The 72089-nt window shown below is 36.2% G+C and overlaps 2 protein-coding genes across 2 annotated transcripts; one reads left to right on the top strand and one right to left on the bottom strand.

The window, feature by feature from the left end:
• Positions 1-27776: 27776 nt before the first annotated feature.
• LOC131957767 (putative cytochrome P450 12a5, mitochondrial) lies at positions 27777-34268 on the top strand. The gene is made up of 9 exons (XM_059322537.1): positions 27777-27972; positions 28253-28475; positions 29606-29787; positions 30410-30608; positions 31509-31683; positions 32056-32222; positions 32750-32831; positions 33621-33827; positions 34248-34268. Exons 1-9 carry the CDS (start codon positions 27777-27779, stop codon positions 34266-34268), a joined length of 1452 nt encoding a protein of 483 aa, XP_059178520.1.
• A 7930-nt stretch (positions 34269-42198) lies between these two features.
• Positions 42199-53156, bottom strand: LOC131957774 (uncharacterized). Its single transcript, XM_059322546.1, has 8 exons — positions 53075-53156; positions 52705-52774; positions 52442-52615; positions 49381-49500; positions 49202-49307; positions 48608-48681; positions 48218-48412; positions 42199-42524 (listed from the first exon to the last, which is right to left on the bottom strand). The coding sequence occupies exons 1-6, from the start codon at positions 53138-53140 to the stop codon at positions 48669-48671; spliced, it is 549 nt and encodes a 182-aa protein (XP_059178529.1). The 5' UTR covers positions 53141-53156; the 3' UTR covers positions 42199-42524; positions 48218-48412; positions 48608-48668.
• Between the last annotated feature and the right edge of the window lie 18933 nt (positions 53157-72089).

The raw sequence follows: 72089 nt of genomic DNA, 5'->3' as shown, positions 1-72089 counted from the left end.
ATTCTTTTATTAAAGAAAGCATCCGTTACTTTTTAAGATATACTAGCGTACCCGTCCCCCGAAATATATTAGAAGGATTTCACCAAAGCGTTACCAATCATCTGTTCAAGACGCGTGACCTTCTTTTCTAAAGCTGTGTTATTTAAATGTAAACAATGCCTGCCCTTGGATCATAATTATCGGGACACGGGTTACTTACACTACCAAAAGAAATCCTTGAATTTTCGTTAATCACTCACCGAAACAATGAGGTAGAACACACTTCGTGAGCACCCATGTATCAGAAACGTAGAGAGGCACTCTCGGGAGCCCCCCCCCCCCCAATAACACTACCGCAGAGGCGCAGCGTAGGGCTGTTTGCTCTTTAAAAATAACAAAGTGCCAACAGGATAACCCAGGGCGCCACACAGAAACAATGATGCAGAATGCATCATTCGCTAAAGTTACACAAATCAAAAGGATTTTTTAACATGTACATTTTTTGTTGTTGAAGTGTTATAAACATCAGTGTGACTGATGCAATTTGTTAGCGTTACTAATGGAATATTATTAGCAGCTCGATCTCAATTTCTGATTGGATCGTCTAAAAATAGATGCTAATTGCAGCGTATTTCCTCGCGTTACAAAGTTAATTTTAGAAGTGTGACTTTTATTTTTTATTTGAGTTTCCCTTCTAAACTTAATTTTTTACGGAAATAGTTTCATTATTTTGAGAACTGTTGGCTTTGGAATTGTTTGGACTTTTTTACAGACAAAAGTAAACAACCCAGTGTTAATAATGTAACCTTTGTTAATTTTCCTGATTATTAAAAAAAAACCTATTACAGGACCGTCAGCAGCCCGCATGAGCCTTTGGGGTCCGAAACTAAATTTTTTGTTTACATCCAGATCGTACCCTACCAGGGCGCCGGCTGACACGTCTGATTCAATTTAGTGAGCGACTGTAACGGCCCATCTTATCCATTGTATACCGCACTGTTTAGAACAAACGTAGGTGCTATTGCGCTCACAGGAAAGCCCAGGGTGCCAAATTGATCCCTGCAGGGGCGCCAGGGGAAGTGCCTGGTTCAATATAGTCAATGATTATTCTTGTCCATCGTGTCTTTAGTGTATATCCTTTTTTAATTAACGTAGGCGCCATAATGTTCGCAGGGGAGCCCGGGGCGCTTCGGGTCGTGCAATTTATGGGGAGCCGACGGTTGCGCCTGTTGAAGTTTTAACGCTGACTTCAATAGTATCCCTTACCCGCTATGCAGGGCGCACGATTAACAGGTGCCACGTGCTAACATAGCCGCTCTGGAACTCTTGGCGCCTAATTGTGTATTGACAAAAATTGCACCATCGCAGGCGCCACCCATATCATATTTTCATTGTTTTGTTCACAGAAACCTTCTCGGGAGTATTCTCATCAACTCCCCAAAGTTTTATGATACTCGGATGATAGCTGTCGAACCAAATCTGACTTTTATTTTTTATAAACCGTACATATAGAAAAATCGCATACTCCCGCGGCTGAACGTCGTGAAACCGCAATCGACGTTTATTTTTATATACCGTATATAGAGAAAATCGCACCCTCCTGTGGCGCTGCCCTTGCGAAAATAAAAATGACTTTTTTACAGGACCCGTCCCCAGAGTCCCCTAATCAACTTTCCAAAGTTTGATGGCGATCGGATGAACGCTGTGTAAAACCGCTATCGACTTTTATTTTTATTTACCGTATATATAGAGAAAACAAATCGCGCCCTGCCGGAGCGCCACCCCTGCGAATTCGAAAATGTATTTTAAGCAGAAACCTCCCCAGGAACAGATTCCAAAAGTTTCATTGCGATCGTGAGAACTGCAATTCACTTTTATTATTTTTATATACCGTATAAAGAGAAAAATCGCACCCTCCCGTGGCATTGTCCTTGCAAAATTAAAAATGATTTTTGCGCAGAAACCTCCCCAGGAATATTCTTAACAACTTCCCAAAGTTCGATGGCGATGTGATAAGAGGTGTGGTAATGCATAAAAGACACACATACAGACAGACAGACAGACACACACACACATACATTGCTTTTTATATATATAGATTGATTTTCTTCTTTTTAGTCATTCGTTCTTAATTGAACTCGACGCTACATACGACTAAAAATGTTTGACTTGTGATATCTAAAAAGCAATAATCTGCCCCTTCTTATATATGTATCTTTAATTAGTGTTATATATTATGAGGGGAGTGTTTTATGGAAATAGTATTTAAGTTTTTTGAGGAAGGGGTGTGAAGAACCCCGCACACAGTTGTTTATAATATTTGCACGATTCCGAATTCCGTTTATTTTTTCTAACCCTTAATCTATGTTATATTTCCGCGTGATACTTGATTAAAATAATCATATTTAAATTAAATTAAATGTTTAATAATAAAAATAAGCAACTGCGATAAATCCCCAATGTGTATTTTGGCTACAAGTTAAAACATGCAGATGTACCCACCTAAACTGCAGTTCCCAGAAGACTTTTGATAATCAAAACTCCGACATGAATCAGTAGCTAAACATTTGGCAGCACAAGATGTCAGCCTGTCTGTGTTAAACACTAGACCTAGAGGGAGCATCCCTAGTCCTGGGTCTGTCTGACGTTCAAACTTTTCCATTTTTACAGTGGAATGGACGCAATGTGCTAAAGTAGTAGGATTAAGGTACATTTAGTTCATTAAAAGAAACTTTTTGTGATCTTTAACTTTAATTTTTTTTTTATAAACGTGTTTGGCATTTTTGTAACGTCCCCTATCTATCAGCCAAATAGACGGTGAACGTCCCCGGATTCTTTTTTCGGGGTCATATGCAAATGCCTTACGGCCTAAGTGGATGAACACTAACACAACGGCACACTAGGGCTCGAATTAGATGTCTAGGGAAAACTAGTGGTACTATTGTAATTAACACTCATCCAATCTACATACAACTTTAATCAGCGAACACAGTTGTGGCAAAACACAAGGTTGAACTAGTTAAAATATTTAATGTATAAAATATCAAAACACAACTTACAAAATGTAGGAAAAACACTATCACAGATTTCTACACTGTCTAAATAACTACAGGCCACACAACACTGCTATAGCTTCTAGAATAACTCAGCGACGAGTAATATTATACTAGAAGCCTAAATCAACTTAAGAAAGCAAGGCACACACAGGACTTAATTTCTCTCACGTTCAAATGGTCAGAGTCTATAGCCGGACAATATGGACGGCCTGGTCTGATCAAGGTAAAATCGCCCTGTAGACTGCCTCGTTTTGCGAGTGTGCGGGGCAATTAAAGACTTCTGCAACAGGGGAGATTATCCTCAACTCATGTAGCCATTGGTTGGGATAGTCATCTGACCAGAATCATTCAATCAGATCTTAATGGAAAATTTCTATGTCTTAGACCCCTTAATAAGTCAGTGGAAATTTTCCGGTTGTTGCACAATCACTCCATATAAGGTATTATACAATGTCAAAATAAAAATAGAACCTGACTCGACCTAAGTAGGTCACATCCCCTCCCTTTTTGGAAGTGACAGATAGGTTCCACAAAAAATTACATAAGGAACCAATCTGGCAATGAAATAAAAAAAATGTTTTACAAATGTAGGCAATCAAAATCATAATACCAGATGAAAATATCCCTGAACATAAAAGGGAAGTAACTCCAACTTTTACAATTGGTAAAAGGGAAGTAACCCTTCAAAAGGTAATTATACATCAAAATCCCTCAAAAAAGGGTATTACAATTTTTCCATGAGGATATTAAAAGTGGTAAACCCGCCAGGGTAAGACCTTTATTTCAATGACTAGCTACAATATCAATTGAGTCATATGAGACATATTATTATAAAAGATTACATAGAATCAAAAACCACCTTTAATTAAGGTTCACCTGAAAATAAACAAAATATTCAATAGAATTGGAATTTTGAAAAAATCAAAATTATACCACCCATTCTCATGTGAAAACACAACACTTGTGTATGGTCTTAATGAACCACAAAACATGTCACATGATCAATGTGTGCAATAAGATTTTACATCCTTGACAAACAATCAGCCACAACATTATCACTACCCTTAATGTGTGAAATTTCCAGATTAAAATTTTGGAAATATAAGCACCATCTCAATATTCTTTGATTTGTCTGTCCTAACTTAGAGGTAAATTTCAGGGGATCATGGTCAGAAAACACTCTGACTGGATTGGTTGAAGAAGAGACATAGACTTCAAAATGTTGTAATGACAAAACCAAAGCTAAAGCTTCTTTTTCAATAGTAGAATAATTCTTTTGGTTTTCATTTAACTTCCTGGAAAAAAAAGCAATGGGATGGTCAATTCCCATGTTGTCTTCTTGAAATAGGACTGAGTCAATGGCTAAGTTGCTAGCATCAATGGCAAGTTTAAAGGGTTTGCTGAAATTTGGTGCAGCCATAACAGGAGCATTAGATAGAAATGACTTAATGGTTAAAAAAGCTTCTTGACATTTATCTGACCATTCAAACTCAACACCCTTTTTCAATAATGCAGTAAGAGGTTCAGCAATAGCTGAAAAGTTTTGACAGAACCGTCTATAGTAACCAGCCATTCCAAGGAACTTTTTGATTTCTTTACAATTTTTGGGAGGTGGTAACCTTACAATAGCATCTACTTTAGCTTCAATGGGCCGAACTTGGTTCGTTCCCACTTGGTAACCCAAATAGGTAATTGAAGCTTTACAGAAATCACTTTTATGTAAGTTTACAGTAAAATTCACTTCAGACAATTTTCTAAAAAGGTTAGTCAACTGAACAATATGTTCTTCAAAAGTATTAGAAAATACAACTATATCATCTATGTAGGCCTCACATTGGTCTATGTCAGCAATGACAGAGTTAATGACTCTCTGGAAAGTTTGACCAGCATTTCGCATACCAAAGGGCATACGTTTGTATCTATAAAAACCATTAGGGGTTACAAAAGCAGATATTTCTTTTGCACGGTCAGATAAGGGGATTTGCCAGTATCCTGAAAGTAAATCAATTTTGGAAATTATCTTAGCCTGACCAACTTTATCGATAACGTCTTCTATTCGAGGTAAAGGATAGGAATCAGCTTTGGTGAGCGCATTTACCTTCCTAAAGTCGGTCACAAACCTGAAAGATTCACCGTCTTTCGGTACTAGGAGACATGGGGAACTCCAGTTGCTGAAACTGGGCTCAATGATATCATTCTTGAGCATATAGTCAATTTCATCCTTTATCAAAGCAGCTTTTTCCGGGTTAACTCTATAGGGGTGTAGTTTAATGGGTTTTGCGTCACCTACGTCTACATCATGAGGTGGAACCTTCGCTTCTTTGGGGACATCCCCAAAAATAGAGGGAAATGTCTCAAATAACTGAGACAATCTCTGGTTTTTCTCTGTGGACAAGTGCATAAGGTGGACATTCAAATTATCTAAAAAGGAAGAATTTACCAATTTTGGGGGTTTCAATTTATCATATATCACATCATCAGAAACATTTGAACATACAGGTAAAGTAATATTAGCTGTGGAATTAAAATTGTTACAATTATCATAATACTTTTTCAGTGAGTTAACATGATACACTGTCTGTTTCTTTCTTCTGTCGGGCGTATTGACAACATAGTTCAAATCACTTAATTTTGAATGCACAGTAAAGGGTCCACAATATCTCAAGGATAACGCATTGTTCAGATTAGGCACTAGCACAAGAACTTTGTCGCCTGGATTGAATGTTCGTTTACAAGAACTCTTATCATACAGTCCTTTCATTCTCACTTGGGCCCTTCTTAAGTTCTTGTGAGCCATTTCGCACACGGCCTTCAGTCGAACGTGAAAATCATCAAAGTTTTCCACAGGATGATCACTGGTACCTGTCCAACGTTCGTGGATCAGCTTCAGGGGACCACGGACAGAATGTCCAAACACAAGTTGAAAAGGCGAGTAGCCTAAAGAGTCCTGGACACAGTCCCTCGCGGCGAAAATAATCCAAGGAACAGTCTCATCCCATTGGGTGTTACTGTTAGCGAACGTTCTTAGCATGGTTTTGAGGGTTTGGTGGAACCTCTCAAGTACGCCTTGAGACTGAGGGTGGTAGGCTGAGCTGGTGATGTGGGTAACGCCTAGCTTGGCTAGTGCTTCCTGAAAATGGTGACTGGTGAAGTTGCTGCCTTGATCTGTTTGGACGATTCTAGGTAATCCAAAGGTAGTGAAGAACCGGGTCATGGCTCTGACTACAGTCTTTGCCTTAATGTTCCGTAAGGGAATCGCCTCGGGAAAACGGGTACTTGAACACATAAAGGTAAGTAGGTACTCGTTGCCCGCCTTGGTTTTAGGCAAGGGACCTACACAGTCCATGACGATTTTAGAAAAAGGTTCTTCTACTACAGGAATCGGACTCAAAGGGGCCTTAGGAATTGTCTGGTTTGGCTTTCCGGCCAACTGACAGTTCGTGCAACTTCTGCAGTAACGCGACACATCATTTCTCATTTTGGGCCAAAAGAACAGTTCTTTGATCTTCGCCGTCGTTTTAGAGACTCCTGGGTGCGCTGACATTGGATGGTCATGTGCCAGCTTAAGTATTTCATGCCGATAAGGTGGAGGAACCCACAGCTGGTTTTTACCCAACCATGGTTCGGCTGGTGAGGCATTCACTGGTATAGCGCGACGAAAGAAGAGGCCGTTCTCGGAGAAATATTCTCCATCGTCAGATGATAGAGATTTTTCGACCGTTGCCCTGAGTTCCGCGTCGACTTGTTGAGCTTTAATGATGTCTTCCTGAGATATTCTCAGGGGTAAGCCCAGGCTTGTGTTTTCTGGAAGCATAGACTCCAGTTTGGGAGTCGAATTTCTTGACGATGATGGTAGGTGTGGTTCAGACGTTGTGTCAACCAATTGTTTGGTTTGGCTTCTTGTCACCGCGCATGCAGGATACAGTTCATTATCATTATCTGGAACTGTTGACAAAGGGTCTGAAACCGTACAGGGGTATACTTTGCTTCCCGCAAGGTCATTCCCTAGAAGTAGGTGTACTCCTGGGACAGGAATACTATCTATCACACCTAAAATGACCTCACCTTCGACGAGATGATGTTTCAGGGCAAACTTGTGTAGAGGGACTACAGTAGATTTTGTCCCCACTCCCTGGATAATGGAAATCCTTCCGGTGTTCGTCTCAGGTGTAATGTCCATTGAACTTTTCAAAAGGAGTGATTGTGACGCTCCTGTGTCTCTTAGGACGGTGATATTCCGCTGAGACAACGGATCACCTGGTTTGCTAATGATGGCATTGGCAATAAAAGATGAAAAGTCAACTTTTCTCGATCCCTCGAGATCGGTAGACTCGGAAGAAACTGGATGGTGGTGTAAACAGTCAAAATGTGACTGCACATAATGTGTGGAGATTTGACTACCTTCTTGCGGACACTTAGGGTTAGAGTCCTTTAGAATTCTAGAGTTCATAGTTGAACTGGCTGCTTGAGGGGATAGAGCATAGTGCGCGGAAGTACGCACCACCTCTCTGTTATATTGACGACGTTTGTAACAGTCCTTGACAAGATGACCAGGTCTTTTGCAGAACTGGCATACCGCTCGACGATTGAGAGTTGATCTTGGGTTCTCTCTGGACTGTGATGCCTTCACGTGTTGGCCAACAGAAGGATTGCTGCCAAAAAGGGGAAGCACGGGGTTGAGGCGGTTTCCTGACACTGGTGGTTTCTTATGCACCAACATATATGTGTCAGCCGACTCAGCAGCCTTCCGGATGTCAATTATCTTGTTATCCAGTATGTGTAGTCGTATCTCTTCAGGCAGGGACGATAGGAATTCTTCCCTTAGGATAAGTGACCTGAGTTTCTCAAACTCAGAAACTTCCTCCGAGTGTAGCCACCTTGAAAATATTTTCTCCTTTTCAAAGAGAAATTCCACATATGATTGAGTGGGTGACTTGCGGAGTGTTCGGAATTTTGTCCGATAGGCCTCGGGCGTCAGTGCGTAGGCCTTCAAAATGGCAGTCTTGACCAAACTATAGTTATTTTGAACGTCGTGAGAGAGTGCCTGGTATGTTTTTGCAGCTTTCCCAGTAAGGACAGAGCTCAATAAAGCAGTAATGGAAGTTTCGGGCCATTCACATGTCTTCGCTAAACTCTCAAATGAGTTAAAGAAAACGACCAAATCTGTTTCATCAAACTTAGGAACTATTTTCCCAAATTTGGCAATCACTTGCCCTACCGACAACTTTTTTGGATCTACCGGAGAAGTGACATCACTAACTTGACCAAACTCTAATTCCAACCTCCTCTTATCTAAAGCAATTTTAGCCTCTAACTCCTGTTTCTCTAGAGCACTTTTAGTTTCAAACTCCTTTTCTTTTAAAGCCTTCTCTAAAGCAACTTTCTCCTTCTCTAAAGTAATTCTAGCTTCTAATTCTATCTTCTCTAGAGGTTTCTCCTCGCGGAGTAACACACCAGCCAACAAGCTTTCATCAAATACACCTTCATTAATAAAATGAACAACAACTTTATCTCTCAACACTTCTGACTTCTGCGTAACAGAATAATCCAATTTCAATTCCTTAACAACACTAATCAAAACTTTTCTACTCAACTTCTCGACCTCTTCAAAAGTAGGATTAGCCAAAAAAGACTCCATAACACTAACTTTCAAATCACAACAAGCCTAGGTTCACTAACTTAACACGGTGCGTTGGGCCGTGTACTTGACCTCTTCAATCTAGGACGACACGTCTGGCTATTGACCTAGATACCTCTATGCTTGCGCGCGTTGTAAGAACACTGCGCTACTGGATATAAAAACAACTAAATCCAACTAACCTTAGTATTTAACTGATATGACCAACAACTGGAACGACAGACTAAATCTCGGCGAGCCCCCACTTTGTAACGTCCCCTATCTATCAGCCAAATAGACGGTGAACGTCCCCGGATTCTTTTTTCGGGGTCATATGCAAATGCCTTACGGCCTAAGTGGATGAACACTAACACAACGGCACACTAGGGCTCGAATTAGATGTCTAGGGAAAACTAGTGGTACTATTGTAATTAACACTCATCCAATCTACATACAACTTTAATCAGCGAACACAGTTGTGGCAAAACACAAGGTTGAACTAGTTAAAATATTTAATGTATAAAATATCAAAACACAACTTACAAAATGTAGGAAAAACACTATCACAGATTTCTACACTGTCTAAATAACTACAGGCCACACAACACTGCTATAGCTTCTAGAATAACTCAGCGACGAGTAATATTATACTAGAAGCCTAAATCAACTTAAGAAAGCAAGGCACACACAGGACTTAATTTCTCTCACGTTCAAATGGTCAGAGTCTATAGCCGGACAATATGGACGGCCTGGTCTGATCAAGGTAAAATCGCCCTGTAGACTGCCTCGTTTTGCGAGTGTGCGGGGCAATTAAAGACTTCTGCAACAGGGGAGATTATCCTCAACTCATGTAGCCATTGGTTGGGATAGTCATCTGACCAGAATCATTCAATCAGATCTTAATGGAAAATTTCTATGTCTTAGACCCCTTAATAAGTCAGTGGAAATTTTCCGGTTGTTGCACAATCACTCCATATAAGGTATTATACAATGTCAAAATAAAAATAGAACCTGACTCGACCTAAGTAGGTCACATTTTGAATACATTTATATTTCGACCGCTTGTTTTTCATTTTTCACTTTCTAAAATCACAGTCATTTAATGTTAGTTTGAAACTCACCTTGATGTAGAAAAATAAATACAAAGAACATATGCATTTTTCTTGCCTTGAAACTTCAAGTAAAAACACATCTACTACAAACTAAACTTTTTTATAAATAAAGTTGCAAACTAATCGAAGGTAAAATTAAGCAACGAATGAATTTTCTCTTTATGTCTTAGTCTTTGCCTATAACTCTCTAAACATGCCTATGCTTTTCTTTATTTGAATTGTTTAGGTTTTCAACCAACCAACCATGCGTATAAATGTGCAGTGGCTCAGTCTACTTGCTGCTAAACATGAGACATTGTCTTCTGTTATTGCTGTTGTCGTCCCTGTCGTATTGTAGCAACCACGGCCGCCGCATTGTTTTCAGTCCACGTTTTGATGCTACGTTTCCGTTGGCCTTTTGTCTGCTTGTCTAGTTGTCGGTGACTCTATGACCTTAGCCTGATTTTCCACCATGACAATACGAGTTCTTCTACCTATAGATTTATAATCCATACTCTTAAATTGCTCAAAGCACGTTTAGGAAAAAAAAACTTACTCGTATTATTTTTAGATCTTGGCCATTAAATTAGAGCATAGGTTGATATCATGATTAATTTAATAAGACTTTCTAGTTACCAAAGGGTACACCGTAAAATAATTCACATGTTCATTGGGGGGGGGGTAATCAGAGGCGTAGCGACCCTTCCCGGCGCCCGGGGACACACTTTACGATTTGCACCCCCTCCGCCCCCCCCCCCCCCCTCCACCTCAAGATTTTGATTTTAGATAAGCAAAAGTGGGAAATGTAAAGGGTCTACGGATAGTAAAGTTCTAGTCACTGCATCTAGTGACTGCACTTGATAATTTTAAGTAGTATCGATATTCTCTTGAGTCTACGAACGAATTTCGCGTTCTTGGCATACAGAATAAAAGCATCAAAGTAGCTAAAGAAACTTATTCATCATTTCATTAATTTTTCCTTTGTAGCCCGTACAGAAACTTATTCATCAGGCTTTAATTGATTTGTTCATCGATAAACCTTTTCATCTATGAGGTTTTTTTATCAGATTAATTTTGTGTATCATGAAATCAGACATATGTAAATGGTAAACACATGACACATAGCTTAGTGCAAACACACACACACTACACTTAGCTTATTGCAAAGACACACACTGCACATAGCTTAGTGCAAACACACACACTACACATAGCTTAGTGCAAACACACTACACATAGCTTAGTGCAAACACACACGCTAGACATAGCTTAGTGCAAACACACTACACATAGCTTAGTGCAAACACACACACACACACTAGACATAGCTTTAATATCTTAACATTCCGTAACAGCTAAACAATATCTTAACATTCTCGTACTGTTAATCAATAAATATCTTAACATCGAAGCGATTAAGATAAGTTTACATGAACAGAACAATATCAAAACTACGTGTCAGCCACTGCTGACACACAATGTGTTCAAGTGACGTCCTACTGATTCCAATGTGTACAAGTGACGTCCTACTGATTCCAATGTGTACAAGTGACGTCCTACTGATTCCAATGTGTACAGATAACGTCCTACTGATTCCAATGTGTACAAGTGACGTCCTACTGATTCCAATGTGTACAGCTGACGTCCTACTGATTCCAATGTGTACAGATAACGTCCTACTGATTCCAATGTGTACAAGTGACGTCCTACTGATTCCAATGTGTACAGATAACGTCCTACTGATTCCAATGTGTACAAGTGACGTCTTACTGATTCCAATGTGTACAAGTGACGTCCTACTGATTCCAATGTGTACAGCTGACGTCCTACTGATTCCAATGTGTACAGATAACGTCCTACTGATTCCAATGTGTACAAGTGACGTCTTACTGATTCCAATGTGTACAAGTGACGTCCTACTGATTCCAATGTGTACAAGTGACGTCCTACTGATTCCAATGTGTACAGCTGACGTCCTACTGATTCCAATGTGAACAAGTGACGTCCTACTGATTCCAATGTGCACAAGTGACGTCCTACTGATTCCAATGTGTACAAGTGACGTCCTACTGATTCCGATGTGTACAGCTGACGTCCTACTGATTCCAATGTGTACAGATAACGTCCTACTGATTCCAATGTGTACAAGTGACGTCCTACTGATTCCAATGTGTACAAGTGACGTCCTACTGATTCCAATGTGTACAGATAACGTCCTACTGATTCCAATGTGTACAAGTGACGTCCTACTGATTCCAATGTGTACAAGTGACGTCCTACTGATTCCAATGTGTACAGATAACGTCCTACTGATTCCAATGTGTACAAGTGACGTCCTACTGATTCCAATGTGTACACGTGACGTCCTACTGATTCCAATGTGTACAGATAACGTCCTACTGATTCCAATGTGTACAAGTGATTCCAATTGCTTTAAATTAGGTACTTTAATAACTTAATGACTAATTAATTCATTTTTAGAAGGCATTTGTTGGTTTTTATTTTAGAAATTTAGGAATTTCTTTCAATTTTATATATTTATTCATTTACAGTGTGGGTTTATTTTATTTTGCTTGATTCTTGAATTTTAATTTAATTGACCTCTTGGTTATTCGTCTTTTTTCTGTAGAATGGTTTTGATTGGCCTTGGCATTTATTAAGTTAAGTTTATGTGTTGATTGAATGTTTATACATTTTTCATTTTAATTAGGGTTTTACTTGTGTATGAATGTATGTTTTTAGCTATATGTTGTGTAACTAGTAAAATTATGCTTTATTAGGCGTTAGTTAATTTAGTTTTAGTGTGTTTCATTTTACGTCCGCCATGGTTCGAAGCTGAAGAGTAAAATTTTGATGTGTTAAAAATTTAAAAGTATAACAAAAATATTAAAAACGTTTTAATATCACGCTTTTAAATGATTATAAACTAAAAAGAAGAAAATAAACGGAGAAGAGCTCTAGGTATTAGGTATATAAGGTAGTGAATACTTAGTGGCAAACTAAAACTTAAGAGGTTTATCTTTATAATATTTCGAGGAACCACATACCAGAGAACAGCAATGGTATTTCAAAAACATTGTGATTTTCTTGAATAAATTCGATGAATCAGGTTATATTAGAGAAATTAGCGTATTGTAATAACAAATATTACGCCTTCTAATGCTATAAAAATAGAATGTGTAATACAGTTGATACTAATAAATATTTATTCATACATTAATAAACCGGGAGTGATCTCCCCTAAACTTTCTCGAATATTCTAATATAACACTACGGGGGATGGCAACTCGGGATATAGACTTCTAGACATGATTTTTAATCCATTTTAAATACTCAAACTTTTAAAAATAGAATATAATCTCGTAGAAAAAAGAAATGCACACCAAGTGAACGCTAAATAAAGATGTGCATAATAGTGCGCAATATTATTAGTACTTTATAAATTTACATGCGTTTTTTTTGAGAAATCAGAAATAGCGTAAATAAGTACTTCCGGTAAACGGAAATTACTCAAAATTTGACAGAAGGTGGGGAATTAGATCTTTTACTTACATATCAAATTTTATTTATCTATCTGAAATAGTACTCATGTTATAGGCTTTTGAAAAATTCAAAGTAGAAAAAGTACCACTTCCGGTTATCGGAAATCGCTCAAAAGTTGATACGGATCTACGATTTTGATAAAATACTTATATATGAAATTTCATCAACCTAGCTGTAACGGTACTCAAGTTATCGTGTTTACACACGGACACACACACACACACACACACAGACATACGGACAAGATTGCAAAATTATGTTTTTCCGTATCAGTGAGATGTAAAACGTCGAGATTTGCAAAAATCTCGATTTTTTTTTTGCACGATTACAAGACTTTCTCTATACTTCGTATATACGAGAAAGTAAAAATAGCAGAAAATGCAAACTTAATAATTTAAAAATCTTTTACTAAAGCACATATTATTATAATGTGTGTGAAATCGCCCCACTTGCCATGTTTTTGCAATAAAAGTGAAATATTTTAAAATTGTATTTTATTTTGTGAATTATCTCTATATTTGTTTGCCATCATATAAGTAATGCATGTCTAGTTATACCCTCAATATTATATTGTGGTAGTGTTAATTTTAGATTTTTTACAATTTTTTTAGAAAAGTAGTGTATGATATTACCCCGGGTTACCCTATTCTTGTCTTTCATTACTTTCTCGTATATACGAAGTATAGAGAAAGTCTTGTAATCGTGCAAAAAAAAAAATCGAGATTTTTGCAAATCTCGACGTTTTGCATCTCACTGATACGGAAAAACATAATTTTGCAATCTTGTCCGTATGTCTGTGTGTCTGTGTGTGTGTGTGTCTGTGTGTGTGTGTGTCCGTGTGTAAGCACGATAACTTGAGTACCGTTACAGCTAGGTTGATGAAATTTCATATATAAGTATTTAATCAAAATCGTAGATCCGTATCAACTTTTGAGCGATTTCCGATAACCGGAAGTGGTACTTTTCCTACTTTGAATTTTTCAAAAGCCTATAACTTGAGTACTATTTCAGATAGATAAATGAAATTTCATACGTAAGTAAAAGATCTAATTCTCTACCTTCTATTAAATTTTGAGTCATTTCCGTTGACTGGAAGTAGTACTTTACGCTACTTCCGATTTCTCAAAAAACTAATGTAAATTTTAAAAGTAATAATAATATTGCGCACTATTATGCGCTTTTTTATTTCACGTTCACTTGGTGTGCAATTAATTTGTCTACGAGATTTTATTCTATTTTTAAAACTTTAAGTATTTAAAATGGATTAAAAATCATGTCTATAGCCCGAGTTCCCATCCCCTGTTATTTTATATAAGAATATTCGAGAAAGTTTAGGGGAGATCACTCCCGGTTTATTTTTAACAATGTGTTTTATAAAATTCCACTACTAAATAAAAAGAAATTATGCATTGCTTAGAACAGTACAAGACAACATAAAAATGAATATAAATGCTTATGTAATATGTCATACAAATTATTCCACATAATAAATACTTGGATTTTACACTTTGCAGGTAACATAAACATTGAATATACTAATTTTTAATGTACGCGGGTTTATATATTTTTCATAATAGGAAATGTTACCACATAATACACAAGATTTAAAAGTTCAACTCCCCACAATCATTTAAGCATGGAAATTATATGAACAATTATTTGTTTTAATCTCTACAACTTTGAAAGTTTTTGTTTTGAATGATAATTGTAAAGTAATAGTATTGTGTTTATAATAAAAAAATATATATGTGAGAGCGTTACAAAACTAAAGCTTTGCAAATATACCCATTGATGATTTTATCATTATCACCGCGAAGTCAAAACATCAATTTAGATTTCTTTTTTGTGAAAAAAATTCAATCTTCGTTGGCATCACCAGTCTTTTCTGTAGCCTTCTAGTTAGATATCCATAGGGAGGCGCTGAGTGAATTTTATGCTAATACTAGGACGGTGAGCTGAACAAGTTTGGAAACACTGTCCGACATAGTTATAGAAACTTGGCCAAAGTATGAGTGTAAACAGATAAACAAATACATAGTCTATGAGCACCCACTAACCAAACTCTGCAACATGGAGGTAAAAACCAGTATACAGTATTACATAGTAACAGTGTCCCAAATACGACCCTGGTTATAATTTCTTTAAAAAACTTTTTTTACCAGAATAATTATATCCAGTGGCGTTGCGAGGTCGGGTGTCACCCGGTGCGGCACTTAATGGTGTCACCCCCAGAGGCGTAGCGACCCTTGTCGGGGACAAACTTTCAATATTCGATTTGCACCCCCTCACTTAATTAAGTAGAATTTTCATTTTTCTCTGTATATTTTACTATTGGTGTCACCCGGTGCGGTACGCACCCCCCTCGCTACGCCCCTAGTTATATCCAATAATGTAAAAACATGTAAGGATTTTAAAACGAAACAACACATACACAACCTACACATTAAAGGGGACATAAATACAAAATATTTGTTCGTGACACAAGACAGCCACTTTGTCAAGCAAAAAGTTCCTGATCATACTTTGCTTTAATTATCTTCGTTTTAAAAGTGAACACATTTATTGTTTTAGTTTTAAGAGGTCTTCGTTAAATTACGTCACATATTGTGGTAGAGGGGTGAAGGAGTTGTGTGTCTAACACTCTGACTTTTCGTGGAAAATGTAAAATAATTGAAAATTTACCTACAACATTTTCATAATCGTGTAACCTACTTGGATTGAAGAATGGGGACAAGGGTCTCACGTAACTTACGAATCCCTTTAAGTAAGGAGTGGGTATCGTTTTGTGTTACAACCTGTAATATAAAAAAAATATATTATAAAAATTATAAGTTGGCTTTCGGCAGATGAAGTAGAGTTCACATTTTTGTCTCTGACCTCAGCATGTTATACGATAATCTGCCCAGTACTACACAACTACGCTCAGCCGACTGCACTTTCCTTAACGTGAGTCAGTTATAACTAAGAGGTAGGTGGGCTCAAACGTCGAGCCCAGGATTCGAACTCAAGACGTGATCATCTAATTTACTACTTAGCCGTCCCGTGTAATTTTAAACGACAGCGTAAATTTGATTATAATAGTGTGACTTCAATTAAAAAATATGTTCAAACGATATCAAACTGTAGGATCTTGACTGACGACAGACCAACAATATAGTGAAGGCGATATCTTCTCAGATGGTAAAATCTGTGACACGGCAAACGGCTTTCAGGTCATATCCAAGGGAAACGTCATTGTATGTGTTTACATCTACAGTGATTTTAAAAACTACATTGAAGCTAGAGACGTCTGTAGAGGTACGATTTTTAAACACTATACTCACGATAAATGTGTAAGATAACTCGTCGCTTGTTTAGGAAACGAAGACTGTAGACTCCCATTCCACACGCGTCCACAGAAATCCATTGTTTCCGAATCCTTTTCCATGTGTAGACGTTATAAAAGGATGACCCCCATAGTTTTATATATATATATATATATATATATATATATATATATATATATATATATATATATATATATATATGTTGTCCTTGGAATAGGTCGCTAAGCCCCTTTCTACTGTACCTGGTCTATTAATTAGTGAACAAACTCACATTTTCACACTTTGTGTCTCTTGTAACAAAAACAAATATCAATAGAACTAGAGTTAGTTGAGGCTTGTCTCAAATATCTGTTTTGTGTGTAGTTTGGGGATGTCAATCAATGTCCAATTAGTCGATAACATCGTGGGACGTAATACAATATTGCAGAGATGGGAGAACAGGGTGTGGTGAGATATTTTATGGTGTATCGAAACTTTGAAAAACATGCCTGCTGCAGTCATAGGCACAGTTCCTATTATAGGCAGGTAGGTCGGGTAAATTGGATAACATTTCTGGAAAAGGACGGATGGGGGACCGGGGGTTCAATTTAGAATATTTTCTTATTTCATGATCATCATCTCTGTGGTCCCTTGAGGAGCAAAGGGACCCAACCACACCTATTCATTGTACTCGATTTTGGACGGTTCGTCCAAGTTGGGTCCACAATTTTGTGGATGCTTCAGCTTCATTGACAACTTTCAAAGTTTGTTTTGGCCTACTTACTTTTCTCTTTCATTAGTTCCTTATATATATATATATATATATATATATTTATATATATATATATATATATATATATATATATATATATATATATATAATTGTAATATTTTCCCAGGAGATTGAGTTGACTCCACCCTTGCCTATAAACAATGTAAAAACTGTGTTTAATATAGTTCTTACAACATTATATATCCGATTGATTATTCCTTAAATAAATATGGTTGCTGAAGGTCGATGACTAAAATGTTTTCTACACCCAGATAGAATTACTTCTCGCTTATTGGAACGCCATAATGTTTATTATTGTAAATAGAAAAAGATAAGGCCAATATTGACTAGAGAACAGATCGCGAAATGGATAAATATTACGGAAAAAGAAATGGGATAAGGAATAGATTGGGAAATGGATACAGATAAGGGCAAATGAAATGGGATAAGGAAATTGTTAGGTAAACGGATGTCTTAAATAGGGATAAGGATAGCGATAGCTATAACAATACACATAATGAAAAGGGTAGGGATAAGGAATGAAGGAAAGCCACAAGAAAATGATAAGAATAATTATAGTGATAGGTATATGCGTATATATAGTCATAATTATTGAGAAAATTATAGAAATAGTTATAGTGATTTGGAATGGGATATGTTTTTGTTCGTAATTATGTTTGTGCTTATGTTTATGGTTGAGGTTGTGGTTGTGTTTAAGGTTAGTGTTATGTATATTTTCAATAGCGTCCATAATAGCACATACGTATTTATTTGAAAACTATATATTTCCCTAAACCCATGCAGTACCGGGTATAAGCTGCTAGTACTTTACAAAAAATAAACCTTGATTAATTTTCAAACATTACAATACTTCCTCTATAATCCTTAATACGATCAAGTAAAAAAACAATAAAAATTATTGGAATATCCGAAAACCTTGAAATATTCGATCATTTAGTGACCCGCAACAAAAATTACGTTGTTTGAAGAAACTTCGATCAGAAATATCTAGCTCATGTTACACTCAACAGTGAGTTGTTATCATCTCCCGCATAAAGTAGACTATGTAAACAACGAGCAGTTCTACAGCAAACATTTTAAAAGGTGCATCGTGCCAGTGGCGGAACCAGAAAGTAATGCTCGCTCACTGCAATCAAAAGTTTTCGGGCCCCAAATATATATATATATATATATATATATATATATATATATATATATATATATATATATATATATATATATATATATATATATATATATACTAGCGTGCCCGTACCCGCTGCATTTCCTATCCTATATTCTTATACGTGTGACCTTGTTTTTTAAAACTGAATTATTTATATGTAAACAATGCGTGCGCAATATTTCTTTGGTCATATTTGTTTGGGCACGGTATTGCCGACACTGTGTGGGTCATATATTATCTATTTAATACCTTTATTAATATTTAGGAAGAGACCCCCGCTTTTCTTGTCGTGTATTATTATATATTTAAAGAAAATCATTTCTTTTCTCCTTTCCATTGTATTATTACATAAAAGATTTTTACTAAAACAATTTTTTATGAATTTATTTTCTGTAATTTAAATTAACATGAAATTGCGCGTATAAAAGTGCGGTAAATAGAAGAACCCTTTACTTTACTTAGTATATTTAGTTAATTCATAAAAATACATTAGGCATCCAATTAAGTCAAATTTTATGTCAGATTCCATTATCATCTGGTTTTGAATCACGTGCCAAGTTTGAAACGAATCGGTGAGTTAGAAGTGCTTGAAATTTCGCTCGGCAGTTTCGATCCAAGACGGGAGACAGACAGCTAAAAAAAATGTAATAAAAATGAAACTTCATAGCTCGCATGCCAAACGGTACAAATAATAAAGGAGCTTGCTATGCATTAGGTTAACTATTAAAAGCAGAGTTATGATAGCTCCGCCCCTGCATGGAACTAGTATATAATCCGTTAACTGTTGATCTGCAAGAACGATAGTTTTATAAGACGTATGTTGTACAACCATATTGAATTGACTAGTAATAAATTATAAGTGCCAAACTTCAAGATTTTACGTGTGTGATATATTCATTGAATATTGTAAAAGATTTGTTAGAGTGTTTATAAAACATGTGTATTTGGTCAAAAGTGCTTTTTAAGTATTGCTAAAAAATGTGTTAGCGTCTGATATTTTTTTTTTTAAATGTGTATTTGTATGTAACATTTATTTTTCACAATACATTCTTGTTATTCACCAACTTAAGAGATCTCTGGACACTGTTTCCTTGAGAAGCCAAGAACATCGTCTAAGGTTTCCAACTCTATTGACGATGCTTAGAGTAATTGTTTTAATGTTACTGGTTTTATCCGGTATGTTTTCATTGGATTAAAATTATAACACCGCATTCATTGCGCTTATTATTTTTTATCGACTCTTATGAAATTTAGAATTAAAATATTTAAAATCATTGTTATTTTAACTACAAATATTTTATCAATTAATTTTTTAAAAATATTTTAGACGGCAAGTGTATTTTTTTCTGCAGAAAGCATGCAAGTGGACGTAAGGACTAAATCGTTTGTCCGTCTAACAGGCCAGCCACTAGCGATTGGACTTGAGTTCACCAAGGTCAGCCTGACCTACTGCGCTGCTCTTTGCTTGGCCGAAAGTTCGTGTTCGTCTTTTTATTATCAAGAAACGACGGGTAACTGCAGTTTAGGTGAGTGTGTAAAAACATGATGTATTTAGATAATCGTAGATTTGTCTTGAAGACACTTCAGTAAAGAACGTATCTTTTATGTAACACATTGTATTACAAAATTGTAAGTTACTCTTTCGACAGATGAAGTACAGTTCACAATTTTTTTTCTGTGATGTTAGTATAATGTGGCCAGTACTATGCTCAGCCGACTTTACTTATCCTAACGTGAATTGGGTAGGCTTAAAGCACTCCTGTATTCGTGCGATCTACTTACCACCCAAGCAGTGGCGTAGCGAGGTCGGGTGTCACCCGGTGCGGCACTTAATATGTGTCATCCCCCCAGAGGCGTTGCGACCCTTCCCGGGGACAAACTTTCAAGTTTTCGATTTGCACCCCCCCCCCTCAAACTTTCGATTTGCACCCCTCCCATCAAGTTTTTGATTTGCACCCCCCTCATACTTTCGATTTGCACCCCCCTCAAGTTTTTCTCCATATATTTTGCTATTTTTTGCCTTGGTGTCACCCCCTAAATGGTGTCCGCACCCCCCGCCCCCCCCCCTCGCTACGCCCCTGCACCCAAGCCATTCTTGTAATATTGAATTGAAGGAAGGGTTTAATTTAATTATATTCGTGTGACTTCACTTAAAAAAAAATATTTTTAAAACGATATCAAACTGTAGGATCGTGGCTATTGACGTCAGAACAGATTGGGGACGGCGATATCTACTCAGATGGTAAAATCTGTGACACGGCAAACGGCTTTAAGATCATACCCAAGGGAAACGTCACCGTATGTGTTTACATCTCCAGTGATTTGAAAAACTACATTGAAGCTAGAGAGGCATGTCGAGGTACGACTTTTATACATAACGAGCCGACCCGTGTCGTAGCATACGCCTCTATTTAGTTGTTTGATTTTCTACTTTTCAGTCATTCATTTTTTTGTGAATTCGACACTACCAATGCTGCGACTGAAACTATTTTGCTTTAAAACACTATCAGTAGCTCTTGAAGAACGATTATCCTCATCCTCAATTTCCACCCCTCCCCCTCCCAACCCCAACCCCCGCCCCCAACCCCCACCCCCAACCCCCACCCCCAACCCCCCTTGTTGTTTAAAGATGTACCAAACATAACCTTGATATTAGAAAAAGTGTCCTTAACTTTAACATTTATTAACATTATTTCCATCAAAGAATGCTAAGTAAAATCCTTTCTCAGGACAAAAGTAAAATATTCAAGATTATGTTTATTGTTCATTCTAATACTAAAACTATTAATATGTTGTAAGCACGTTTATTGTAAAGCACAAAAGTTACAATTTTAGTACAAAGCAGGTGCAAATTAGGAAAATAAATGATTGATTTTCTGAAACATACTGATTATGAGTAAAGTATCATCACCTACAATACATCTACATCAGAGTTAGGTTATCGAAAGGAAAAGTTTTCGCTTGATGACAGGACTTTTGACTAGTTTTTGAAGATTTCATGTAATAGATGATGATAATTTTCAGTACATGTCAGGTTGATAAAAATATTTTATTTTAAAAGTATCAAATCTATAAAGTGATTAATAAGTTACACACCGATGTAGGTAAAAATTCACATCTGTATACACCAAAGAACCAGGATAAATTGGATATATACCTGGACATTGCGGAGACATACAGCAACAAAATATGGTTTGGACTGAATGATCTGGTCACAGAGGGCACTTTTGTATGGGAGGATGACGGGACGGTCATTGACGAGTATTGGAAGGCGGCTATTTTTTTACCGGGTATGTTTCATATATATATATATATATATATATATATATATATATATATATATATATATATATATATATATATATATATATATATATATATATATATATATATGTATATCGATTTTTATGGTCAAACCAGCTATTACTGTTTAAGCTATTGATGTTAAACCTAACGATTCATCAATTAACAATTTGTTTTAATTAACCTTATAGGCCAACCTGACGATTCTTTAGGAAACGAGGACTGTGGAGCCAACTTGCCTGGACAGTCTCTGCTCAACGACGACTTTTGTTATAAGACACTGATGTATATCTGTGAGGTTGTCTAGTTTGACACAAGCACTTTTGACTGTGTATGTGATCTAGTCAGAAGCTAAACATGGTGTATGTGTGATAGGTTGTGTGACCTGGTGGAATCTTGCTGGAAAATTAATTAATTTAATATCGAGATCAAATTATAATTATTTACAATGACCTACAACGATTGCAATGTGGTGGACTCAGAGGCGTAGCGAGGGGGGGGGGACACATGTCCCCGGGCGCCGACCTTAGGGGGGCGCCAAATTGAACGTTTGAGGGGGGGTGCAAATGAAAAGTTCGAGAGGGGTGTTGCAAATCGAAAGTTTGAGGGGGGGGGGGGGTGCAAATGAAAAGTTCGAGAGGGGGGGGGGGGGTGCAAATCGAAAATTTGCCAAATTGAAAGTATGTCCCCGGGCGCCGGGAAGGGTCGCTACGCCTCTGCGATGAGTTGTAGAGTCTTGTAATGTTGAGGTATCGTAGGTGGCTGTTTTGTATTTGGTGGTAGATTTGGTCATTGGGAATAGAGCTTGCATGAGGTAAGTAAGGCTGTATCGTAGTTATTCCCGATTTATTTATTTTTTGCCTCAATCCTGCAATTTTTACAGCTTCGATTTATCTCGCCGTGTTTTCTTTGGTATAATTTTTTTAGCGCAATTTCCATACTGACAATTGCGATTATTAATTCGTTATTTCTGGATGGATGGATGGATGGATGTGTGTCCGCAGCTTTAAGTCGTATCTCCTCCTCAACGAAGCAATATCGAGGACTAGTTTCAAAAGCAAATATGTTAAGCACGTTCCGAGGATGATTGTGGGCCAAAAAAATTCCCGAAATTCTTTCCTGGATTTCCCGGAAAAGCCAAAAAAACTCGAAAAAATGCAGTTTTTGGCCTATATCTCGGCAACCAGACCACTTAACGACTTGAAACATTTACCAATCGATTTCTGCCATAATTTAGAACAATATTGTTGAAGAAAGTTTTCAAAAATATGCTTTCGTTTGGTCACAAAAAATTAATTAAGGAAATTGCGCTTAAATTGTCACTAGACTTTTTATTAACTTGTTTTATCATCGGCTTGTGAGGACTGATACATAATATTTACAATAGTAATACTTCCATCTCTCATACAATTTTTTCATTGAAAATGGTTTACATATATTATACCAAACGACTAATTTCGAATAATTTTATACATGAAAATTAAAATATTTTTTTAATAAAGTTTTGTAATTTGAAGTACTGGTACTACAATAATGGAACATCGGCCATTACATTATTGACATTTTTAACTGTTAGCAGTTGAAGCAATTTCGTCAATTAGTAAGTGTCAACACAAACTGGGTACACAATTAAGCCCCAAGCAAAAGCCTGCCCCTCACCTAAGAATTCAAGTATTTTTTTTCTACCTCGGGCTAAGTAGGTTAAAAAAAAACATTCTCAAGCCCCTCCCCCCTCCCCCCCCCCCCCTCCCGCTGGGAATGTTGACATTAACATTCCACTCAAAAAATAATTTTATATTATTCTTGAAAAAAAAAATTAAAATATTTCTTATATTTAATATTTATTTTGAAAATATATTTTTCTTAGTAATAAAACAATGAAGTGGATTTACTCTTTATCGCGAGAAAATATGTGCAATGGGACTAAGTATTATTTAACGGAGTTTTATGTAAATACAGATTGCTTTTTGTTAATAAGATGACAATTTTCTTATAAAATTTAATACTACAAATACTAAAGGAAATATGTGCGAAAGTACTTCTAAAGAGGTTGGGTTATGATTTCGAAAAAACATGATCATATTTAATACGGCTATTTTCCTTTTTATGTTTGGAAAAATGCGATCTTAACAAAGTTTTGAAAGATTTAAAAAACATTATTTTTGCCTCAGAATGTTCGCTTTAGTATTACAGTTTTCATCAACTTTTTATGAGGACTGATACAGATTACCACAATAGTAATACTTCTTTCTGACATCTACTTTCATTCATTTAAGATGTATTACTTATACATAGATCTAATACAAAACGTTTAATTACAACTTTATTTTTGAACCTGAAAATGCAAATGTGTAATTAAATGGTAATTCAATGGTATTTTTTTCGGTGGTGTGGGCTTATAAGTAGAGATGAAATAAATTTGGGACCGAAGAAAAAATATTTTATAAATATAATAAGCAGCCTGAATAAAATGTGGAGAACATTGGGATAAATCAAATCAAACATGCTTCTCTTTCAAACATCTATATCTAAAGCAGTTCTTTTTGCTTTAATAAATTTATTTTAAACTTTTAAAATAATAATTATTTATTTTGTAGTTTTATACAGTTTTAAAGACTTCAAGATTTCGATTTGCACCCCCCCCCCCTCAAACTTTCAATCTGCACCCCCTCAACCTTTCAATTTATTTTTCCTACCCATTTTGGCGCCCCCTAAGGTCGACGCCCGGGGACATATGCCCCCCCCCTCGCTACGCTACTGATCATTCCTAATTTTTCCATGACCCAATATTGACCCCTGGCCAAGTGCGTACTCTGGTTTTGATCTGTCTGCCAGTCCACGGGTGGGGAGGGGTGGAGTGAAATGTTTCTTCCAGACTTTTTTTCTCCGGAGGGGGGGGGACACTTGAACTTTTCGGTGATGCGGACTTAAATTTCCGGTGGGGCTGACACTGTTAAAAGTATATATTTTCTATATAAATTCCATTTCGCATTTCGTTCGGGGGTGGGGGGCGGTAGACTTTCTTCGGGGGGGGGGGGGGGAGCACCCCCAAGGGGATGCCTGGAAGAAACTCTGGTGGAGTGGTGTGTGTTCTCTTTCTACCATTCTGTGTCTACAAGTCTGCGTCTTTGCATTTTTTGTTGTAAAGTGTTTATTTTTTTTTTATTTCGAAGAACCGTGTTTATTCAAGTAATGTAACAAAAGTGACTCTAGATACTTGAATTATATTATATTTTTTATTTATTTGTTTATTTATTTATTTGGTGTCATTTATTAATTTTTAATGGAGGGGGGGGGGTCATTTATTTATTTTTTTCATTGGGAGGTCATTTATTTATTTTTTAATGTGTAGGTCATTTATTAAAGACATCCACACGGTGTAGAGTTCCTACATCAGAGGGTTTACCAAAAGGGGTGATCATTAACTACGGTAACAGGACAAATGATCTCAGATAAGATATCCCACACAAGTGATCTCAGGAAAAATAATCTAAGGACAAACGAAAGAGTGATTATTCAAAATTAGATTCCAACTCCAGATATAGTGAGCATCAGTTACAGATTAGCAGCTTGTTATAAATAAAAATCAAAGTGAATAGTCCACAGTGTGTGATGTTTAGCTCTTTCAAAATGTTAGATTGATGTATTTTAAAACGTTACAACCGTTTATCAACCAAAACCAAATATTAAATTATTGTATTAAAATCAATTATTAGAAATATTTTCTTTTGTTCTACATTGTAATTTAACATTTTTGCTTTAATAGTATAAAAAATGTGAGTTGTTTCCCTTTAAGCAGTTTACATATGTTCTGGGGAGACAACCACTATTGTTAGTCTTAAACAAAATCAAATCACATAATAGTTCAAACCAATTACAAAAAAAGATATCTATACAACCAACCGCTACCCGTATGACCTAATATGTGGCTCATGATGACCTAACAATAGATCCTTGATGACCTCGCTAGCGAGCGATTATCAGCTAAGACAATGACCTAAGGATGACCTAACATGAGCCCTGTAAAACCTACCATTCCTGCCTTTATGACATATCCTTCTCTTTTAATTCCTACATCTTAAAGGCGTGCATTATGCTTAAAATGAACTCATCCATTTTAATTGTGTTTGGTTTGTATTTGTATCTGAGCATAGGATGGCATGCTAACGATCATTCTTTTCTCATAATAACGCGGATGTGCATATGACTGCACTGAACGGTAGAGTAAGCTACATCAATGTTGGACAAGAGCGAGAAAGGTCACAAAGGTATTCGAGAGGCCCATTAATTATTTTAAAAAACATGCGCGGCGTAGTTAAAATTATTATGGTTATTAAATCCTGTCTGTCTGGTTTTTTCGGACGTTACTAAAGATTTTATGTAATTGATGTTTTTAATATTTTCGGTAACTAATTAAACATTATAGCGTGCAGTGGTGACATAAACAATAGCATCCTGCTATTCGATAGCAAAATTGCAATTTCTATAAAGTTAATTAATTTTAGGTTAAAATAAAAGATATGTATATATATATATATATATATATATATATATATATATATATATATATATATATATATATATATATATGTATATATATATATATATATATATATATATATATATATATATATATATATATATATATACTCCGAAAATAAATATTGTGACACACCTACTGCCTCATCTACTCATATAACTATATTTACATTGAAATAATCAACTAGGAGATATGGAGAAGCAAATTATCTCCTTGAAAACCTCTATAATCAATAAGTGCTTTAATCCTATATATTGTGTCACCAGCTGCTCTTCTCAAATTACTCACACAGCAATGTAGCAACGACGGAGTGTAGGACAACTGCTCAAGTTTTTTTTTTTAATCATACAGCAGCCAGTAGGTGGGGTATGTTTTAGTTTATCTTTTTTCTTATTGCAAACAGGTCAGTGAAATATTTTTTCAATAAATCTAAATATTTAAGCATATTGCATATAGGTCAGGGAAATAATTTTATTCAATAAATCTAAATGTTTAACCATATTGGATACAGGTTAATGAAATATTTTAATTTAATTACTCTAAATATTTAAGCTTATTGTAACACACAGGTAACTTACTTTTATTCAATAAATCTAAATATTTATCTTACAGCAACAGCTTAGTAAAATACTTTAATTCAATAAATATTAATATTTAAGCTTATTACAATAAATAGGGGAAATACTTTTATTCAATGCACCTTAATCTAAAAGCTTTTCTATGCAAAAACTTCGTGAAATACTTTTATTCAAAGCTTATTGTAAATGATTAGTAAAATAAATATATTTAAAAAATCTAAATATTTAAGCTTATTGCAATAAATAGGTGGAATTCTTTTATTCAGTAAATTAAAATATTTAAGCTTATTTTAACAGATTAGTGAAATACCTTTATTCAATAAATCTTAATATTTAAAGATAATTTAACAGATTAGTGAAATACTTATATTCAATACATCTTAATATCCATCACTCCACACACAAACTTTTAAATACTTAAATTATAAGTTCACTAATAAACTGTTACGTTCCACACATCTACAAAACACACAACTATGTTTATACACTTAACTCAACATACATGTCAAATGACTCCGTGTAGACATTTTCTCCGTGGGAGAGGGCTTTTAAAATTGGCGGATATAGTAAAAGCAAAACACATATTTTCTGTATACATTATATATAATTTGTTTCGTCCCGGTTGGGGGGGGGGGGGAGGGTGTGCATGCTTCGGTATTGGGGATGGTAGTAGGGTGCAATGCCGACCTCCCAACCTGAGAGATCCAGCTTTCTTGTTACTTTCAACTTTTGATTATGTAAGAAATTATATCAACTGCTAGCCTAGTTCTAACACACATCTCCCAGAATTATAGCCGAGCGTAGCGATGAGTGCCTGTACACGTGTGTGCCTAAAGGCGCGGCCTAAAATCCTGGCATCGTATCCGTCAAGACCTGCTGCAACAACTGCTAGCCAACCACGTGACTATGAAGCAGGTGCCAAACCATTCAAAGACATACCTGGGCCAGGCGGAATTTACAGGTGGCCAGTGATTGGAACTTTGCTGCACTTCAAGCCATTTAGTGAGACTTCTTTATATATATATATATATATATATATATATATATATATATATATATATATATATATATATATATATATATATATATATATATATATATATATTTATTTATTTATTTATTTATTTATTTTTATTTATATTTAGATATATAATTTATGGTACGGCATTTGGCTTTTTAAACAGAAACTACCCACAACTCGTTCCATTCTACATAATCTTAACATAATCCTAAATAGCTGCATTAATCTTTCTCAACCCGTACAAGATTATTGTTTCTGTAGCTGAGTTCACACCTGAGACGTTGAATCGATTGTTTGAGTCTTTACACAACACGTACGGTCCAATCATCAAAGTACGATTACCCGGGCCTACAGTCATGACAAGCAACCCCAGGGACTTTGAGACGGTCTACAGAAACGAGGGGCGGTGTCCCAATAGACCCGTGTTTGATATTGAAGTCGTGTATGCTGAACGAAATAATGAAAAAGGGAGTATTAATATTGCGTAAGTATTTCTTGCATATTGGCACGCTAGTGTTAGCTGTTGTTACTTATACATAGAGAATAGTAAAGGACGAAACACAAGGCTTAAAAAAGTTAAGTTACCCTTAAGAACCAGGCGGCGCGGGCCAAAGAAAAATAGTTTGCCTGTTTCTGTAAGGGACGTCCAATGGATTCAAAACATACGGGCTTGATACTTTCTTGTAAGCGATGGTATGCTCTGCCATACGACCCTGTCGTATCCAATACTGGTTCGGTCACACTGATGTATGTGTTAAGGATTCTGAAGCTAGTTTCGAATATGATGAGGTTAGGACTGTTTAGTTATGTTCTTACAGTGATGTTTTGTGTGGGTCGCACACTAGGGCAGTGATATTAACACGGCTTGATTCGGTAGGACTCTGAGTCCACCCAGCACTAATGTGTACATGACCCACTATAGGGAAACAAAACGCGTCTGGTCATAGTTCTTACTATACTATCCCTTCATATACCGAGGTTACAAACACAGGTGAACTCTACTCCTTCTGCCACATAGACCATTTTCGAAGAGTGACTAACTGTATTTTCTGTTTATTCACATGTGAAAAAAAAAGCTGGAATGGGTTGAATAAACTAGCTGACTTAACCACTTGACATATTGTATATGTCATATACAAGTTTATAGACGTCTTCATTTAGAGGTTGCAAGAACGACATTTTCTAAAAAAAAATCATACGTTTTTTTTTCAGAAATTGTTTTAACGCCATTAACTTGAATTAGTTCCAAATTTTATCAAGGTTGTATTACAACTATTCCACGACGAATTACAATATATTTATAGAATGATATGTGGTTTTACACCATCCATTGGTGTTCCTGAAATCTTTTTAAACGTATGTCAAGTACGCCTATGTCTGTAGACCGTCCCTGAGTCCACCCAGCTCTAATTGGTACCTAAATCACATTATGGAGTGTAAAGGCGGCAAGGTATAATGCTGACCACTATATCTCTTCATATGCCGAGATCACAGAAACATATAAACTCTATTTCACTTTCCCCATAGACCGTCATGGAACTTTACGCCTATATTGGGTCATCACAACATAACGCCATCATTAATAAACGTTTAAAACTTTAACGCTTATTTCAGCCAAGGTGAAGAATGGCTGAAACTTCGAACACCAATCAACAAAAGACTATTGAAAGCTGACTCCGCCCATTTCTACTTAGAAGCTCAAAATAGCGTCGCGGATGATTTCGTCCGAATTTTGGCAAGAAACGACCTTGATGCTGAAAAAATGGCGGATTATTTTTTTCGCTACGCAGCTGAAAGTGAGCTTAGTTTCATTTCTCTTTTACATAAGTTTATTTGTCTAATTGATCATATCATTCTGTTGTGTTATATGGTGTAGGGTGTGTTAGATGGATGGCAAATTGTACACCAAAGCGCTTGCTGTTTCTTTATCAATGCTTTTAGAAAATATCACAAATGTTTTTATTATAGCCTACCGAACTGTGTGGGGGTGTGGTGATGGAAATGGTATTTTTGTTGTAAGTTGGAGCTTTACGGAAATATTTAACTTTATATTGGACAAGCTTGTGTAAAACAATAATTCGAAAATATTAATTTTGTAGTCGTAATGTTAAATTTAAAATTAATAAAAGCATTAGGTACATGATGGTGTGGTCAAATGTTAAAGGTTTTAATTGCTACCTCGAAGATCTGGAGTTCGGATATTATGACTGTAGGATGTCCACTCAGCTCTGAAGGGTACCTGACCTACGATTGGGAGAGTATATGCGGCTGGTCATAGCGCTGACAATAATACCGAATTGAAGAAACATATTAACTCTTCTTCAACCGCTCAATTGATCACTAGTCTTACCTTTTTTAAAACAATAAATTACATTATTTCAAATCAAGAAAATAAATTTAAAAATCTGAATGGTGCAGGCATTGGTATTGCGACTTTCAACACAAGACTTCAACTTTTGAACCACCGTGACGGGGGAGAAGCTGAAGAGTTCCTACATGCCAGCAAAGATCATCTGAGAATTCTTCAGGAAACTCTCACCGTGAACATGGGAGGGTACAAGTGGTTCAGGAACAGAATCTACAGAGATTTCGAGAAGGCTATGAACATTCTCAAAAAGTTAGTCAAATAACTGGTTAGTTAATTAATTCGTTGATTACTGTGGTTCAACTAAAATGGTGACATTGATTTCAACTCTTGTCTGAAACAATCACAATACTGCTGTATGATGGGGGAATATATATTGTATGTATCTTGGTAATTGGACTTGAGTGTGTAGGACATCATTGAGTCCACCCTGCTCTAACGGGTACCTGACTCACGTTAGGGAAACAAAGGTGGCTGGTATTAATGCTGATCACACTATATCACGCTTAGTTCATCGAAACAGATGCACTCTACTTCATCTGTCCCGTGTGACTCGGGTAAGAAAGGGAGTAGATAATGATGCCGTGCAAATCTTCGAAAACCAAGTCAGCTTGTAAGGTTTGGTTTTGTCCTTAACTCCTTATGCTCCACAAGGGTTAACATGACCGATGGTAATAAATGGCAAACTAACGAGCGGAACTGATTGTATTCAATATATTTTACGACTCCAGCAACGATACCGCATTAACAATAATCACAAAAACAATAAATATCAATCGTCTATGGCGAAGCAATGTTCATAGTTTGAGTATTGTAACCAACCAGCTCAAACCAACACCTATTACTTTACGTGGATTACCATTTATTTCAGAAAGTCCCAGCTCATACCAACACTTATTACTTAAAGTAGATTACCATTTATTTCAGACAGTTAAAGCTCATACCAACACCAATTACTTAAAGTAGATTACCATTTATTTCAGACAGCGAAAGCTCATACCAACACTTATTACTTAAAGTAGATTACCATTTATTTCAAACAGTTAAAGCTCATACCAACACCAATTACTTAAAGTAGATTGTAATTTTATTTCAGACAGTCAAAGCTCAAACCAACACCTATTACATCACGTGTATTTCCATTTCTTTCAGACATGCTAACAAACATACAGGTAGAGCCAAAGAATCCATCCAGACCCAACTAGCAGACGGAAGTTTAGACCCAGACCACCCAAACCTACTCTACTCCTTGTTGAGTGATCCGTCTCTAACAGATGAAGATATAACGTTGATAACCACTGTTCTATACAGTGCAGGTACTGAATCGGTAAGAACCGCCTTAGAATCAGAGTTTCTTCCAGGCATCTCTCCTGGGGGGGGGATGGAATTTATATATAAAATATATACTCTTACCAGTGTCGTCGTCCCCGAAAAATGTATGCCGCCCCTACCCCCCCCCCCCCTGTCCGGAAATATCAAGTGCACCCACCTGAAGAAAAAAGTCGGGAAGATACACTGCTTAGAATAAGTCTTGTGTATATTTTCGTTTCCATCTATATACTTTTATACTCGTTATAGGTGTTTAAATTTAAACTTACGTGTTTTAAATCATGAAAATAATATTCATAGAAGCTACATTTATTGTGATTATACACTACTTGCCTGACTGACTATTCTCGTTGTCTGGGTTTAATCAAAGACTGCGAGAAACCTGCAGGTCCTCTTCCACACCCTGGCCATGAACCCAGACATCCAGGAACGTCTCAGGGCGGAAGTGCTGCAGACATTGGGTAAAGACAGGCCATTGACAGTTAAAGATTTATCTACAATGTCATATTTAAAGGCTTGTGTCAAGGAATCTTTCAGGCAAGTTATCGTAACTTTTTTTCAAATTATAATATACTACGGTACCCAGTTTCCCTTTTGAAAACGGTATATCTCCTGAAATATATATCACGTTTCCATTCAGTCATAACACTTTCACAAATACCCCTTACCGTAGGCCGTAGGGGACTAAAACGCCTATTATTCCCACAACTAAAAACACACCCTACTCACAGCCAATATTCTTCGATGACCCTTTGCAAACATCTACCGCAGGTCAGCAAACAATATGAATACAATAGGGCACTTGAAGTGACATTAAATTACATAAGTGCGATGATAAAGGAAAACAATTCGAGTATTTTATTATTCAAGGGGGTTATTAGATTTAAAACTATTATTTTATAATAGGCGTAAAGAACTAAGAAAATTATGAAAATGAACTTAAAATTAATTTTTTTAAAAGAGTGTGAAAATGAATGGAATGTAATATTTTAAATTTAACAATATGACTGGATCAATATGCGGTACAAATTAAGCTAGTATTCTCATATTTATTCTAAATTTAGACTGAACTACCCAATACCAAGCGGCGTCATCAGATATCTACCTTCAGATGTTGTTCTAAGTGGCTACAAAGTTCCTTCAGGGGTAAGTTTGATTGAACTATCTTTATGTGACAACAGCTAGAGCAATTACTATGTGACGACAAAATAGAAAATCATTATCAGACAAAAGTTAGAACTGTGTTTATAAAATCAACTAGAACCATCTTTATGTGACAAAATCTAATATTTTATTATCTAATATGTTAATATGTGACAGACAGAGAATCGTTATGTCTTTATGTGACAACGGTCAAAACTATGTGTATAAATAGCAGCTGCAACCTTGTTTATGTAACATCAGCTGAAAGCGCATCGACAGTAAAACATAAGCTTTTAAATTACCAATACTCTAACTAATTATTATGAGCCCACTTATCAAATGCAAATACCAATCGCATGTGACATTATTCTGTCAAGATCCCCATCACAACCATGTTTGTGTAACATCAGGTAACAGCGAATCGACAGTAAAATATCAGTAATATATATATATATATATATATTTATATATATATATATATATATATATATATATATATATATATATATATATATGTAATTACCAATACTCTAAGTACCAGAGGTGTAGCCAGGATCGTCTCAAAGGGGGGGGGGGGTGGTTCCAATTTTTACCCGGGGACAAACTTTCGATTTGCACCCCCCCCCCCTAAAACTTTCGATTTGTACACCCCCCCCCCCCCTCAAACTTTCGATTTGCACCCCCCTCATGACCCCCCCTACCCCCCCCCCTACCTACGCCACTGCTAACTACCTATTATCAGCACATTTATAACCTACACTTACCAATCCCAGCTGGCATTACTCTATCAAGGTCCCCATCATCTTACAAAACCCCAGAGCCTGCATGGAGTACTTCGACAATCCGCGTCAGTTCCTGCCTGAAAGATGGCTGAGGACGGCAGACAGACGTAAACAGGAGAACATCGTCAACATGGCACTGCTGCCCTTTAGCCACGGTCCAAGGAACTGTCCAGGTCAACGGTTTGCTCTGCAGGAGATTTACCTGGCGGCTGTCAAGGTATTGCACATGTCTATCTGCCTGTCTGTCTGCCTGTCTGTGCGTGTGTGTGTGTGTGTGCGTGTGTGTGCCTGTGCCAGCCATCAGCTGTGATGTGTTCATTTTTTACTTTGTGTCTCTGTGTTTTACCGTGTCAGGAACGCTCTATTTATTTGTTAATCGAAGACACCCCCCGTACATGCCTGTGTCAATCGCAGCAGGTCAAGTCGCTATTTCGTCTTTCTTGGACTCTCCATAGGTGTCAATCGTAGTTACTTCGATCATTAACTGTTAATTAAGTTTGCTAACTGTCAATATTGGACGTTCAGGTTGCAAACTGTCAATATTGGACATTCACGTTGCTTTCTGTCAATATTGTACATTCTTGTTGCTATCAATTTCATACTTTCAGTTTGCAAATTATAAATATTGTCCATTCAGGTTGCTAACTGTCAATATTGAACATTCAGGTTACTATCAATATCAGACTTTCAGTTTGTAAACTGTCAATATTGGACATTCATTTTGCCAACTGTCAACTGTCAATCCTAGACACCCAAGTGCTGTCAAACACTGTGTATTTATGGTCTGTTGTAGGTCAGGTGGGTACAGTGGCGTAGCGAGGTCGGGTGTCACCCGGTGCGGCACTTAATGGTGTCACCCCCCCCCCCCCCCTGAGGCATAGAGACCCTTCCCAGGGACAAATTTTCAAATTTTCGATTTGCATCCCCCCCTCAAACTTTCGATTTGCACCCCCCTCCCCCCCTCAAGTTTTCGATTTGCACCCCCCCCTCAAACTTTCGATTTGCACCCCCCCTCGAGTTTTTCTCTATACATTTTGCTATTTTTTGCCTTGGTGTCACCCCCCTAAATGGTGTCACCCGGTGCGGTCCGCCCCCCCCCCCGCCCCCCCCCCCCCCTCGCTACGCCCCTGGGTGGGTAGAATATTGCTGCAAACATATTATGTCAGTTCTGTTGTTTTATGCAGACAGTTGTGCAGAAAAGTGCGCCAAGCTAACTTTGTTCCGTGGATGTGTCACCAGGTTTTACAAAAGTTGAAGATAGATCTGCAGCCCGAGTCACGTGACGTTGTTTTTGGACACAGAATTTTCATCCATCCCATGAAGCCAATCAAGTATAAGTTTACTGAGTTGTAATTTTGCCAAGCCATTTGTTGTTAAATGACTGCTTTAAAATCATTGGAGGAACTAGAAAATAAAGCCCCCCCCCCCCCCAAAAAAAATACAAAAAAAAACAACGATAGTAAAAATATTAAATACAAATTGTAGCTGCAGTGAGGTTAATTCAATGAGTCAATTAGTAATAAAACATATAGTGTTAGTTACCTCACAAGTTAAAGACAGTTACAAATAGGGCCTACTATGTACAAATATGTTGCTTTTGGTCGGATTCTGGACCCTCTAAACGCCCCCCCCCCCCAATACATTTCGGGGTCAGGCCGTATAGTAGTTCCACCCCTGTTTAGAGTAAGCGTGCAAGTGTGTAGACATTCTACAAAATTCTCCAATATATACTATTGTAAACGTTTACTGTGTTATAATCTAGCCTAAACACCTGTTGTTAGAAGTGCTGCAATTGTTTAAATGCTATGTAAGCTTTCAATTCTACCCCAGTCTACAACACAAAGACAGCTAAACCCGAGACTGTTCTAAGCCTTTGGTAAAACCGGTTTAATTAAATTTAAAAGATAGTAATATTTAGTAAAACCTGGTTAATTAAATAAAATAAATTAGAATTAAGCAAAAGCTGGCTAATTAGATGCAATAAATTAATATATAGTAAAACCTGGGTGATTAAATAAAACAAATTAATATTTAGTAAAACGGTGCTTGTTTTATATGTAAACACGTGCAGATACCCTCCGGTATTTGATTATCAACAACACACAATTTAAAGGAAGAGCAGTAAATGAGTCGGCCATTTAGTTAAAACAGATGTCATATTTAAACCATATACGAATAACTCTAAACATATGTTGCCCTTCTTGTGTAATGATATTGTAGAAGACAGATCTTCAATGGTTGAACCTAATACACTGGCAGGCTAATCGATAAAAATCCAATGCAATATAATATGTTGGTGCGATATGATACACTTGATTGAGTAGTTAAACTTGATATAATACCGATTATACATCTTTCATGTTATTAAGGGTACTAAAAATGTGGACTTAAAAGCATAAATCATTTAATTTTTTTTTAAATAAAGAAACTGGCTAGTAGGCCTACAAGTAGTAATGTGCACGCAGGTTATGGGAAATAATCCTAATACCATTACTGCATAAAATACGAAGAGAAAAAGAGCAAATGTGACTAATGTTGTATAAATTGAAGTTTAACAAGTGTCAAATATAAAGCAGTTATCTAGACAACAGTTTACTTTAACAAACTACACATGTATTAAATCCAATTGTTTTATATAATGTTTGTATTAAAAAGTATGTGCAACTCTTTTATTAAAGGTGAAATGTTTAGTATCAAAATAAAATAACAGTGTTGTTTTTATTACACATTCTTTCTGTTCTTAAAAATCATTTAAAAACAAACTATTTTTATTAAAGCAAAGCGTATATATTTAGGACAGCGCGGCCCAAGCTTTTTAGAAAGCAATCAGGAAATTAAAATAGTAACTTCAACTATTTATTTACAATTTAATTTTACAAAATAGCGTTCGCAACATGAGTGTTTTTAATATATTAATATGGTAATAACTAACCAAATTCGCAGAAATGGAGCAACATTAACATACATACGCCAAAGCACCCCATATTAAGACCTTCTAAGTATCGAGCCTCACATGAGTCTCATTCTAACATTGTAAAACTACAGCTTACACATACATCCGGTTGCCATCTTTTCTACAATAACACTGAGAACAATTAAAAACAACAATTAAAAACAACATACGCCATTAAAAATAACATCAGTTACTTATAAAACTTTCAAATTTAAATTTGTTACTTTAGAAGTAACACATGACAACAATTCTGTAAGTTAAACGATTTCTTCTACTTTTTAAAATAAAAAGCTAACACTGATTCTGTATAAAATAGCATTATCCATGTTTTACATTCCAACTCCTTTTCCTGTCCTCTACTTGACCTGCTTACACATAATGCCATGTCTACTGCCTGCAGTTAAGCACTTACTTTCCACTGGTGATACTTGCATACGTCAAATATTTTTCCATTCATGATCAAGTATCACAAGATGAATGGATTTTTTAATGATAGACCTTTCAATGTAAGGCAACTAACCAAGCGTAGAATTCCTACGCTTGGTTTCACAGGCCGAAAAACGTTTCTTTTTGTTCACCCTAGAGCTGTTTTTAACTCTACTTTAATTTCTAACGACAAGCGTGTGTTGTTGAAAATGAACAACAGTTCAATCTCTTTCTCTCTCTCTCTCTCTCTCTCTCTCTCTCTCTCTCTCTCTCTCTCTCTCTCTCTCTCTCTCTCTCTCTCTCTATCTCTCTCTCTTTATATATATATATATATATATATATATATATATATATATATATATATATATATATATATATATATATATATATATATATATATATATATATATATATATATTAAATGTGGGTGGGTGGGTGGGTGTGTATGTGTGTTTGTGTGTTTCAAACACTTGCAGTGCACTGATGATCATACTACAAACGACGCGAACAAATCTCTATTAAAGAACAAGTTTCAAGAGATGAATTATTGCCAGTGTTAGAAGCCCATAACAGCCTGTCAATAAATTAAAATATCTCGTACCCAACGAACCATCACCTAGAGACGGCAGCTAAAGTAAAAGGCAGGAAGTAAATTCATATAGCACGCAGTCACCAACAGCATCAGTTGATAATACTGCCGCTGTCAAATGTAGTCCGAGTTAAACGCGTCAATTGGCTAAAACGTCTAGAGGTAGCACGTTACGTAAAAAAAACGTTTTTATATTAGGTAAAATAATTATGCAGACTTCACTAATGTAAAGGAAGAATTGGTGCATAAGTGTAGGCCTACCCTAACCCATGTAGTTGTTTTAATACGTTTTACTTAGTCTCGGACGTTTTCAAATACCGTTAGCTAAGTCATATATAAACGTGTTTTGTATCCACGTTTTGGATTAAAATTATTCCCCGCCGAATGTTAATCTGTTTACTGTTCTCATGAAATGAAACATGATTTCCGTGATCTGTGCATTTGTTGTTATTGTATTTTCTACTCACTGTTTGGTAAGTAGGAATATTTTAAATGCTACAATGTCTCATATGAATAGTTTTAACAAATATGTTTACTTTCCTTTCTAAAATAAACCGGGTGTAGTCTCCCCTAAACTTTCTTGAATATTCTTATAAAACACTACAGGGGATGGCAACTCGGTAGACATGATTGTAATCCATTTCTAATTACTTAAACTTCTTAAAATAGAATAGAATCTCGTAGAAAAAAAAAGTTGCGCACCAATTCAATGGTAAAAAATATGTGTATAATAGTGCGGACTATTATTAGTACTTTAATAAATTCATATGCGTTTTTTGAGAAATCGGATTTAGCGTACTTACTACTTCCGATCAAAGTAATTTACTCAAAATTTGACAAAAGGCAAAGATTTAGATAGGCTTTTGAAACACCAAAAGTAGAAAAAGTTACACTTCCGGGATATTGCTAAAAAGTTGATACAGAACTACAATTTTGCATATAATACTTATGTATGAAAATTCATTATCCTAGTTGTAACGGTACTCAAGCAGTGTTTCTTCCAGACTTTTTTCTCCGGGGGGGGGGGGGGCACTTGAAATTTTCGGGGGGGGGGGGGGCGGTAGACTTTCTTCGGGGGGGCGGACACTGTTAAAAGTATATATTTTCTATATAAATTATATAAATTTCATTTCGTTCGGGGGGGGGGGGGGGGCGGTAAAAAATTTTCGGGGGGCCAAGCCCCCCCCCCCCCCCCCCCCCCCGAAGAGATGCCTGGAAGAAACTCTGTACTCAAGTTATCGGGTTTACTAACACACAGGGACAGAATTGCGAAGTCTAGTTTTTTCCGACTCGATTACGCGTAAAACGCCGAAATTTTTATAAATCTGGATTTAGAATTTTTGCCCGAGTCCCCTATACTCCGTATATGATAAAGTACTGAGAAGAAAAACGGTGAAAACTGTCAACATTTCATGTGGTTTTTGTGCACGATTACAATACTTCCTCTATACTCTGTATACGAGAAAGTAAAAAAGAAATATAGGCTACTAGCTAGATGTAGATCTAGATCTAAACTTAATCGCACTTCTATTGAACGCGTTGATTGTAAATTTCAAACCTAAAAGAGCTCTTGTTTTGTTGCTGTTGTAATGTTGTTGTTTTTTTCGATCATATTTTACAGACAGATCAGTTTTTAATAATTATTCTCGTATCTTCCAGCAGATTATTTGAAATTTGATTAACTGTTGTATCCATAGGAACTTGGATTTGGTAAACATTATTACGAGTTTTCTATTCCGTCCGCACTTTTTCTATGAATAAATCTTAGATCTAGTCTAAACATGTTTCAGCTTTTCAGCTGTTCGGCAACGATTTCTTGCCTGATTTGCCCTGTTGTAACTCACTTACGCTTGTCATTTTCGTGACTTTTTCTTGCGGGGCACGCGTCTACTAAACCATACACCTGGTAGAATGTTCGGCATGGAACTACGTGGTACTTATACTTAGACGCCGGCGTATAACCCTTGCCTTTCAGGGTACTCACAGACATTTCGCTCTGTAGAAATGATTATTATGAGATACTCTGAGTCCACTGGCAGACGGACCGTGGCTTAGCTAGGCAAATTATTCTAATTTTCTTGGCGTCTGGTATTAAGAATCTAGTGAACATTTATTTAGCCACTAAGGACTTGATACTTTTCTCTATATGGAAATTGGAACTTTGTTTTTCTAAGAGCTCGATTTGTTGGGGTTGTACTATGCTATAGGTTATGTGTATATCCGTACCTATTTTAGCATACCCATTTTCGACTAGTATAATTACTGTGCTGTTCTCCTCTGGTGAGTCGGAAACTTCCTTGTTCAACTTGTGGAAAGTTTTCCGAGAGCTCGGAACATTTTACTGTGGCGTGGTAATCGAATTCTCACAATTTGTGGAACATCGTGTTTACATCTGAAGAAAATGTGTCCCTTTTAATTTAAAAAAGGAATTTTCCCAGGTCCTTTTCAGGGCCTTCAATTACTTCACCTCGAAACGGTTTGGTTCACTTTGTTGTTGTTTTATTTTACATCTTATCCTAAAATCCTAAAATAGGGTACTAAAATAGATAAATTTAAAAAAAAATAAAATGTTTGTGTGCACGAGCACCATACTTCCTCTGTACTCTGTATACGAGAAAGTAATAAACCCCTAAATTATTTCGAATATTCTTTTATAAAACTAAGGAGTATGGCAACTCGGGAAATATAAATGATTTTTAAATCAATTTTTAATTACATAAACTTTTAAAAATAGAATAGAATCTCGTAGAAAAAAAAATAATTGCGCACGAAGAGAATGGCAAACAACATGTATATAATAGTGCGGACTCTTATCAGTACTTTATAAATTCACATGCGTTTTTCTTTGAGAAATCGGAAATAGCGTAAATTACTTCTTCCTACCAACAGAAATTTATCAAAGTTTGACAGAAGGCGGAGAATAGATCTTTTCCTTATATGTGAAACTTCATTTATCTATCTTAAACAGTACTTTTGAAAAACTAAATGAAGAATAAGTTTCAGTTAAGGTTATCGGAAATCGCTGAAAAGTTGATACAGAACTACAAATTTGATATAATTATTAGCTCAATTTAGTTTAATATGTTTAAGCAAATCATTAAAAGAGAATTCAATTAGTTTTGTTTTACAGTTCCCGGATTACCAGATTTTGAATTTGAATCAGAATCTTCAGTTGCCTTAGATATCAACATTACAATCATATGTCCCCGGGAACAAAAACGTAACAGAATATAAATTTTAAAACAGCTAACTCAACATTAACTCATATATATATATAAATATATATATATATATATATATAAATATATATATATATAAATATATATATATATATATATATATATATATATATATATATATATATATAAATATATATATATTATATATATATATATTTTTATATATATATATATATATATATATATATATATATATATATATATATATATATATTTATATATATATATATATATATATATATATATATATATATATATATATATATATATAAAGAGAGAGAGAAGGAGAGCCTAGAATTGTTTACGAATACAGTTTAACTGATAATCAGTTATCTAGTAATTTTTTATACCTACTGTATTGTCATCAATTTGTAGACGCACCATGTAGGCCCTTACTGCTTCTTTCTCTTTAAAAGTAATAAACTACAACGTTTGATTACAAAAAATGTTAAAGAATGCATTTATTTATATATTTTGATTTTATAACACTGGATTTGAACAGTTAATGAAATTTTAACATTTTTTTGTTTCGTCTTTTGTATTCTAAAAAGTGCGTGTTTTTTTGTTGAATATCTAAATTATCTATCCTTCCGTTTTCAACCTTGCTAACTTGTTTCTTTGTTCCATTTTATATCAACCTTTTATATGTACACCATCAACCAGTAACAGTAATTATACTGTTACAAAAATCACAATTCAGTTCAGGTTTTAATACTATTGACAAATTACGTACAGATTTATACACGTTTTAAAAAATAATTTTATAAGTAAAACCTTATTTAGTATAGGAATAATACAACCAATATTTTCATACTTAAATATTTTAACAGTAGTTTTGTGAGGAAGATCGGTATACAAAAAATAAAAATCACACGATTATACCTCACATAACCATGAAATTATTCGAGCTAACAAAAATACATACGCATTATGTTAAAGACAAAGTAATTATGATAGGTTGTCTGTTTAATCCGCAGTAAAAGAATCATGTGTGTTAAGAGATTAAATATTTTCAAAATTTATTGTGGGTTATTTATACGTATGTAGGCACTTATATATCGTATACAGTTGTTTTTATTCAATGTACTTTCGCTGAGTAACATTTTAGCTAATTAAACAATATTTGAAAATAAAAAGTAAAACAATTTGTTATTTATATCGCCACTTGGTCCCTAAAACATAAAAAAATGTGTCGAAAAAATTTTATACACGTATTTAAAATCAAAAGAAATTAATTCTCACACCAAATGTTTAGCGCTAAATATTAAAACATCTTTAATAAAAGCAACGAATAAAATCATAGCTGAAATATAGCTGTAGTCTTGATTAAATACTTTGTACTTTGAAGATAATTTGGCAAAAAATATCTAGGTTACAGAACAATATCTAAACCTAAACACAAATTTTAAATGTAAGGCTGTAAGCAACATGAAAAAAGCGAAAATCAAATCGAAAGTCCAAAAATAAGTCCAAAAATATGTTTTTCAACCAAGCGTAATTCTGACAGTGGCCATTAAGTTTCGATTTCAATATTATTTTATTGTACTTAGTCTTGTTAGAAAATATTCATAAGGCTATTTCATTGTGAAGTTTCATATTTTCCCAATTGATAGTTTGGTGCTAGGTCATAGACATAGACATTGTCCATGTTCACCGTTCTGTTAACCGCATCGGATTCACTGTTGTGTGAGGCGCGCCAATTAGTATCTGAAGTATTTGTAGAATATGAACAAATATAGTTTTACATTGACTAGAACTAGATCTATAATTGTTTGTGAAGTTCTAATCTGATGCATTATAGCTGGTGTCGATATAAATAAATAAATAAATAAATAAATTATATATATATATATATATATATATATATATACATATATATATATACATATATATATATATATATATATATACATATATATATATATATATATATATATATATATATATATATATATATATATATATGTATATATATATATATATGTATATATATATATATGTATATATATATATATATGTAACTAGGGTAGTTACCATACTATGGTTAACAACGTATTACAGTCTGATGCAATAGTGCAGATGTTGGGCTGATAACGATCACAAAGCCGCTGCGCAGTTCACAGGCTGACGTAACAGTGCAGATGGTTTATTAATCGGATTGTATGACAGAAGCTGCGCAATTAATATTCTGATGCAACGATTAGAATACGAGTACGAATACGAGTATGAATATGAGTACGAATACGATTACGAATACGAAGGGATATATAGGAAGGCGACAGCTGAGAACGAGGAGTAGGAGTAGGAGTGTGGCAGTATCAAGTTGGTTACTGAACGTTGTAGACGTATTGTGTTAATAGGGACGATAGACATGTGCATTCGGTTATGTGAAGACTAGTGAGGACGGTTGGGGGTCAGTTGATTCATTCTATTATTGTGAAGCATTTCTTTTGATTCATGTAATAAAAGGATCAATGGTAAACCTGCATCTTCGAGTATCTATATTGTGGTCGATGTTGTGTAGAATGAGTAAATACACTCGTTAACATTTGGCACTACAAGCAAATAGACTCGTTACATTTGGCGTTGTCGGCAGGATGATTCAACTAGACCAGCCGCTTTAGGCACCCATTATCAACCTAGATCCAGTTCATAACTGTGTTGCGTGTGTGTGAATTCGGACATTCAGGAACAGTGAAAATTGAGGAACGAGGAAAATTATTCATACATACACGGTAGGAAAGGTCTTTTTTTTTACTCAAGGAATAAAAATTAGAATATCTACTCTGGACGAGAAGCAGACCCATATTGTGGTCCTGCCCAGAGAGTCCCACATTAACAAATTTTACGGGGACGGTGATCCAACTTTAACCAACAGGTTCAGTGAAGAGGTCAAAGCGGCCTGGGCCTCGAGATACATGTCACCAGAGGAAAGATTAAGACTGCTGATGGGCAGTATAGGAGAGACGGTTAGGGCAGAGGTCAAATGCCACGATAAAACCGTCCAATCAGATCCAGATAAGGTGCTGGATCTAATTATGGAGACCTTTGGGGAGAGACGGTCGGGATCGCAACTGCTATCGGGGTTCGTAGGCTTAAAGCAGAGAATGGCGGAGAGTGTGATGGAGTATTCACACCGAATGAACAGGGCCTTTGATTCGGTAAAGGGCAAAACACCTGACATTGAGGTGCGCCTACTGAGGGACCATTTCATCGAGGGGCTAGCAACCCCGATCTTAAGGAGAGAGTTGAAAGAAGAGGTCTACAAAGACCCACAGTTGACCTTCCTTCAGGTCAGGAACTCAGCGATCCGTAGGTCCGAGGATGAGGACCAATCGAACTGTTCGGTAGACAAAGTCTCTGTGCCGGAACAGAAACAATCCCCACCCACAGGGACCGGCACGATGGAAACCATGATGGCTCAACTGTTGGCCCACCTGGATAAGGTTGACCAACGATTGGAGAGGTTAGAAAGCAGGTCAACAGCTGAGAATCAGGGCAAAAACGGGACAAAACAGAGACAGGTTGGACAGCCGCGACCTGCCGGTCCATCGCTCCGGTGGATGGCTGACGGTCGACCAATTTGCTTGTCCTACTCACAACCCGGACATATGGCACGGTACTGTCCGGTGAAACGATCGCACTCTGTAAGGCAGGTCAAGGCTACAGAGCGGCGAGGTTATGGCGTAAGAAACAAAATGGGACAAACAATGAAAGAGTCTCAAACAAGACTCGAAGAGAAATTATCAGATATTGAAAAAATGAACTGTGAAATGAACTTGAATGTTGAAAAGTTTCAAGTGAACAATTTGTTGGCTAAGAAAAATGATGATAAGGAAGAAATTGGTAGACTTAAGAATGAGATCTCAAGGTTAACCATGAAACTGGATAGGGAAAGTTCATGCAAATTAAAAGCACATGAGAAATGTTCATCTTTAGAGTGTCTGTTATCTGAAGAAGAAAATAGAAAATTTGTACCTGGTTTTGCAAAAATTGCCGCACCGTTGACTGACTTGGTAAACAAAATGACAAAGAAACACAGTAAGGAGAAAAAGAAAGGCAAAACACAACTGATAGGTGAATTATGGACTGAGGAATGCCTGAACTCGTTTAAGCTACTGAAAAATGCTTTGACCGAGGCGCCGATATTAGGATACGCAGACTTTGACAAACCATTTCGGCTAGAAATTGACGCCAGCTCTAAAGGTCTGGGAGCTGTACTATCACAACAACAAGAGCAAGGTTTCAGGGTTATTGCGTATGCCAGTCGAGCTCTGAAGGAATCAGAGAAGAACATGACAAATTACAGCGCCATGAAACTAGAACTTTTGACATTAAAATGGGCTGTGACTGAAAAATTCAGGGACTATCTATTAGGTGCTAAATGTGTGGTATACACTGACAATAACCCCTTGAGTCACCTAAAGACAGCAAAGTTGGGATCCATCGAACAGCGATGGGCAGCAGAATTGGCACTCTTTGACCTAGAGATAAAATATCGCCCGGGGCGGTCCAATGGCAATGCGGACGCTTTATCAAGGAATCCTTACGAGAGACCGGGCGATGAGGAAGAAACGCTGACAGGAATATGTGAGGTCAGAGCGTCAACAGATATCCCTCACGGGGTGCAAGTGATGCAAAACGGGCAGACTGTGGTGGAGCACATATCCACAGAGCCCCGTCATATGGACATCAGTGATTTTAATTGCCTTAATCACAAAGAGATAAGAGATGCCCAGAGAACGGATAGCGGGTTACAGCCGCTATTGAAATACGTCCAGGAACAAAAATTCCCAGGAAAAAGGGAAAGAGAACAGTTTGGTCGGGAAACAAAGAAACTACTGAGTCAGTGGGACCGTCTCAGTATAAAGGATGGTGTTCTCATGCGGAGAATTCATGACCAAATAGATGGGACAATACACCAGGTGGTGGTGCCTGGACAGTTACGAGAAGAAGTGCTAAAGTTGGCACATGACAGGGCGGGACACCAGGGTCAGGACAGGACGCACAAAATATTACGACGGAGGTGCTACTGGCCCAATATGGAGATGGAGGTCAAACGCCATTGTGAGGCTTGTGTGAGGTGTCAGCATGCGAAAATGCCAGTCGTTAAAATGAGACAGCCATCAGGACGCTTACTGGCGACAAAACCACTAGAGATTGTGGCTATGGACTTTACGTCGTTGGAGCAATCATCGGATGGGACGGAACATGTGTTGGTAATGACTGATGTATTCACCAAATGGACTGTTGCGGTGCCCACACGAGATCAGACGGCCAAAACAGTGGCAAAGGTCTTAATAGAACATTGGTTCATCAAATATGGCATACCAAGACAATTACACTCTGACCAAGGAAGGGCCTTCGAGTCAGAAGTAATTAACCGACTGTGCAGCCACTACGGGATCAACAAATCTAGAACAACCACTTTTAATCCGAAAGGAAACGGACAGTGCGAGCGGTTCAACCGCAGCATGCATGATTTGCTGCGTACTCTAGAACCTGAACAGAAAAAACGTTGGCCTGATTTTCTCCCAGAGTTGGTATATCTATACAACTGCACCCCCCATGCCACAACCGGCTTTTCGCCACACATGTTACTGTTCGGACGGGAGGCTCGACTCCCTCTTGACTTGTTCCTAGGAAAAAAGGAGAGTATGACTGGCTCATACACCGCACTAGAATATGTGAATGAACATATGAGACGAATTAGAGAAATGTACAGGGTGGTACAGGAAAGACTAGAACATGAAGCACGGCGAAGGGAACCGCCGGTACAGACAAAGGACCCGCCACTCAAACTGAACGACAGGGTATTACTGCGTAGCCACCCGTTAGGCAGAAACAAAATCCACGACCTCTGGGGACAGGAGATATGGCAAGTCGTGGAGATGCCTAAAATAGCCGGTGGCCCCTTTAAAATAAGACCCATCAATCACACCAAACAGGATCGGTGGGCGAATATTGCTCAATTAAAGAAATATTGTCATAGTCAAGAAGAGCAGTTACACACAAAGAAACCTAAGACAATTAGGGAACCGGAAATTACAACGGAAATTCACATACCCATCCCGGAACCATGTCACCATCAACAGCACAACAGCGATACACAAGGGGAGGATAACGGCAACAATGAGGATCCCGGTCCTCCCAGAAGCAGAGACACAGTAGAACAGCAGACAAGTGGTCCGCGGAGAAGTTTGAGAAACAGAAAGAATACGAAATTTTTCGTCAGCAACCATCAATTCTTTCATGGTCGCGCTGGTATAAGAACAGACTGTTCAAAAAGTTATAAAAGTGAACTGGTGAAGGCACCAAACGAAAAAAGGTGGATGTGAATTCTAGAACTGCTTTGTGTCTGAGGAATAGGATGAAGACACATTTGACATGTGAAATAGTGATAACTGTCAATCTTTTACGAATGTGACGACATTGACAGTGAGTGGAACAATAATTTTTTTTTACGGCGGTGCTTTTGACATTGAAGGAGTGCACCTGCCAAGCGTTGTTTGTGGTTGAAAACACAAAAAAAAAAGGCGGGGGTGGATGTAACTAGGGTAGTTACCATACTATGGTTAACAACGTATTACAGTCTGATGCAATAGTGCAGATGTTGGGCTGATAACGATCACAAAGCCGCTGCGCAGTTCACAGGCTGACGTAACAGTGCAGATGGTTTATTAATCGGATTGTATGACAGAAGCTGCGCAATTAATATTCTGATGCAACGATTAGAATACGAGTACGAATACGAGTATGAATATGAGTACGAATACGATTACGAATACGAAGGGATATATAGGAAGGCGACAGCTGAGAACGAGGAGTAGGAGTAGGAGTGTGGCAGTATCAAGTTGGTTACTGAACGTTGTAGACGTATTGTGTTAATAGGGACGATAGACATGTGCATTCGGTTATGTGAAGACTAGTGAGGACGGTTGGGGTCAGTTGATTCATTCTATTATTGTGAAGCATTTCTTTTGATTCATGTAATAAAAGGATCAATGGTAAACCTGCATCTTCGAGTATCTATATTGTGGTCGATGTTGTGTAGAATGAGTAAATACACTCGTTAACATTTGGCACTACAAGCAAATAGACTCGTTACATATATATATATATATATATATATATATATATATATATATATATATATATATATATATATATATATATATATATGTATATATATATGTATATATATGTATATATATATATATATATATATATATATATATATATATATATATATATATATATATATACATACATATTATTATTACTGAATTCATTATTTATGGTTTATTTTCAGGTCAAAAGTTAACGTTTATCTTTACCTTGTAAATTGCTTCATAATCTTTTTTTCTTCTTTTTCACCTTTTAAAATGTAGTATACTTACCATTGACCTCACTATACTGATGATCCTCTTTATATGTTTTGTTAACAATATTGTACTGGTTTATTTTTCTTTTGTTTTTATTTCGGTTCAGCTTTCGTTGTTTATAAATAATAATAATTCCAGTAATTATGATAATTAGAAACAGCAGACCGAGGCCTATGCCAATACCCAGTCCTACGCTTTCAACATCGTTATCTGTATAAAATTAATAAAATACAATTATTTGATAAAACAATCTGCATAAACTTATATACGCTCATTACTTATGCTGACAAAACAAGAACTTAGATTGTACAGTATTTTTTATTTTTTACCATCAACATTATAATACACTATTTATTTCAGACGTGGTGTTTTATTGTTTTGTCATAAAATATATTATCAACTTACTATTGCCTAACGTTACCAAAGATTCAGAGGAAACTTCATTGCAGCCAGCATTGTTGCAAACTCAAACAAAGACCCTGTTTTATTGTATGAATAACAAAACTTGATATAAATTACATATATAAATATATGTATATATATATATATATATATATATATATATATATATATATATATATATATATATATATATATATATATATATATATTCACTTGTTTCTGTGACCTCGGCATATGAAGAGATAGTGTGGTCAGCACTATGCCCAGCCGCATAAACTCTACTTCGTTTGCCCCATAAACCGTCAGGTTTGAAAATGAAACTTTATATATATATATATATATATATATATATATATATATATATATATATATATATATATTATTAAATTGACCATACTCGACAGTCTTCTGGAAAGTAACATTTCTGCAAGTACAGTTTACATTAAGTTAACCTAATGTTAATAACTAATAAATCACAAAATAAAATATCAACGACACAAACGTTATATATTTGTGTTTTATTAAAATAGCATCGTGTGTCCATCACTGTCAACTAAAACAATGTATCTTTGTTAGAAGACAAAGTAAAAAAACAACCTTATCTTCGTGTTAGGTGGCAATGGTCCATTACAGACGTCATTATCCTCAAGACTGCAGCTTGTGTTACTCCCAACGGTATACGGGGCGTAGCCTTCTTGTGCATCTGAAGTAGAATCAGTTAGCAGGGTAAACACAGCAATGCTATTTTTAAACACACAATCCATCATCTGGATTACCTTTTAGCTGTTCCAGCCACTGTAACGGTGTTGCACGATAGCCTATACTGAATCCGTACTTCTTTGATTTCGACCACGTTTCGTACTTCCATTCCAAATTTGCTGATCTTTTCTTTTTCTCTGTGTAGTAAAAATTTATTTTACTCTAATTCTATCAAACATTCTTGAAAGCACACTTTACAACAGAATTATCAATTACAATATATATATATATATATATATATATATATATATATATATATGTGTTACGGTCAAAACCCGAAGTGCGGCCAAAGCGCGGATTGGCCGGCCAATGCGCGGATTGGCCGGCCAATGCGCGGATTGGCCGGCTCTCTTGGCCAAAGCCCGAAAAACTTAGCACTAAGATCGTATTTCGTACATTTGCCGGCCAATACGCGCACTGGCCGGGACGTACTGGCCAAAGTCCGAAGCGCTTAAACCTGACAGCGTATTTTGTACATTGGCCGGCCAATGCGCGCACTGGCCGGGATGTCCTGGCCAGTGTTTTATCTAGACAAAGTTGTGATCGCGTTTTCATTATTCTGGGTGCGGTTTCATTGTGAGTAACGTATTGTTTAGCTCTTGTTTGTATAGCATTCTATATGTAAGGCGTTATGGATCAAATGGGCCGTCAGACCATGAGACAGACAGCAGATGGCTGTCAAAAGAAAAAATGTAAATCCATGTTAGTTTCTATATATGGGCTACAACTGTATGTGACAGCCTCCTCCGTGATGACGAGGTGAGACAATCATCAAGAAAGGTCTTGTTTCCAAACCCTTGATATTTAAAGAATTTAACTCAATATGCCAAGTAGATCTTATTGATATGCAAAGTAACCCAGACGGCAAATACAAGTTTACGAGCCGGCCGCTATTTAGTTGTTGTTTTTTCTACTTATCAGCAATTCATAATTTGTGAATTCGACAGTACCAACGCTGACACTGAAAATATTTCTTTAAAACACTATAAGTAGCTCGTTAAGGACCATAACCCCCCCCCCTTCCTCCCCCCCCCCCCCCCCAACCAGTGTTTCTTCCAGACTTTTTTCTCCGGGGGGGGGGGCACTTGAAATTTTCGGGGGGGGGGGGGCGGTAGACTTTCTTCGGGGGGGGGGGGGGCGGACACTGTTAAAGTATATATTTTCTATATAAATTATATAAATTATATAGATGCCTGGAAGAAACTCTGCCCCCAACGTTTAAAATCGTTTCAAACTAAATTATCTGCCCCTAATAGCCGTCACTAAACCCGACTCCACGAAGGTAAACATAGCGTGAACCACAGCTCACTATGACCAAGACCATGTAGGGGTGGGGATGGTAGGGAGCGCGTTTACAGCTTGTTTTCTAGCGTCTCCCGGAAGAGAATTATATATATAGATACTCAGTTACCAGGATCATTTAACCAAGTTCATATTGTTGCGAGCTTTGGAAACCAAAAGAGCAGAAGAAGTTGCTTACCAGCTGCTGGATATCTTCACGACTATTGGTGCCCCAAGTGTGCTTCAATCAGATAATGGAAGAGAATTTGTGAATGCAGTTATTTCTGAACTAAAGAACATGTGGCCTGAACTTAAACTTGTTCACGGAAAACCAAGGCATAGCCAAAGCCAAGGTTCAGTCGAACGTGCCGACCAAGATGTTCAAAACATGATGATGACATGGATGCAAACAAATGAATCAGCTCATTGGGCTGAGAGTCTCAAATTTATTCAATTTATGAAAAATCGTTCTTTTCATCAAGGAATCCAACAATCGCCATACGAAGCCTTGTTTGGATGCAAACAAAAGTGGGACTTAGCACTTCAAATCTCGATAAAATAGTTACTGATGAAGATTTTGAGAACATTGAATAAGAAATGGAGGTTGCCATAAATGCAACGACATCCTCAGCTAACACATCTGCTGCCGTGGCGGAACGTCCAGACCAGTTGCGTGACAATAATGTGGCCAACAGATTCTGTATAGTTTGTGAAAAACATTGTAGTGCAGCTCATTCTTGTGGTCTTGTGGCGAAGGATACGGAGGGAAAATTACCTGCAAATTGTGTCACAACAAAAAAGACATCACGGACAACAGGTCAGCAGCTCATACTGGCTTGCAAACTCAATGTGCTAAGATGCTTAAAACATCAAATACAAAATTTAAAGATGGTGAAGTGGGTGACAATGTAGGCATCCGTGTTCCAGATGTTGACAGAGGTCGCGGTGATCCCCGAAGCATGATTGCATTTGTCATGAGCGTCGATGGCGGTTTCTACAAATTAGGAACGGAATATGGTGTTCTAAAACAACTGTATGCTAGAAGTGAGTTTTCAATTATTCACGAAAAACTGCTCTTATTGTCGTCAGTTGGCACTGAGGAAAAATCACTACGAACCATCGCATCTTCACAATCATTGACTGGGGGCCAAGGCTACACTCGCTGCAATTGCACAACTTAGTGCACAACAAATCGCTGCAAGTGTAAAAATAGCAAGCTGCTATGTAATTCAAAATGCCATAAAAGTTTAACTTGTTGTAACAAATGATAATATTGATTGATTGAGACTATAGTACAATACAAAATGTGAATGTTTCTGTCATTTACTTTAATTAATGATCAAGATAGACTTAATTTCATGATCCTTACGGCATAAAAAAAAAACCAAAATCTGCTCATGATCTTCTAATTCGGACTTTGGCCGGTCGTCCCTAGCCAGATGATCTTCTAATTAAGACTTTGGCCGGTCCACCATGGCCAGTCCGCGGACTGGCCGGCCAAAGGCCGAAATCAAGCAAAGTTTCGGACTTTGGCCGACCTATGAGAGGCGATATTGGCCAATGCGTGCATTGGCCGGCCAATCCGCGCATTGGCCGACTTCGGGCTTTGACCGTAACATATATATATATATATATATATATATATATATATATATATATATATATATATATATATATATATATATATATATATATATATATCCTATATATTTATTTATTTATTTATTTATTTATTTATTTATTTATTTATTTATTTATTTATTTATTCGGAACTTTTAAATAAATACATATAAGTACCAGTAATGTAACAGTATGAGTTTCCTCCACATACAATAAGCAATAGATCTTGTATTCTGCCCTGACTCTCATCTGTTACACACTTTGTGCAAGTATAAACTTCTACTGTAGTTGCACTCGGATTTGATATTTGTATTATTTTTCGCCCTTCATCAGGCTCCTTGAAGATGGGAGCTGTAAAATAAGTAAGATGTTAAATTATTATGATGTTAAAAAAATGCAAGTTTTAAAATTTAACAAAAAAAACATCTCTTAAACGTTACCTTTAGCCCTTACAAATAGCGGTTTTTCAACAGTCAAATCGCTTTCAAACTCTCTGTTTATAGTTTTGACCTGTAAATATGCTACTAATAATTTAAACAACTTCAGAGACATTGATTGAAATTCAATTATTTTTAATTTAAAAAATAGTTTTCTTGACAAAATTAGCTTAAAACGAAGAATTATGAATTATACACAAATTATTTAAAAATATAATATTAAATAAACGTTAGTTAAATAATATTAACATACATATTTATTTTTACTTAAGACCAAAATAAATCCAAAATTGATTGTTTAAGTGTAATTGAAACAATCATCATCGAAAAATAATTATATTAAAATAACTCATGAAAGAATAAACAAACCTACTTCAATGGAATAGTTTCTTTTCACCAACAAGCCACTTAAAAGAACAGAAAACAAGTCTTCACACATGTTCAAGCTATAATGTTCTTGTATTCCAACTTTTTCTGTCTGTTGGTTTCGTAAAATAAACTATTAGTAATGTTTAACAATATTTAGGCCTATATATGTTTATGTATGCCTAAACATTTGCATATTTAACAATAGAAAAAAGGCTCAGTATTTTTAATACCATTCATAAAATACAACTATGGAAACATATAGCACAAGAGCCTGACAAATGTTTTTTTAAAATATAAAGCAGTTTACTCGCTAGTGTTTTAACATTTCTGACACAAAGAAAACTTCCTGTTATTTACGAGTGACTTTTCTTTTTGTACTATGTGTTGTGTGCAAATGATTTTTTTATATTGTGAAATAAAAATTTACCAAAAAGCATAGTTTTTTATTTGATAAATTAAAGAAAACGAAAAAATATTTTCGAGACTTACCTCGTTCGAGCTACTACTTGTGAGCCTTTTGTAAATTTTGTATCCAGTGATGACACCATTTCTCTCATGCTCAGTTGGACATGCTATGGTGATATTGATATCAGAGGCTATCGGAGAATTGTCCTCCATTGTAAAAGAACACAAACCAGGAGCTATTCATAATTAAACCAAAAAATTCTTTGTTATTTGTCTTATAGGTAACACCATAAAAGGTTTAATTAAACACTAGGAGGATATTTTACATAAAAGTATTTTAATTTTTAGTTACCCATTCCAACATTTTACGCTGAATGTAGAGCAACTAACATTTTAGTAAATGTATTAGATTTTAGTTGTTTTTCAGTCAACAGATGTTCACTTTGATAAAAATAAAACGCGTTTGATTGTATACACATGTTATAAGAGAGTAACTTTTAATGTCAATTTTAAGAAAAAAGCTTAAACTATTTAAAAACTATTTACTTTTTCCATTTATACGTGAGAAGTTTTAGCTTACACCTTGCAAAATGCTACTCTTAGCAAAAAGAACATCTATACATAGATCACCAAGAAATAGCTCTTCAAGTGAACAATAATGAATCAGTTTTAAACTTCTGAGAGGCATTTTACAAGAATACCTTTATAGTAATTAATCATTTAAATTTTCATTCATATTCATAGAGTAAAGATAGTTTTAAAATATATTACCTAGCATGAAAGTTTGCTGCACAGTACTGAGAATTTCACCAAAGCCTTCTACAGTATACGCAGAAACATTTATCCTATACTCCCAAAACGCCAGAAGATCGGAGAATGTGTGGTTATTTGTTTCATAATCTGAAAACATACACGTTTACGGGTGTGTTTTCAATTGTTGTAATGAATTAAAATTGTTTTTAAGATAGTTTTTATCCCAATTTGTATCTAATATATCAAAATGTGTATTATAACTTACAATTTTAATAGCTTCAAAAACTGTACCTGGTGTTATGTTAATAATTAGTAAATCATCTTACTTGAGATGTCTGCAAATTTTACGTTCAGAAATTCTTCACTGTTTAAACTTTTCCGTCTCTCCAAATGCACAGTGTAATTTGTTGGTCCTGTAAAATCCCCCGGAGTCCAGGCAATAAACAAACCTACTCTGTTGTCTGAAGATCTTGCAGGAGTGACTGACAGAGATCTTAGTTTGTTGGCAGCTGGGGACATGCAGTGATGGCTGGTTATTTTGTTAATTTAACTAAAGAATAAAATTAGATAAATTAATTATAACTCGTACTTATTTACTAGTTATTTACTGATTATAACTAGTATTAGATAGTTTGCAATTAGTGTAAAAAATAAGAACGTTGTGATATAGCAGAAAAATAAACCTACGCATAATTTTTGTTTTAAAGTCCAAACTAGAATCGACACCTTTTCCTGCAACATTGTAACGGGAAATAATAACGAAATAGCAAGAATACGGATTCAACCCGTACAGTGACACTGTAATTATAAAACTGGAATTATTCAGTTCTGCATTAACATATGATTGATTGGGGCCCCCTCCACTCAGATTTGCTTTTGTTTCGTTTATGAATTTCTGCAATAAATAAAGAACATTAGTAAATGTCTAAATTTGTAAAAAAAAACTTGTTTGTCAGAAGTTAAGGAGATTTATTTATAGTACTACGTACAGTGGGGTTACAGTCCGCACAATAAATGGTGAATACTTCCACAGTGTTGCTGAATCCATCTTTTACTGTAGCCACATAGCCTGTAATTTCACCATTTGGGTGAGATGGTTTCTGCCATTGGATAATAGCGGAGTCTCCTGTTATTGCATCTGCCTTTAGTTGTGTAACTTCATCGGAAACTAAATATGCAAATAGAGTGAAGAAATGATTACTTAACTAAAACAGGTTTCATTCATTTATTTTGATGAAAATAACACATATAAATTAAAAATAATTTTTACGTTTAATTGAAATCCTAAAAATAAATTAATATACAAGATGCACTCACTAGAAGAAGGCGTTTTGAAAGTCCCTTTTGATGCAACGCTAGGAGCACCTTCCCCATTGATGGACTTGATATTGTAGGTGTAAGATTGCGCTGGTTTTAAGTTTGAGACTACAGTAGATTCATTGTCATTTGTAATGTTTTCTATCACCACTGTTTCACTTGCAACAATAAAAATATACATCTCGACCTGACCCTCAGACTTGTGAAACTCGATCAGGTAGCTGTACTGGTCAGTTGTGACGTTTTCTGATATTATCAACACTCTGGTAACAGGGCTCGGTTGAGCCGGATCTGATGGTAATCAATGACATTTTAAAAGTATACACTTTTATAAAAATAAGTCGCTTAAGCTACTCGCTCATCCTGAATTCATACCAAATTTTAATTTTACAAATAAAGTAGAGTTAATATGTTTCAATAAGCTCGACAAACATGGGGGTCCTAGGTGCTTTGACCACAGGTACTTTGACCATAGGGGGTTTGACCATAGGTGCTTTGACCACAGGTGCTTTGACCATAGGGGGTTTGACCACAGAGGGGCTTTGACCACAACAGGGCTTTGACCACAGAGGGCGGGGGCATAATTTATAGATTTTAAAATAGAAATAATAAACTGCTATTTTAATTTTAATTTATGATACAATTAATACCATCTTTTACATGTTTCCTGAAAGTCCATTAATAGAAATTAACATGTACTAAAATAGTCTAGAACGATATTTTAGTCTCCACATAAAGGCTGGTGCTAGACCTCATAGATTTATTTAAAATATAAACGGAACACAAATAATGCGACATATAACACGTTTAAAAAATAAATAATGTAGATGTACTTGAAAATACAAAGCATATATAAAGGACGAAAAAGGATAAAAAACATGCCAACAGAATAGTTAAAGAAGACGTAATACTTGTATGGTTAACTAAATGACAGATGAATTAACATACTATTACATCCTGCCGCAATTTAAAATATAATTACGCAACTTTTAAAATTAATCTTTACCATATAAGGACAAAGCGCTTGTTATCAATCGCAAGCATTGGACAAACCATCTGTGATCAAAGACTCTGTATAGACAATCACTTGTGATCAAAGATCCTACATGGACAAAACACCTGTGATAAAAGCCGCACACAGCGCTTGTGATAAAACACCCGTTGACAAACCATCTGTGATCAAAGACCCTCTGCTGAGAAAACACCTGTGGTCAAACCATTTATGGCAAAAGCCCTATGGTCAAAGCCCCGCTGTGGTCAAAACCCCGTTATGGTCAAAGCCCCCCTGTAGTCAAACCCCCTATGGTCAAAGCCCCTATGGTCAAACCCCCTATGGTCAAAGCCCCTATGGTCAAAGCCCCTATGGTCAAAGCTCCGCTGTGGTCAAACCCCCTATGGTCAAAGCCCCTATGGTCAAACCCCCTATGGTCAAAGCCCCTATGGTCAAAGCCCCTATGGTCAAAGCTCCGCTGTGGTCAAACCCCCTATGGTCAAACCCCCTATGGTCAAACCCCCTATGGTCTAAGCAACTGTGGTCAAACCACCTATTGTCAAACCCCCTATGGTCAAAGCCCCTATGGTCAAAGCCCCGCTGTGGTCAAACCCCCTATGGTCAAAGCACCGCTATGGTCAAAGCTCCGCTGTGGTCAAACCCCCTATGGTCAAAGCCCCTATGGTCAAAGCCCCGCTGTGGTCAAACCCCCTATGGTCAAAGCCCCTATGGTCAAAGCCCCGCTGTGGTCAAACCCCCTATGGTCAAAGCCCCTATGGTCAAAGCTCCGCTGTGGTCAAACCCCCTATGGTCAAAGCCCCTATGGTCGAAGCCCCGCTGTGGTCAAACCCCCTATGGTCAAAGCCCCTATGGTCGAAGCCCCGCTGTGGTCAAACCCCCTATGGTCAAAGCCCCTATGGTCAAAGCCCCTATGGTCAAAGCCCCAATGGTCAAAGCCCCCCTGTAGTCAAACCACCTATTGTCAAACCCCCTATGGTCTAAGCAACTGTGGTCAAAGGTCCGCGCACCAACATGGGGATATCCTTTTCGGAACTATGCGGACCATAGGGGTCAAAGCCCCTATGGTCAAAGCTCCGCTGTGGTCAAACCCCCTATGGTCAAAGCCCCTATGGTCGAAGCCCCGCTGTGGTCAAACCCCCTATGGTCAAAGCCCCTATGGTCAAAGCCCCTATGGTCAAAGCCCCAATGGTCAAAGCCCCCCTGTAGTCAAACCACCTATTGTCAAACCCCCTATGGTCTAAGCAACTGTGGTCAAAGGTCCGCGCACCAACATGGGGATATCCTTTTCGGAACTATGCCCAGACATCTTAGGTTGGGTGGACTGAACTCGAGACTTTTGGGTTGGCAGTCGTAAGCCCTACCTTTCGACCTCGCGGTCTCATTCGAGAACTCATATCGACTAAGACTTGTTATGATCACTAAGTTAATTCGTTTATAAAACTTTTTTTTAACTGCAGGAATTGATAGATCATAGAGCTGATGATATTAATCAAAATAAGCAATAAGCATAGAGTATTGTATTATTTTGCTTTTTTATTAATGTACTAAAGACAACTAAGATGGAAGCCTACTTGTCCACATCCCCTGAATTAACACCGTAGCGTTTTTCTCTGTATAATAAACATCAGCAAGCAGTACAGTTACAACAGAGAAGTTGTAAGACGTTCCTGGGGTCAGGTTGGTGACAACCCCTCCAGCTTTGTCTGCAGTGGTTGACGCCTGTATAGGATCAGATGTCATGATGACGTAGCCAGCGTTGTCCCTGTTGACGTCACTCGATGACCAGGTTATGTTGATGCTGTGCGTGTCACTGACATGAGTTACGTTTGTCACTTTTAAGTTTTCCACTGTAATTAAAATACAATTCATTCTTTATGTTGGTAGAAAATAAAAGTTTTTTTTTAATGTAATTGCATACTAGAAAAAAAAATTATGTCATTAATTTGTATTATGTTTGAAGCAGGTGTTTTTGTAACAATAAAGACGCATATTTTGTAATTTTGTATGTAGCAATTATTTATTGTTTGTATACAAAAAGTTCTCACTGGATGCACATATGTTTTTGTCTGATCTGTACTGGTTACTATCACATAAACATAGACCCCTCGTCTTAACACAAACTGTACCAGGCTCACAGTCTGATGTGGTGTTGCTGCAATTTCCACCGTGCACGTTCACTGTTGATAAAGTATGACACATATCACAGTATGATGGTTTATTAAGAAAAGAGAACACATAAAGCTTTTACCGAGAATTTTAAGCTATTTAAATTTACAAATTTACATTTTTTTTTTTTTGCAATTTAAATTTACAAAACAATTACAAGTATCAAAATTCAAAAAGAGTAGAGCATTAAATTTAAGAAAACAAATATAAAAACTTGTCTTTTATTACAAAAAGCAAGGTTGTTTTATTTTCTTATTTTCAGTGCATTTAAATAGGTATTATAAAAATGGTTTTTAAGTTTGTTTTATTTTTCAATTTTTTTATTCTCAAAATGAAGTTGACAGTACATAGGATAAGACTAAAAATACTTGCGTTAAAATCCGATCAATAGTTTGCGATCTCTTAAAGAAAGTTATCTCCCCGTTTTTAGTTTGCTGTCAACTTGAAAGGGGAAAAATCACTGATCCGTGAAAAATACACCGTTAAACAGCCAGCTCAGGAAACAATTGTTAGTATTTTAAAAAAATTTCTAGCCTTATGTCTGATTAGATTAAAAAATAGATATTCTCGCATTGTAACCAAAGATGAATGTATGTCGAAATCTTGAACGATATCGCGACAATAGAAATAGAAGCGGGTAAAAAGTTACGAGAACTGCTTCAGACCACAAACAAACAAAAAAACAGACACTGCAAAATAAGTAAAAGTTTATAAAATATCTGTTTGCTAATATTTTCACATACTTTATCTTACATATTTATTTATTTTCTCTTTCAATTATAAGCAGTTTAATTATTATTTTAATTTTTACAATAAAAATATCCTATCGTTTAAAACATTAGGAACAAATAAACACAAAAGTATCTATTGGATGTAGACGTTCACTATCTGTTTACGGCATGTTGTAACTTACAAGTCCAGGCAGTGTACGACTTGCTAATATTTAGTGACGGGTAGAAACTATCTTCAGCTAGAACCGACGTGACCACAAGTGTGTACAGTGTTCCAGCATTGAGGCCAGCCACAGTTCCACCGGTAGAGTTCCCTGCGCCGAGTTTTCCATTTGTTGCTATCTGAAAACTGAGGCTGGTAGAGACAGCGGTGTTGAACGTCCAGCGTAGACTGATGGACTTGGTTGTTCTGTTTGCAAGTGTTGGGTTCTGGATTTGTAGGTTGTTCACTGATAGATAAAATAGATATGCTATTATTTGTTCTAATACAAACATATAATAAGTGTAATCATATTTTTTTAGATTCGATGAACATTAAGTTAAACTTTTTTTACAATTTATCACACAATGAAACAATACGGACAAAACATATATAAATATAATGATTAGCTTTAAACTTGACAATGCAAGCCTTTTTTATAAATAAAAAAAAGAGTCTTAGCAAAATCAATATGGCAATAACATATATTTTCTGATCAAGTTATGTTAAATATAAGTCTGCCTTGATTTAAAACATCTTATTTGCTCATCTGTCCTGTTCAAGATCAAATCTACACTTATATTTCATAGCCCACTAGTTCATTTTTAGTACAAAACAAATGGTTTTTCTTTTCTGAATATCTTTTTTACTTTCTCGTATATACGAAGTATAGAGAAAGTCTTGTAATCGTGCATTTTGTTTTGGCGTTCGCTTGGTGCGCAATTCTTTTTTCTATGAGATTCTATTATATTTTTAAAAGTTTAAGTAATTAAAATCATGTCTATATTCCAAGTTATATAAGAATATTCGAGAAAGTTTAGGGGAGATCACTCCCGGTTTATTAGATATTGTATAAAGCTCTTAATCGCTTAGATGAAATGTAAAATAATTACAACTAAACAAATAATGAATATACCATGCCCATTTTTTTCCTATTCAGAAAAGCCCCCACCACTCACCACCATCCCCGTACCCTCAAAACATATTTGAGTAGGCTGTATATTACAATAGTTTCATAGTGAATATTTTAATCCTTACTTGAAAAACATCCAGTCGACTGTGTGTAATAGAAACTTTCTCTACACAGACAGTATTTACTTCCTTTCTTCAGATAGTCCACACATGTATAGGGTGAGTCACATTCTGTTAATACGCTGCACGCTTGGCCATGGACTTTCACTGCAACACATCAAAGTATTATACCTATTAACAGAGGCGTATCGAGGGGGGGATAACACCATTTAGGGAGGTGACACCAAGGAAAAAAATAGCAAAATATATAGAGAAAAATGATAATTTCACTTAATTAACTGATTAATTCGAGTGTTAAATAGTGTTTTAATAGGTGCAAATCGAAAATTTGAGGTGGGGGGCGGGGGGTCGCAAATCGAAAGTTTAAGGGGGGGGGGGTGCAAATCGAAAGTTTGAGGGGGAGGGGTGCAAATCGAAAATTGTAAATTTGTCCCCGGGAAGGGTCGCTACGCCTCCTAAGGGTGACACCATTAAGTGCCGCACCGGGTGACACCCGACCTTGCTACGCCACTGCCTATTAACACACAGCGTGTAGATAACTGATTTTGATTAAATCGATTTCTTTCTGTGATAATCACGGCAATGTATTTTATTAAAAGTAATAACGAAATCAGTTTTAAAATATTAAAATTTTTGTTGTACAAAAAGGTATATGCATACAACGTTTACATTAAAAAATGCATACACTCAAATACACTGGTTTAGAGCGATCATAAGAAACATTAGAGATTAGCTTTATCGAAGAATCACCAATACTGCTCATCGGTTTCTTTTGTAGAATAAAGTATACGAGACGACCCGCGGCGTAGCATACGCCGCTATTTAGTGAGGGATGAAGACTTCCTGAAAGAGACAGTAGTCCAATTAAGGTTGATGGGTACACACTGTTGCGCATGCCTGGAGAGCGAGGGGGGGCGGGAGGCGGGTTAGAGAGTCGGCGTGCGTGCTTGGTGGTGTCCCGCATGGTTTGGTGACGTAGATAATTATTATTATAGGTATAATACAAAGCTACATTCCACTTAATGTTAAGACTAACAGTACAGTGTTGATGATGATGTAAACTTGATTTTACGAAGAGCGCCGAGATACTGGAGGGAGGGAGTGGTCCAGCGGTAGAGAGTTGGACTGCTCGAGTTCGAATCCGGGTTCAAGTCAGTAGACCGTCCCTGAGTCCACTCAACTCTAATGGGTACCTAACTCACGTTAAGGAAAGTAAAGGCGGTTGGGCATAGTGCTGACCACATTATATCTTCATATGCCGAGGTCACAGAAACAGGTGAACTCTACTTCGCTTGTCCCATAGACCGTCATGTTTGAAAGGGAAACTGTACTGCACCGAGATACTGGAGTAGTCCATAGCGAGAAAGAACTTAAGTTTGCCTTTACGTTTAAACATGAATCAGAATGATAAACTTACAAGTCTCGGCAGTGAACATAGTGGTTAGACTGCGAGTTGGATAGTACGAATCTTGTAGTGAGGTGACTAAGCTGAGCGTGTACTGTGTACCCGGGCTCAAGTTTGTGATGGTTCCTCCAGTGTTGCTTCCATCGCCGGTCTTGCCATCACTAGAACGTATGAGAAACTTAACACTCCAGTTGTCAAAATCGGTGGACGTTGTTGTCCATTGTAGGCTGATAGAGCTGGATGTTCTGCTTTGTAACGTCGGGCTTAGGATTTTCAGGTTTTGTACTGTTAAAAATATATTGAAACTTAATATGTAACTATTTTTGTGCTATCTCAGAGGCATAGCGAGGGGGGGGGGGGGCGGGGGGTGGGACCACAGCGGGTGACACCATTTAGGGGGGGGTGACACCAAGGCAAAAAATAGTAAAATATATAGAGAAAAACTTGAGGGGGAGGGGGTGCAAATCGAAAGTTTGAGGGGCGGGAGTGCAAATCGAAAATTTGAAAGTTTGTCCCCGGGTTAGGGTTAGGGGTGGGGGTGACACCATTAAGTGCCGCACCGGGTGACACCCGACCTCGCTACGCCACTGTGCTATCTGTCTATCTTTGTAGTAAGTACAACGAAATAGCATAAATCGTTGAGGGGTATGTAGTGCTAACAATATAGAGGTGAAAAAATTTAGGGAAGGATAATGGTATCAATGGAAACACCTACATGATGAACACGTACGAGATGTTGTATAGTATTCCTGTAGGCTACACAGACAACTGAATTGACCAGTTTTGTAATAATCTTCACAGGTAAATGGCGATTCACATTCTGATGCATAGGTACACGCATCACCGTGCAAGCTCGCTGAGAGTAATTTTTAAATAATAATCAAGAAAATACAAGCTTGTTCATATTCATTGGTGGAGTTTTTTTAACAATTTCCCAAATGTTTACACATCGTGCTATTACAAACATACAGCCTGATCTTTTCCAGAAAGCCACACCTGGTATTAACTTTCAATGGTGAAAAACCATATGTAAGAAAATGGGCGGCTAGAAAATTTTTTTTTTCATGTCTATTTAGTTTGTGTTCCAGAATTGTCTATAAATGCTTATATTAGTAAAGTAGTAAAGCTCCTCTTTAGACCTAGCGACCCATTGGACTGATACATTATATTTCAAATATTAGGTGCCCATTAGAACTGTTTGGATTCAAGGATATCAAGTCGGAACCGAGATCCGAACTTTACAGCCTTAAGCTAGCAACCTAATGTTCTACCATGAACCACCCCGTCCCATTTATGTTATGTGGCCATCATGTAATTGTAAATAATAAGTAAAACAAAGCACCAAAATCGGGTTTATTTAAGTATATATACTGTTATAAGCTATTGCTGTCAGTATATTTACAAACAAAGATACAGAGGCGTAGCGAACCTTCCCGGCGCCCGGGGACAAACTTTCGATTTGCACCCCCTCCTCCCCTCGAACTTTTCATTTGCAACCCCCTCAAACTTTCGATTTGTACCCCCCTCGAACTTTTCATTTGAACCCCCCCCCCCCTCAAAATTTCAATTTGGCGCCCCCCCTATGGTCGGCGCCCGAGGACATATGTCCCCCCCCCCTCCCGCATCCCCCCTCGCTACGCCTCTGCAAAGATAACAGTTATGTAAAGGAGTTAATGGCCTTGCCATTTCACATGTGGACGCGTTAACTTTTTCTTGATTACATTTTTAAGTCTGCACATACTTTTACAGGGATAATCTATAAAGCATTTCCCTTGAACAGTAGGCTGTGGAGCAAGAAAAAAAAATATGATAAATAAGCAAAATACTAAAATTAAGCATACATGTATTACTATGAAAAAAGAAAAAGAATCACTTATTACTTCCAATATATTGTTACATGTACAGTCTCACTAATTTGCTAAATAACTACTAGTTAGAAATGTATATTTATATTTTTTTTTAAATTGTTTTTTTTTAGATAGTCTTATAACGTTTATCTCATTTTGTCTTATTAGACAGAAATACTTTTTTAATATACTTTTTTTTTCCTAAATATTTTGCGAAATGTGCCTTAACTGAAGCATAATCATAAACAGTCAGCTACAATAAAATGTCTCCGATACTTACCACAGTATGCATGAGACACAGAACAACGAAGAAGCCTGTAGATAAAGTCTGTTGGTAGATGTAATCCATAACGCAACGACAAAGAGCTACGTGCTGGTAGTTTTGGCCACTTTTATCAAAAGTCTTTTATTAATCTAAATGGACTAATTTTTAACATATAGCATAGGTTATTACGCAATAATTTATTTTATAAACATTTTTAAGTAAACATTAATATGACTTTACAAACAATTAATGTAATTGTAAAATGTTTAATTTTATTTGTTTTAGACCTACTAGTTAACATCTTAGTTATTTACACATTCATGCAAAAAAACATTTGAAATCTGATATTAAAACCGTAATCGCCATTGAATCAACAGGTTTTAGGGTGTCTTCCATAAATGACGTCACGTTGTTTTGGACGATTTTTACCTCCCCCCTCCCCTCCATCAAACATCGTCATTAAAAAGCCAGACACCCCCCCCCCTTAAATGACGTCACACCTCAACCTACAACCCCCCTCAAAATTGCAGTTGATTTTTTTTTAAAACATCGATATTTTTCCAAAATCTTGTCTGAACTCTGTCAAAATAAAGTATTTTAATCAAATCCTATTACAATTTATTAAAACAGTTTTCTAAAACGCGAAATAACGTCTAAAATTAGTTTTCTAACATTGCTTTTTTATAATGCAAAAGTGTGACGTCGCATCATCTGAACCCTTACCCCCTCCCCCTCATCACACACCGTCACAAAATTGCGGACCCCCCTCCCCCCTACGAGTGTGACGTCCTTTATGGACGACCCCTATGCCAATAGTGGTCATGTCATTAATCTGTCTGGAGCCAATATGTCCTGAGTCATCGGCATATGAATGGAAAGTGTTGTCAACACAATGCCTCTACTTTCCCTGAATCAGGTACTCATCAGAGCTGAGTGGACTCATGGACATTCCACGGACTAGAACACAGACCCTAATTCGAAACATTCTGGTTAAGAGTAAATCTTTAATACGTCCGACCTTTTCTTCAAATCCCTTCTTAGTAACTATATTGTTTTTATGATAAACCGTTCTTAAAGGAGAAGCTTTTAATTGTCTAAATTTCATTAACCGACTGAAGTATGCGTTTTTTGTTTGATCTGCACTGTATATTGATTGAACTAATAATGCACCGCCATAGAACCATCATACATAATATATATATATATATATATATATATATATATATATATATATATATATATATATACATAATATATATATATATATATATATATATATATATATATATATATATATATATATATATATATATATATACATGTATAAATCTCTCTCTCTCTCTCTCTCTCTCTTTATATATATATATATATATATATATATATATATATATATATATATATATATATATATATATATATATATATATATATATTTATATATATATATATATATATATATATATATATATATATATATATATATATATATATATATGCGACAATACTGAAAATGTAATTTACGTGAAGTAGTTTTAAAATAAAACAAAATCCTTTGTACTCCATAAAAACTCAACTTCCTCTGAAAACATTACACTGAAAAGTATTGCTTAGAATAAGATCTTGTTTTTCCACGATGAAACAGTCTACATTTGTTACGTTATTTATATAAGAAGAAATACAATTAGCTCTTTCTTATCTGAATTTTTATAAGCTATAATGTTACACCTCAACTGAAAGGCCTTTTACCCATTCATGTCTTGCACTATTATTTTGGCGTAGGGCCTATCTGATTCTATTTTTTTTAATACGGTGACACTTTAGGATTGGATATGCTCGAATTACGAGAGCTGCTTAAAAACTTCCAAAACTAACATACCTTATTCTGATTCAATGCTTAAAGGGTCATTCAAATTGAAGTCTATCTGCTTCTGTGGTCAGTGATTGTTCTGGAATAATGGTACTTAATACAGCTTACTTAAAAACTCTAAATTGAATAGTAGTCATTATTATGGACATAGTTCTTAACTTATATAAACCAAAAATGACAGTTTCGAACAAAAGAACGTCAAACCTCAAATGCTAAAGAATGATTGGTCAGTGCTCACTCTGCCATTGAAGTTTCGAACACACATGTCAGAAGTATAGGGCTGGTAAGTAGGTCAATAAACAGTTCTATGGCTCATGCAGGTTTTATTGAGCCGTAGAACTGGTTGGTGACCTACCTACCAGCCCTATAGACACACGAGTCATGCACAATACTGAACACAGTTATAATGTTATGATATATAATAATACAAATAGTTTAATTTATTATAAAACTGTCTACACGGTGACAAGTAAACAGAGCCTTATGCTAGTGGTCCCGAGGCTGGGAAACATGGATTTGATCTTGGTAGGTGCCAGAGTTTCCTCCAGGCATCTCTTCGGGGGTGGCTCCGTCCCGTCCCCCCACCCCGAAGAAAATCTACCCCCCCCCCCTCCCCCCCCCCCCACTCGAACGAATGAAATTTATATAGAAAATATATACTTTTAACAGTGTCCCCCCCCCCCCCCCACCGAAAAAAGTCTACCCCTCCCCCCCCCCCCAAAAAAAATTTCAAGAGACCCCACCCCGGAGAAAAAAGTCTGGAAGAAACACTGGTAGGTGCAAAAGCTTCAACAGATTAGGTTCGTGTTTTTATTTGTATAAAAAAATAATGCATAATATTTCTTTATAATGATAAAAATTCATTTAAATTTTTTTAACTGCATTGTATCGTAATCTAAATTCTATATAAATAAAATAAACATTACCGTTTTTCATGAAAAAGTGTATTTAATAAGGACAATGTAATTAAAGGTAATATGAAATATTAGATTTGAAATAAATACTACATTTGAGTATGAAAGCATGGATACCAATTCTCAATTCCAATATATTGAGTCTCTAATGACCACTTTTTTTTTCTATAATTTGAAGTACTTAATTCGGTTGTGCCGAATTCAAACGTACCACTCAACCATGGGGTAGCGAAGGGCAAAGTGGGAAAGGACTACATTAACATTGGATATGATAAAAATATAGGTATATATAAGTATATGTATATAAGATGATTTATATAATGATTTCTCATGCTAAAATAACCTATACTAAAGCCGATATATTTTACTTCCTCATTGCCGTGCACAAAAGATTTTTTATAGGCTGTCAGAGCCGTAAAAAATGTTCCATTTCAGCTAGTCAGCTAGATTACGTTTTTTTTTTTTATTGTATACTTCCTTAATGCTTGGTTTCTTATTTCATGATATTTTTAAACTCAGCTGCCAAACACTGTGTCATCTTGTGCACTTATTCCTTTGCCGTGTTTGGGAAATTTTACATGGAATGTTTTAACTGTATAAAAATGTTATAAAGCATAGAGCTATAAAAAGTCTTATTGTCAGTGTATAATAATTAGAAACATTTCGGTTTTTATTTTGTCAGCCTCTTACAACAAGAAGTAAAGCAGCCGATATGAAGAAACTGTTGGACGACTTTCTCAAATAACAATCTTCCTTGGGATATGGTTACTGTAGTTTGTTATTATGGAGCTCGAGTCATTCTGGGAAGATAGTCTGGTGTTGATGCGCCAGTGAATGCCGATACGCCACATATCATTGTATTCTGCGCAGGCATGCTTTGGGAAAAAAATCCCCGCCACCGAAACTGGCAGAACTATTAAAAATTGTAGTGGAATGCGTAAACTGTGCGAATATTGCCCTACGTCAGGGGACTCCAAACTACGGCCCGCGGGCCGAATGCTGCCCGCGAGGTCCTCTCGTCCGGCCCGCGGAGATCCTTTTGTCCACAGAAAAAAACGTTTGTTGGTTATAGCTAAGGAACTTTGCCTAGAAAAATCAAAGACATGTCTGGAAGAAACCGGCCCCTGGAAGAAATTGGCCCCCGAACTGAAATTTGATAGTTAATGCGGCCCTCGGACTGAAAAGTTTAGAGACCCCTGCGGGACCGCATATTCAGTGAACTGTGTAAAGAATGGATTTTAGGTACTTCTGTACTATGCTCATGTATCACGATACATTTAACCCAAAAATATTAAACATTTCTTTAAACAATGAACGTAGCAGGAGTCTCGAACGACCCCTGTTTCACTTTAATCATAGCATGTCGTGATAGAACCAACGTAGGTGCAATAATGCTCATAGGATAGTCCAGGCTGCGAAATCGCACCATAACGGGGATTCTATTTAGTGAACGACTATAATAGTACATTTTATCAATATTCTACCGCACTCTTTAAAACGAACGTATCTATATATATCATTCTCTTCTTGGAGACGTTAGAAAACAAGCTGCAAGCGCGCCTTGCAGTCCCCTCTCTTCCTCTCTATCGCTACCACCCCCACCCCCCCCCACCCCCTTATATGGTCTGGTGAGCTGTGGTTCACGCTAAATGTTTACAGTCGTAGAGCCGGGTTTGGTGACGGCTCGTTAGTAATAATGCTCACATGTGAGCCCGGGTTGCCAAATCGCCTCCTTTCGGGGCGCCGAATGACTACCTGATTCAATTTAGTCAACGTTTATTGTTTCCCATGATGTTTCCCATGTATTGTGTTTGCGTTTTGTTTAGTGTTTGTGTTTGCGTTTGTTTTTTTGTTTTTTTTGTATGTGTGTTTGTGTTGCGTTTGTGTTTGTCGTTGTATTTTCATTTGTATTTTTTTTTATATTTTCATTGTGCTTGTGTTTGCATAGTTTTTGTGTTTGCGTTTTCTTCTGTGTTGTCTTTGTGTTTTCTTTTGTGTTTATGTTTGCTTTGTGTTTGAGTTTGTGTTTGCGTTTGTATTTAGTTTTGTTCAGTTCCCAAGTTGGTACATTATAAAAAGATTCCCCGTGGAGGAGCACGGGTATGCAGCTAGTATATACAAAGTATAATATTTGGCACCCTGTACTAAAACCTATATAATTTGTTGCTGCAATCGATCGGCAATTGATTTTTATACATAGATTGGTTGACACTTTTAACGGTCGCACAAAGCCTTTACATATTATTATCGACTGTGTAGTTCTATTCGACAGTAGTGTTATGGATCCCTCAGTGCATACCTTTTGCCTACACATTACCCACAGTTTTACATTTTAATGCGAGAATAAGCATAGGTTAAATTCACTCATTATAAACATTTTAGAATACTTACCATTTGTTTGTTTCATTTTATCAAGAATGGCAGCCTTTATCTCTACAATGGCCTTTGTTACAGTTGGTTTTATATATATTTTGGTAAGTTTGGATGTATTTTCGTATTTCGTAAGGACATTTTATTAGTTCCTTTTAACCCAAAAATATTAAACATTTCTTTAATCAAGAAAACAACTTACAATAAATATTTTAATTTAATATCGTTTTTAGATTTGTTACAGATGTACATGTACAATGAAGCTTTTTGAATAACGAGCTCAGTTGTGTCCTACAATACTCATTCAATGTTTATAGTTAATTTGAGAAAAGAAGGTTCTTAAAATAATTTGTTGTATGGCATAATATTTAGACATGTTTATTTTATTTTCTAAACAGCCGTTATTAATTTCCCATTGCAATTTCCAAATTCTAAACGGTATTTTAAAAACTCTTACTAGCAATATACTTTTATTGATTGTATTATTGAATTTTATTTATCAGCTGCCTTGTGAAGCTTATTGCCCGCTGGGTGAAAGCTGTAACGGTAAGAAATGTTATTGAATAAAATTTCATATTTCTAGTTATTTTCTATAAAGCGTTTTATTTCTGGTATCAATAATTCAATTTGAAACCAATATTTTGTTCAACTACCGTAAATCAGACGCTTTTATTTAACATGTTCCTCAAGCCTTTGTCGTGATTTTTTCGTACTTTTGTTGTGCAATTGTCTTTCTTCGTAGATCAAAACTGCCGCGCAAAATGTCGATTACTTCTAAATAAATAATTTCTTTTAACTCAGTAAGACACAATGACCACGCAATCCGACATAACATTTGATATAATTGGATGCCTAATTAATTTTTAAAGAATTAATTAAGTTTATCTACATACCTAACTACCTACCTACATATATATATATATATATATATATATATATATATATATATATATATATATATATATATATATATATACTAGGCATATTGCCTAGCTTCGCTTAGGTTTTCAAAAAAATTGAGGAATTGAATGATTAATTAATAGGTGATTGGCTGCTATGTTAAACCTTAAAATTATGTTTGACTTGGTGTGGCTCGATCAGGCACCGCCTGAGTGGTATCAAGTACACTATCATCTCAGCTAATTAGGATGTTAAATCCTTAGGGCCTAAATTTATACAGTTGCGTAATTAGATTGCAATCAATTATTGATGGAATATTCGCTAACTTATTACTCGCACGGTAATTAGAACTGCAAGGGATTTCTTAATACTATCAATCAAATATTATAATGAATTACATTCGCAATTAATTTTTACAATTTCAGTACAATGCAAACATTAATTTATAACAAAATATTTATTTAAAACAATGCTATACTTTATGATTTTTTGTTTTCTTTTCTTGAAAAAATATACAAAATATTTAAAAGTTATTACATTAAAAAGTTACCTCCCCTGTTCATAGACCAAATGACCAAATACGTATAGTGAGAATTTCATTCGCGGTCATTTTTAGCCCTCTTAGAGGGCTTTATGTCTGACCAACCGTTTTTCCATACGGCATAGTCATCTACAGAGATGTATACAAAAAATTATCCAGATGCGAAGACGGTAAGTGCCCTAAAATCCGTTTTGAAATCACCCTCTGTTTTTCCCATAAAATACAAAGATTATATAGGGAAATACGACTGGTCAGTTATGACCCATTTAACGAATTTTCCCGGACATGGCGAGTTTTTTATGACACCCCAAGGCGTTCTCCTACCACCTCACAAAATTTCAAGGGGGGCCGTCGGAGGAAATTTTTTTTTCGTAAAATAGCCCATATAAGGCGCCGGTCAGTCGAGGTCAGTTTTGACCCCCTCTCCGTAGACTTTTCGGTCAACCGTCGCCGGCCTTCGTGTTCTATCGCCCCAAGGCACCATCGTGCCAAATTTGACGCGCCTGCGGCGCCGGGAAGTGCCCTGTCGGGCACTTGACCACTTTGCTTTATATATATATATATATATATATATATATATATATATATATATATATATATATATATATATATATATATAATTTATTTATTTATTTGTGAAAGGTTCAGAACAATGCTTTATTTTCACAAATATTATAAATTTTCCCATAGAGTTACAGTGACAGTACTAAAAGCGAATAGGAATTTATCGAATGAAGCGCAACTTAAACCGATGAGCTAGATTTAAAGCCAAACCGAAATTAATTAGTTAAAAAGAAAATCAAGTATAAAAACAAAACAAATTAATGAGTATCTTTATTAAACTATCTTAGCCCTTCAATGTTTGGTATAAATCTTTGCATTTTAGCCTTACAGATCAGCTAATTTAAGAATACAATGAATTGATCTAGAGTTACATCTATATACTACTAAAAGTCAACTTTGTTTACATGTTTGAATATTTATTTGTTTGCCTGATCGAAAATTGTGATATGTTCGACTCTATCTGGAAAGCTGTAAAATGGTATGCAGGTAGAGAATAATTTTTTAATGCAGACAGACTGTTGATCACAAATTTATTTAAAGACGTTAATTAATTTATTGATTTATTCCTATGCAGAATAACCCATTTTTTTTAAAAATATTTGAAAAGCCACTAGACTCGGCGGGACCGTGACGTCACAGGTTTTTGTTTACTCTTTAGTACAATAAAATGGCGGCGTCTATTGAAGAAAATTGTGTTCCCATTCAAAAGTTTAACGCGTTCTAAATCTAAT

This window comes from Physella acuta, unplaced genomic scaffold (assembly GCF_028476545.2).
Source record: "Physella acuta isolate Inbredline_101_S28 unplaced genomic scaffold, ASM2847654v3 ptg001264l, whole genome shotgun sequence".
NCBI classification, from domain to species: domain Eukaryota; kingdom Metazoa; phylum Mollusca; class Gastropoda; family Physidae; genus Physella; species Physella acuta.
The sequence above is the reverse complement of the archived record's forward strand: the minus strand, read 5'-3'. Positions and strand labels throughout refer to the sequence as shown.

Excerpts from the sequence above, each read along its gene's own strand:
- LOC131957767 (XM_059322537.1), top strand. The coding sequence starts at position 27,777 with ATGAGTGCCTGTACACGTGTGTGCCTAAAGGCGCGGCCTAAAATCCTG. Across the intron at positions 32,223-32,749 it reads TGTGTCAAGGAATCTTTCAG|ACTGAACTACCCAATACCAA; the intron begins GCAAGTTATCGT and ends TTCTAAATTTAG. Across the intron at positions 32,832-33,620 it reads GCTACAAAGTTCCTTCAGGG|GTCCCCATCATCTTACAAAA; the intron begins GTAAGTTTGATT and ends TACTCTATCAAG.
- LOC131957774 (XM_059322546.1), bottom strand. The coding sequence starts at position 53,140 with ATGTGTGAAGACTTGTTTTCTGTTCTTTTAAGTGGCTTGTTGGTGAAA. Across the intron at positions 49,501-52,441 it reads CTCATACTGTTACATTACTG|AGAAAAAGAAAAGATCAGCA; the intron begins GTACTTATATGT and ends TTTACTACACAG. Across the intron at positions 49,308-49,380 it reads GTGGCTGGAACAGCTAAAAG|ATGCACAAGAAGGCTACGCC; the intron begins GTAATCCAGATG and ends ATTCTACTTCAG.